The sequence below is a fragment of the Pararge aegeria genome, chromosome 15, assembly GCF_905163445.1.
Source record: "Pararge aegeria chromosome 15, ilParAegt1.1, whole genome shotgun sequence".
Lineage (NCBI taxonomy): Eukaryota > Metazoa > Arthropoda > Insecta > Lepidoptera > Nymphalidae > Pararge > Pararge aegeria.
Window position 1 is genome coordinate 5,074,257 of NC_053194.1, and position 72,089 is coordinate 5,146,345.

Here is a 72,089-nt window from a genome sequence, read left to right on the forward strand (position 1 = left end):
TTTTCAGTACGAATGTTTAAAGTTGGATGAAGTTGCAAGAAAAAAGTTAAGTAACAACAGTTTTCCCGCTAAAAGAGCATTGCTATTTTGAAAATATGTATGTTTCTGTACTGACTAAGTATTCGATCGATCAATCTTTAGTGCTTTAACTCCTGACTAATAGACTATAATAAGTGAATGCATGTAATAATGCTTTTAATTGGTAAAAATTATAAAATAAGTAATAGAGCTTTTAGTAGGTAAAATATTAAGTTTTGCTGTCGCAGATTCTACAAATAAACTGAGAGCATATCGAAGAAACCTTAAAATAAACAATTTCATATTTATATTACCAGTATTTACCTATATATATAATACAAAAATATCAAAACCCATAGAGTAAAGTAAGTGTATACTTAATATGCAAAGAGCATTGTTTTTACGACTAAATAGTCTCATAACGATAAGCCGTCGTAAGGTAATGTGTCGACATTATTTTTTCACCACAATATTATGGATATCATTTTCCTTATCTGGGAAAATAATGTAATTATAGGAGAAAGTAGCGATTCTCCGTTACCAAAATGGATGCCAACAATTGCGGGATCAATAGAGAAATTAATACATTATATAAATTATTCATAGTTCCGGACAATGCTAGCCAAATTTACTGATACTCGTTGTTATGAGTGTGCGATATTAATACAAACACAATACGCTGACAAAATACACATACGCATTACCAAAACTCATATGGTATTGTTAGAGTAACTGCCTATCTAATAATTATTTTCTAAGCTACTACGGTTCTAGAGTAAGCACGAAACCTTACATAAACAAACAAGAGGGACTTACCTAAACTGGCTAGCCCTCTGACCCATACACTGTGCGAACAAAAGCGCTGTGAGACACTTATGAGGAATATGTCAATTTATAATTTGAATGATATTTAGGGCTAGCAGTTTTGAAAGGTTAAAAAAATAAATAAAACAATAACAATACACCTAAGAAGTCTCGGCATGACTAGAACATTTTTTTTTTGAACATAAAACCAAAACAGCAAGGTCTTTATCACTGCTAACAGTTGAAGATAAAAAGTAGCTCGAAGTCCAATTTATTGAGCTAGCTTAAAAGGTAAAATGAAAGATCATTGGAACAGCGAGCAGTAGAAAATGGAGGAATGGATCGTTTAAACAGACCTATAGCCAGAAAACCCTGAAATCGTTACTGGAGGCTTTTATTAGTAGTGAATAGAGTACTTAATAGAATGGCTATCGAGGATAAAAAATAAACCGAATAAAGAAGTAATCTACAATAAACTGTCTGAAAAAACTAACTGTGTTTTTCAGTTATACAAAAAAAAATGTCTTCGTAACAGAGTTTGTTATGGTTTAATTTAAACAATGAAATAACAAGAGAATGGTATTTTAACTTTATTCCTAAGCTTAGCTATCACAATATTTAACTATGTTACATTCTAAGTTAGGTAAGTAAAACTGTTGTAGTAACAGACTAATGTTTACAAACCCTTATATGCCCATCTCCATTTGAAATACCCAACGCCTAAATCACCAATAACTTATGGGAAGACTCACCGGCGTCGCAGCTCCTTTAATTCAATCTCGCACAACTCTTCACAAAACATCCAAACTCATTTTCCGTTCACATCTAACTATGACATAGCGTTATGAAGTACACAGTGAGCAAAATAAATAACATGAACATTTTGACGTTATTATCCACAGTTGAAGTTCGTGTGCCCTCACGGGGTGGTTTCACATGGGTTCCGAACACGTGCGTCCGGTACGGGTGTCGGCACCTCACTGACAGGGATGCTGCTGGTTGCTACGATACGGCACCCGTTTTCACCCCCTGTGGATTGGCCGCCGCCCTAGACGAGCGCAACCTAGTTCTACGTATAGTTAGTGTCTGTAATACGTCTTACGCTTTTTCATTGTAAACGCTGTTGATAATTAGATATCTGCCCTTTATATTTAAATGTTAAAATGTAACATGTATCTCAATATTTTGTAAACATTCTAAGATTACTAATGTAGCGATAGGAAATACAAGTTATCATGTAATAAGGTAAATCGCTCGGAATTCACAACAATCCATCGCGCGTAAAAAAAAGTATAAAATCGTGTAAATAAATTATTGTCATATCTGTATAAATATAAAATTGATGGCGGTGTGTGTATTGTCTTAGTTTATTTATTAATATTTATATAGTTGCGAGTTCATCTTTGTTGAATTTCATATTTTCCGTGTGAATAAAAATATTGCTATTTATTAAAGCTTTAATGTCTTTAAAAAAACATAGATTTAAATACATTATTTTAACTTCCTACGCCTCAAACTGATACACGCTGTAATCCTTTATTTTATTCCTATTAGAACTCTTGGACTTCTGTATTAAAGTATGGGTTTTCTGACATTAGCATCATAGCGTAACATCTGGGTGTCCGGAAACACATGAAAGAAGCCTACGTCCAAAAAAAGGTAGACTTTTTATAGTAACCAATGATGTACCAAGCAGATCTGATGGTAAATGGAAAAACATACTACATTCATTATAAAGATATATTTCGGAGAATGTGTTCAGGAACTATTTTACAGATATTATTGAAAGACCAATCAGATGACCCACCTGATAGTAAGAGTTAAACAGAGCAACACTCCACAGGGCATGCAAGGAGCCTGTCCTGCAACATGCTACCCTGTGTCCATCAATTTCGGGCGTAGGTGTTTGACACAGGGGGGCCATTTGTGGGGATAGTTTCTGGCATGATCTGCGAAGAGTTGCTCTGTTAAACTCTATCAGGTGGGTCATCTGATTGGCCCGTCAATAATTTCTGTAAAAAATATTAGTTTCTGAACACATTCTCCGTAATATATCTTTATAATGAATGAAGTGTGGTCTACTTACTTTAACATAATTAGACATCGAACTCAAATAACATTCATCCCGGCATCAAAACGCGTCGGCGCGGTGATCAATCAAAATACCATTTGAATGAGCACCACGTCACGAACAGGGGGATTTCTCTTATAAATTACCTAAACTGTCATTAAAATAAAGAGGCGCCGACATGGCAGATGAAGTAATTATTTTATTGAAATAAGAGTTATGAGGATGCTAACGTCATTATTAAAAAGTATTGTATTGGCTTCCAGTAATACGTCATTATCCGCTTGATCCGGTTCATGATGCACCTTGGATTCTAGTAGACCAACGTAGCCAGAACAAGGATATAATTTAATAATAAGGATATAATTTGAAACATGTCGGATTTTCATAAAAACTTCTCATGGTGTTCTCTCTTCAACAGATTTCTAGATTTAGCAGTTTGGGCTATCTGTCAGTCAGTAAGTAAGTATAAAGTACATTTTATAGTATTTAATTAGTATGGAAGGATTAAATTTGCTTTTATTCGTTTAAAAATCATAACATATTTGCGTTCCCACATAATAAACTCGCGTGCTAGAAATATCTGAAATGTTATAAGGCGAACCGTAGCGTTTATGAGAATTTCGCAACTTCTGTAGGTGCTAGAGGCATGAAAGTTTTCCAATGTTGATAATAGATTTGTATATTTCACTAAAGGTAAAACTTCGTCAATTCTTATACTTTTTGGTTACAATTAGAGTATTTTGGTATCGCACAGATTGTCACTTGCTTCTACTCCTCTGATTAGTTTAATAAAGAATCTATGTGTGTCTTAAATAGCTTTTAGTGACAAATCCAGACATTTATTGGCCTGGGAGAGAGAGAGCACTCACATTACCTTACCCGCGTTGGTCTAGTTGTTAGCAAATCTTTTTGGATTTGATTCTAAGGTCGGGCAAAGTTTTTTTTGGTGCGTACCTAATGGTTTTGTCTGTTAAAAATTCCGAGGACGGATTTCGAAAATATAAATTAATCACACCATCTCCGAGTGGTTTTTGATGCTTCAATATTATTAATGTACACGGTTTCTCAGTTATTATGTTCTTAATTCTGGAGTTTTGGTAATGATGATGAAAGAGTCTGGTTGTGTTTGCCCGAATTGGCAGGGCTTGTTAGTAACGATACATTTATTATTGTATTATAAATAAGTATAATAAATAAATATACTACTACAATACACACATCGCCATTTAGCCCCAAAGTAGCGTAGCTTGTGTTATGGGTACTAAGATGACTGATGAATATTTTTTGATGAATAATATACATAAATACTTATAAAATACCTATAAACACCCAGACACTGAAAAACCATCCGGTTCATCACACAAACATTTTCCAGTTGTGGGAATCGAACCCACGGCCTTGGACTCAGAATGTAGGGTCGCTGCCCACTGCGCCAATTGGCCGTCAAGACAAGTAATACTGCTAACTTAATTAGATGGCAAACTTTATCATAGGCTTACGGTCAAATATTACTTTTATCGTCTTTCTTAAATACCGCGTGGTACTTAATCCAATTACAATCTGGCAACGCTTATGGCTAAAATTAAGCGACTTTACTTGTTCATGAAATAACGTAATCTTTTATGTAATCATAAATCAACAAGCGAAGTAATTATTGGTCTTTCTTGTTAGGAATTAACTGTTTTGTTTGTCTGTAATTTACTCGTAAGTTAGGTTTTCTCTCTTTCGTATGTTAAAGTAGGATTTAGAGATTCAGAAATTGCAGGCTTAACAGATTACTAACACACGTGATAAGTGATAATAATGAAGATTATGGCTTAACTGGCTCTCAGAGGCGCGGCAGAGGATGTTGCCAATTTTTTTTTTCTGGTGGGAGATTTGAGCCGCATCTATTTACCATCTTATCAACAAAAACGAGCTTCAAGCAATTAAGATTAAAGCGCTCAGATTCGATGCCGGGTAAAAACTGATACAGGGCTAAAGAGATAAAGGGCTTAATATTGCCTTACCCTAAATACTATACTAGCGAACTCTCAGGCATGCAGGTTTCCTCACGATGTTTTCCTTCACCGTTGAAGCAAGTGATATTTTAATTACTTAAAACGAACATAACTTAGTAAAGTTATAGGTGGGATTGTATTGTATTGGATGTAGCTGGAATTCAAACTCGCCTCCCCGAAAGTGTAGTCGAGCTCCTATCCAAGACGCTATCAGCGTTTTTATAGTAAGTAGTAATTGGCGGCAAACAAGCAGAAGGCCCACGTGTTCTTCTTTTTCTTTGCAAGACATGCAATGAACGGATCCTATAAAGTGCCGGCCCTTGTCGATCGCAGCAATCCTGCTTGGCGGCCGGAAATAAGCATGGCAGTAGTACTTACCCTGAGCTCTGTCATAAAAAGCCACTACTACTATACTGATATTGCAGCCAAGGATTAGCTTGTAATTGGTTAAAAAAAAGTTAAAGAGTGCCTCTGTGACGGTGTCAAGCCGGTGGTTTTGAGACGCTCGCAAGCTGTTTGAGGTAAGTATCTGCCGCGCGTAAAGAAGCACGATTACGCTCGCCAATATCTCGCACACCGTCTGCGATGCTGATTGCGATGTGTTTGCTGATGAAGATCATGTTTGAGTCTGGAGTTTTGTGAGAATTAAAAAAAAAATCTTCATTTTATTTTTCTATTTTTACAACTAATAAAAATTCTTTTAATTTGTTTTCGTTTTTAATACTAATAATAGCGAAATTAAGCGAAAGTTTATAGAAAATTCCTATTATATTATAAAAAATTACGTAAACGATAAAAAAAAAAATTAAATTGCCTTTGGTTATAGCACATTAACCCGGTTCCTGATGGAGAAGAGTCACCTTCTTTACTCTTCACTTGAACAATTCCTGTCTGGCGCGTCCATGTCGCGAGGGTGGGCATCTCATACTTCAGTAAGCCGAAGTGATGGAAGTTCAGCAGGGACTGTTGGGTGTGAACAATAGCTCTAACCAGGTTGCTTCTTAAATATTTTCAAATGACAATGTGAGTTGGTGATAACAGAGAGAACACCCGGCTAAGTTTGTTGTAAGCTTCTTCTAAAACCAGGGCGCGTTTGGAACCCTCGTAGCTTTAGTTTTAAGTTTTCGAATGTAGTTATCGCCATCACTATGCACTGCTATGTACACATTTTGTATATAATCAACGCATCAAAAGTGCCATCTATGTGCCTATTTGAATAAGGTAATATTTGACTTTGACTTCCTGTATGTCTATTTTCTTAATTAGTGTCATAGCTTCTAGCCATGCTTATTTATAATAAATAAATAAATAAATAAACAATTAGGTTGGCACTACAGTTTTCTCTCCTAAAACATTACCTTACAGAAAAGTATTGGGTACCTTACTTAGGATATTAATTTACGGATATTAATGTTTCTTTCGCTGCTAATGAAACACTAATAAAAACAGACATAAAATTGTACCTACTTCATTTTATTGTATCTCGTAAGAAGATTTTTAATGTATCGCTGTACATTAAGTTTACGAGCAACCTTCTCTAGATGTTATAGTCAAATTGGAGAACTTCCTATACAATTTAGTAAATGAATGCTTTTATTGCAATATAAAATATTTTATAAAGATACCAGGGACTCCGTGAACTTCGTAATACCTAGAGAATGTCACCTATTAAAAATCATCTGAAGTGGTAATGCCCCTAATACATTTTTCTATATTCCTTTCAGTTTTGTCTAGATATACTATTTTATTTAAAACACTACCACACTATATATTGTAAGGAGGAAAAAAAAACAAAAAATCAGTCGAGCCGTTTTGAGTTTATGCGAGACACATGTACTTTTTTCTTATAAAAAGAAGATGAAATAAGAGGATTATGTGACGGCACGTTTTTCGCTTTAATCGGGTAAGCCAAGAAAGCAGAAAATACAAATTTATTATCACAAATATTTTCTTAATCAAAGTAGCCGACTAAGTTTAATAATTTTGATATGTTCTTGCTATTAACTAAAAAATGCCGTACCTTAATAACATTCGGAACAATCGGAATCGGAGCAAAAAAGATCTTATTAAGTATTCATCGTAATTAAAAATAATAGTATACTAGGTAGATTTACAACATGTGTTTACCAAAATAACAAGCACTTTTCATTATCGTCATTAAAAAACTATTACCGACAAACTACAGGGCATGGGTCTCACAGAATGGGCAGGGTTTGGGCATTTTGAGAGCTCTCAGGCATGCATGTTTCCTCATGATATTTTCCTTTACCGTTAAAGGAAGTGATGTTTTCATTGCGCAAATTAAAAACCCACATAACTCAGAAAAGTAAGATATGCGTGCCGGGTATCAAACTCGGTCCCCGTAAGGAAGGCCAAAGCTCTACGCACTGAGCAATCACCACTTCTACTTTAAATGATCATTAAGCATTAAAATTTGTAATATCAAACAGGGAAACACTGAAATACAAATTCAAAATAGTCTAAAGTGAGTAAGGCTTGAATAATGTACATATTGAAAAGTTAAGTTTGTAATATCGTAACCTTAGCAACAGGTTTGCTCCCTCCCCTCCCATCTCAGTCCACAGTTCTTGAGTTATTGCCTAGATCGTTTCGTATGAGAGGCTATATGATCGTATCATATTAAATTCCGCATTTTATGTTCTTACTAGCTCGCTTGAAGCTAACTTTAATTTATGCATACGTTCTGAGATGTAGTGCCCCTACGAGCTCTTTACATGAGGTGTAAGAGTTATTTTATAACTCCATAACTCTCATCAGGAATTCATTCCTTTTGGTATTCATTTCCTGATTCCCTTTAACCCACACCATTAAAATAAATTTATGAAAAAAATATTTTCCAAATCGGTCTAGGTATCTTCGCGTGATCAATTCGCGATATCAAAAAATAAAATATATTCCGACGATTCAACCTCCTTACTCCTTTTTTGAATCCGGTTAAAAAGCACCCGATATCGTGCTATTTTTTGGACAGTATTATCAATAATTTAATGGCGCGGTTTAAGTCATTCTCTGTCCAGGTTATTATAAGCCCATCAACATGCATTGAAGTAGCTTGGTCGGTCTATGACAACTTTCCTATAAGAGATAAGGTGCCACCATGTAAATAAGCTGAGGATTATAATAATAGTAATATAAGTTCGTATATAAAGTTGTGTCCCAGATAAAAATCAAGGAAGGAATCTACAACGAAAACCTTTTTCAAAGTTGTATGAGAAGATATTGTAGATTCTAATACTCTACCGCAAATTTATTAAGCTACGAAAATTGGCAACTTCTTTAAAGAATGGCTCATTTTTATCAAGGCTAGATTCGATTATACTGCAGCCACCTGTGCCAAGCTCTTTCAAGCACCAACTTGTTGCACTGGAATCTGTATCATTTTTGACTTTAATGATATAAGAAACTCATATTCGGTAACAGCCTTATGGTTTACCAAGTTAGTCACAAATTCGCTATCAGTTTGATTCATATTATGCAACAATAGATATCAAATATATTTTCTAAATCAAACTCTATTTGCTAACATTAAAGTACAAGTTAAAGTCATAAAACCGAAACTTAGATGTAGAACTTGGTTTTCCATTTTCTGAAAATTACAACAACTGACTTTAAACTATGATAAGGATTGAGACAGTTGCTTCAGCAAATGTAAAAAATAATTTAAATAAAGAAACGTAGAATAATTATATTAATTAATATTATAAAAGCAAATAAAAAATATGGAGGCGGTAATTAGACTGAACAGCGTTCTTTTTCTTAGACGCTTCAATCTTTTTTGACTGGTCTTGTTCGTCATCTGGGTTCTCTACGATACGGTCCAACCTAATGGAGGGGTCTCTAATGGTAGCAAACCATTCAGTATAGCATGCTCTCAACGTAGACTGCGTCGTAAGTCAGTAATAACTTATTTTATTTATTCTTAATCTTTATAAATTGCACATCACTACCATTAAAAGAAATAAAAGAGGAATAGATAAATTAAATCAGAAGCGGAACACAAAGCGGGGTCATCGCTTAGTAGTGAGACCCCGAAGAAAGACTGCAGGCAGTAACTTACTAGTAATAAAATAAAAATAGACTGTATTTTTATTAAGAAAACGTACGTTAAGAAACATACGTTTCTTAGGTTGAGTGGTACTTCGATCAGAGAATTGATTTTAACGTTTAATTACTAACATTCATGAAGCTTTAAAACCATGGGTAACTGCTAGCTTTATGTTATATTTAAAAAGAAAATATCTTTATAACCAAAAATCAGGATAGGCCATCCAATCAAGTTAACTTTGTTCAATATTTCGGGTTCGTTGGTTTTTTATTCGAACACCGTTTTAAATATGCATCGGCAGATTTTAATTCACTCCAACAAATTGCGAATTCGATGTTATATTTAATACTGTACTGTACTGTATATGTAAGGTGTATTCATTGAATGCTGGCAATGCACGCAGCTTTGCCCGCTTGTAAGCCTTATGTATAATGGATCAGATTTATAGTAAAAGTTGATGTACCAAGCATGTGGCTCACCTGATGTTAAATGGAAAATCACCGCCTAAAAACGAGCAACACTTTGCAGAGCATGCCAGGAACACGTCCTCCAAGGTGACGCCGTGAGCCCCTCAACCATTTTAAAGCCGGCAACGCATCGGTGGCTCCTCTGGAGCTGCAGATGTTTATGGGCGGCGGTGATCACTTACCATCAGGTGACCCACTTGCTCGATGGCCCGCTATTAATATAAAAAAAAAACAACCTGAGGCGTAGATGTTAATTCTCGTGTGCTTGTAATAACACTGGGAACGACGCCCTTCTTACCGGAACATGGCATTGCAACAATGCTGCTTGGCCGCAGAAATAAGCTGGGCGGCAGTACTTCCCCAGACGAGCTTTGTCATGTTGTCAACAGTGGCGTGCACTTCATACATGCGCAAAAGCACTGCATACCCTAATTTTTTGTATAACTCATAAAGGGGAAGGATTTTTCAATTTTATGCCATCTTCCTTCTTTATGCATACCCTGGTCAAAAACCCTGTGCACGCCACTGGTTGTCAAGCTCTACTATTGTGCCACAACAGTTTTGTATAAACAGTAAATGGTATTAATATCTTTGATTCAAATCCTAGCAAATTGCTTCATTGCAAACTGTCTCAGTAAAACAGCTTCGCCAAGATCAATGTTTACAAAACAAAGAAACAAACAAACTACACTTCCGTTTTAATAGTAGAGGTATGTTAGATAGAAGCAGGCGTTACTTTGCGGAAATCCATAATATATTATGAAAATTAAGCTTAATTTGCTATGCTTCGCGAACAGCAAGAGAATCTGTATGGTGTGATTTATAACTGTGACTTTAACTTGTACTTTAATGTTGAGACGGCCGATTGGCGCGGTGGGCAGCGACCCTGCTTTCTGAGTCAAAGGCCGTGGGTTCGATTCCTACAACTGGAAAATGTTTGTGTGATGAACAGGAATGTTTTTCAGTGTCTGGGTGTTTATATGTATTTAACCAGTATTTATGTATATTAATTTATTGAAAAAATAATCTTCAGTCATCTTAGCACCCATAACACAAGCTACGCTTACTTTGGGGCTAAATGATGGCGCTGTGTATATTGTCGTAGTATATTTATTTATTATTTATTTATTATATTTATAATTTCTTCAATTCGAATACTCCACACCAAACAGTTCTTAGGTATCGATCTTAGATTAAATTTTAAAACCAAAAACTCCATAAAAACAGTTAATAAAAATATAATAGAGCAATTAGTGATAAGGTAATCTGCCTACAATTTCTCGCTACCAAATTAAGGCTGAATCAAGGGAAACCGAATTTAAGAAAGTCAATAAGAAAATTTCGTAATTCGGTTAGGCTAGAGTGAAGTCAGCAAAATGCAAATAGTCTGTTGAATTTGAGATATCTCGAACAAGAAATTTCAGCTAACTTTGTTATACGAATACGCAGATTCAACTTTGTCAAACTTAGTTGGCGTGTTTACGTTTAAAACATTTTGTCAAAAGCAGAGAAAATGCTTAATTTCGAATTAGGTTCATAATTTCGGGAGTGATTTGTTTTGGTAAGTGGTTAGTTAGTTGAATATCTTTCCCATACTGTTTCCATCAGTGAAACCCCTTAAATAACTGTGCATTAAAATATAAATAATTTAATCAAGAGTTGCGTATCTCTGAAGAACTGGGTATCAGTAATATTATTAACGCTATGTAAATAATATTACTGATACTCAGTTAATCAGATTAATATATTTATTTGAATTATTTGCATACAAAATGACTTCATTTAAAAAGTATGGAGTCTGTCTTCTGGCTACAGTTTCTTTGACTACCTACTTGTAAAAATATCGTAAAACGTGCACAAGGATATAAACTTCCATTGCCACATTCAAGATATTTCTCTGCCAGTCCCCACCAAAAGTTGTTAGCTTTTTCAATAAAAATTTAGAATCTTTGAAAACAGTTTTGCATAAAAAGCGACCACTATAGTCAGATAATGATAGTTTAGGTTATAAATTACGTTGCACTCAACATTTTAAAATACAATTAGGTATTTTTTATAGCTGTAATTGACGGACAAACCAGATGGCCCACCTTATTCTGAAAAACTTTCGTCATAACGCAGCTTAACTTTGCAGGGCATGCAAGGATCATGTCGCAAAATGTGTCACCCTTTGTCTACGAACATGAGGCGTAAGTGTTAATCCACATGTGCACGAATTACAATGGCAAGCACGCCCTGCAGACGGCAACACAGCCATGTTGCTTGGAAGCATAAGTAAAAATGGCGGTCTTCTTCCCGGGACGAGCTCCATCACAAAAAGCCCCTACTGAATGGTTGATCGTGATATTGATTTATAGAGGACTTTGTGTATCATCTTTTTAGGAGGGCAAAGTCTATCAAGAAACTTGAAAATCTACTTCGTGTAAGTAGTATTAAATTGCGCACGAGACTAGCTTTCAAAGTATCATTAGTAGACCTATGAATGTAATATTAAGTTCTCCTGGTTATTAGTTCCCGGTATACGCCATAACTGGGAATAGTTAATTCTCCAACATTTATGAAGTTTATGGGCTATTTGGTCTTTGAAATTCAAATTGCTTTAAAGTTATTCATTGGGTAGTTTTGTAGGTTTGAATACAGCTAGAGCTTTTAAAACTTTGTTTGGCAATCGAATAGTTCGGTTTTGGAACATTATTATGTTGAACTTAATATTTTTATTACATAAACTTTCATTCCTCTTCAGCTCAGCCAGGATGGATTCTTATGAAACGACAGAATATGTTAAAATAAAAAAAATATAGAGGTCTTGAAACTGAGTTATTTTTCGCCAAAGTTGTATAATCCGACATATTATTTCCTGATATAACCAAAGCGTACATTTTTTAATTTTTTACATATAAATACTCCCCATTATTAAAACAATTTAAATTTGTAGTTGCTTAGTGAATACCTAGGTTATCCACTATTTCACCTTGTACCTTAGCATATAGTATTAACAACTAAAATCCAATGACCAACTGACATTGGTAAGACAATCAGATCTTGCATGAAAACCTTTACTGACTGGATCTCTAGCTAAAAAAAAAAAAGCAACTGCGTCCTATTGACTGTATAAAACTGACAGACTGTTCGACAGCTGTAGTTTGACCGACTGCTCAATCGTTCAAACAGTTGATCACAGTTTGTTCACTCATTTTATCGCTCTTCAGTGCTAAATACAATGATCTTGTAGATTTTGTGTAATATACGCAAAAGTTCCATAAAATGCATACTGAGAAAAGAGCAGCAATAGTAAAATGTGTCCCATAGAGATAAAAATATATTTCAATCCAACTACAGCTACCGAGCTTGGTTATTTATGAAATGCGAAAATAATTTTGTTTGCGTAATTTCATTTTTAGACACCAAGATAGCCTTAAATATTTATTGCGTTTATTTTGTATTACTAAACTTTGTGCCATGTTGCAAGCCTTACTTAGAAAGTAAGATAATTTAATAAAGTTATTAAAAAACTTTTTGTTCTTATTTAGAGAATCTTATTCAGACTCAAAATTTAAATCGATCTTACACAAAAAAATGCATGCAACGATTCGGAAAACTTGGTAGGAAATTAACGTATTTTTTTTTCCATACAACCATTACTTAATGAGTAAGTTATTAGTAGTAGTGTCTCTTATATAGATCGAAGCCAGATAATGTACCACTGCTAGCTCAGATCCTCTATCTCAGGAAAATATGCATGAATACTTATAATATACATATAAAAACCCAGACACTGAAAAACAATCCTATTCATCACACAAACATTTTCCAGTTGTGGGAGTCGAACCCACGGTCTTGGACTCAGAAAGCAGAGTCGCTGCCCACTGCGCCAATTGACAGTTGAATTAAGACCTCGTACCCACCACGCTGCTCTAATACGGACTGATGCCCTTATCGATTACTTTTACCGTTTACTTTAAGTAGAGCCGACGGCATTAGATGCTCTCTAAAGCACTGTCAGACCTCTTAATTTGTGGCATGGTAGTTACTAGACTAAAGAGACAGAAGTCTTTGTCTTCTAGAATAAAATCGGATTTAAACTTTATAAGAATGTATTGAAAAATAATAATTCCATTTAAACAGCTTCCATTGATTTCATAGCAACATACCAACAGCTAAGATTGCAGCCAAACACTAACTTATCCTCGAACAAAAGAAATACCTTATGGCCAAATAAATCAATTGCTTAACTTTTACAAGATCCGACTGATCATGAATAATAAAGTAGATGGGTATGTCCGTCCTAATATCAAGTAACTCGCTTCGACCGTCGAGATCGATTGGTGCAAACACTTCCAAACTTTTCGAAACAAACAGAACTGTTCCATTTATAGTTTCACTTAGCATCGGGCTTCTTGGTCGGAAACCAATTTTAATAAGTAACACATAATTTGTCGTTGGAATCCGGCCAATTTTGAAAACGGCATTTAAACATGTTAGCCCAAGTTGCTTTTTGGTAGAAAATATATCACTAGGAAAAGAAAACAGACAGCGAATCCGTATTAGTGTAGCGTGGAAGACTTAAACGCTCACTTTCCCGTATAACATACGATAGGGCTGTTTTATCTTACGAGATATTATGGGGTGAATTCAAGGAAAGAAAACTCGATATAATTTAGTACGTACGCAATATGATATGCACACGTGCTAACTGAAACTAGAGATACAGATATATTACTCAACAAGAGGCATTTGATGGCCGATTGGCGCAGTTAGCAGCGACCCTGCTTTCTGAGCCCAAGGCCGTGGGTTCGATTCCCACTACTGGAAAATGTTTGTGTGATGAGCATAAATGCTTTTCAGTGTCTTGATGTATAAACACCCGGAACCTGAAAAACATTAATAATACTTTGAATAATTAAACTACTAATTACAAATAAATGTGTATTTATTTATATCTATATATACAAAAGAGAGTTTTGTTAGGTACACCATTTATAGCCCAAGAATCAAATATAAAATATAAATAGAAATCGAATATCATAAAAATTGGTCCAGCCGGACCAATTTTTATGATATTTGATTTTTCGGGTTCCTATTGGACCGGAATAGGATAATAAGTATTAAAATATAACATTCATCAAAAAAAAATGATCCGCGGTACGAAGTTCGCCGGGACAGCTAGTTATTTATAAAAATATTCTATCATCTGGGTACCCATAACACAAGCTTCGCTTACTTTGGGGCTAGATGGCGATGAGTTAATTTTCGTAGTTTATTTATTTATTTCATGAACCTGTTGGCAACTAGGTAAACCTGAGAACTATGGATATTATCGACAATTAATTTGATGAATAGTAATATTTTGGACACTTACGAGTATGTTCAGACTTCATTAATAACTTTTGCGGCTAATAATCTCACCTCATAACCCTTGCTGACCATATTTGGAAGAATCAATCAATACTAGTCTACTAGTCAATCAATACTAGTCAGACAGTAACATATGATGGAACTGAAAGAATTATTTGTTTGGCTACGGATCCCCAAATATAAATCAAAATTAAACCTACGCTAAAATCTACGCTTAAATACGTACAAATCTGTTGAAACGTCATGAAATATTTCACACAGTTGCTGTCTGCCGCATGTTGTGAAAACATACTTGATCCTCTTACTGGTAACATCTCGCAGGATTCTCTTTACGCATAAAATTTATATTTATTTATTTTATTTCACAAATATTTACACACGTTCTATTAACTTTTCTCCTTTACCTTCTCTCAGTTTTTATTATTATATGTACTGTTTACATATGTATATATTAAGGTTTACTTTATTGACTTGCTTCTGTTCAAATTTAATGTAACAAAACAGTGTGTAATAGCATCAATCTATTATATATCTTATCTATGCACTTGTCTATACGCTGTGGCATTGTGGTGAACTGTCTGTGCCTCTTCTTTTTTTCTGCTTTGGACTTCAGACTCGGGCTTCGGCAATAATAAAGCCCTTGTGATTATTAAGTTAGTTATTTATAAATTTATTCTCTTTATTATTTTATTTTTCTCGAGGCTTTGTTGTCTTTCTAGGCTTTGTCTATTATAATCAGATGGCAGTAATCATTCAGAGTCTTATGTGCTATGCCCTTTTAGTAACTTTGGACTGGTACTAAGAATTTCTTGACAGAAGTTCCTATATTTAACAAATTCGAAACTCTTGATTCTGTGTTGACACCAAATAGACAGGTGATGAAGACAATATAAAATCGAAACTTAATCCAAGATCTTTTAGCCGTTATGAAATTATTGTTAATTGTTTTTAATGTTAAAATAAATCACCGTATTTATTAGCCTGTAAATTATGACTCTAAGACTTTAACAGTGAAAAAGCAAGACCTAATCTAAACCAATCATATCTTTAAAACTATAATGGTAAAAGTATAGATATCCGGTACTTGCGTACGAGGGTGGGAGTGGGAGGGGGGGAGGGGGGGAGGTAGTGGAAGCCCCCCCCACCTTTCCCCTTTGTCGGAAAAGTATAGTTTTCGAGTAATGATTTTTTTTATAAATCATAACCTCACTTCTTTTACATAGGAATATTGACCTATATATTAAATATCCTATGTTAAATGTACCTTTTTAGTGTCAGATTTTAGGGGACGTCTCGCTCCGCTCTGCTTCGCTCGGCTCTCAATGGTCTTTTATGTTCTAACCTAACCTAACCTAGCTTCTTAAAATAGATTTTGACCTATGTATTAAATATCCTATGTTAAATATACCTTTTTTGTTGTAACTATTCATAAACTATACCAAATACATATCTAGCTGCATTTCGTTATACGCAATTTTTAGTGAAATTTATTTTTATCGTAATTAATTCAAAATGCATTTCCGAAATCCAAAAACAGTGTATATGGACCAAGTTTAACCCAGACAAAGCTCCTAAGCAAAAAACATATGTAAAATCAAGTACCGGATATCGATACCCAACCCACAATACTATAGTCAAATTGCAATTTCTACCCAGGAAGTATCATTAAATTTACAAGTAAGTTGCAAACCAAACGTCACTGGCAACTGGCAATGTTAGCATTCGCAGATCTTAAACAATATGAGTTATGGTTTGAGATGCAGTAAGATAGGCTAAGAATTTGTAACAAACTTATACCGCTAACTTTTGGACAGGTTTCTGTTGAGTTACTCAAGTTCTCCTTTATCTACAAGAACTCTTGTAAAACAATTCAGGTTTAATAATTAATTTGCTTTGATAATCTTAAATTTGTCATAAAATAGTTTCATAAACAGTTTGTCTGTTTGTCTGGCTATCTATGTGTCAGTTGAGATGATGATGAAGAACTATGGTAGAGAAGGTACTAGAATGTTCTTTCTAATATCTTAAATAGGAATAAAAATGCCTATAGCCTTAGTACATGATTTAATCGCTCACCATCGAGGCGACGCTTTCACATGTCAAACACTATACCGTAAAAATAAAATGGGCCTATGTCTCTAGGTTTAGAATCGCGATTCCTGTCTTCTAAACTAACTATATTACAACCGTGATGCTAAAAGCCATAGCTGGAAAATTGTAGGTAAATTTGAACTTTAATGTTATATAGATAAGATCCATTTTATTTTGGAACTCCAAAACTACTTCTCGATTGTGAGTGAGCAAATTTTGTACTTAGGGTACTGCAAACTGCTTCAAGCTTCAATAACATAGCGTAGCGCACTATGGATTTCATGATCAGGTTATTTGTAGGGGTGGAACGCATTGCAAATCCGTCCGAATCCGACGACAAAACACAACGCCACAACTCCCGTTTACGAGCTGTTTACATCTCAGCAGAAAATAAAACTTTAAATGAATCTTGGGAATGGAACATCGACGTAAACTGGCAACTCCATCGCAATTCGTTGTTAGTTTTCCGGACTAGTTTTTTAATCCAGTTATATAAATGTTTTTTTTTTCTGAACACAATAAGGAAAGCACTAGTAGTTCTATTAGTAGTAGTAGAGGTTTTGTGACGGAGCTCGTCCAGGAAAGTAATTATATCTGCCGCCAAGCAGCATTGATTTGTTCGTGAAACGTCACTTTGCCATACAATAAATAAACAAAAGTGACGTTTGACGGCAGTGATTGCAAGATTTACGCCTGTCGCATTGCTGTCGCGAGATACGTAATCACCCTGCCGGTCTGAAGGGCGTGGTTGATGGTGCATTCATAGGAATATGATCGTTAACATCTGCGCCTCAGGTTGATGAACTTAGGATTGCACTTTTTAGAACGTATTCTTTGCATACGCTGTGAAGTGAAGCGCTGTTTAAGATATGGTTTTCTGTTACTACTTAACTATAGAATAATAATAATAATAATAATAATTAATTTTAATAAATAAATATACTTCGACAATACACACATCGCCAACTAGCCCCAAAGTAAGCGTAGCTTGTGTTATGGGTAGAAAAATCCTTGATGAAAAGTTTGATGTTCTGGTACCCTATCTTGTCTCTTGCAGATAGTAAGTACAAAAATATTTTTTGCGTCAAATGTTTGCTTCAACGCATAAAAAAGTACCATCAGTGATTCAAAACCAACCAAAACTATTTCAGTCTAAGCCAGTGGAAGTGGAAATCCAAGATCAGGTTGCCTTTAAAAGATCACTTTTAGTGATAAGGCCTTTGCACCCTAGCACTTAAGTACTATTACTGTTTTCCTTGTTTTTTTCCTATTGTGTTGTGTTGCAATAAAGTTTTTCTTTTCTATTATTTTCTATTCTATTAACTCGTACGGTGACGTCAGGTTTATGCGATCACCTTGAAATAGCAATTTTTGAAACGGCAACAGAAGGCGGTGCACCTAACGATACATAATGTTTTACCTGGCTCTACAAAGTATACCAGCATCAGATAAAGATAATATGAGCTTCTAATATGACCCTCCTGTAAGAGGTAAGTAAAGGAGCTTCATATTAGTAGCTTCAACTATTCCAAATAACAACAGATGGATTGAAACTAAAGGCAACACTTCCAGAACTTTCTGAAACAACAATAAACAGCAGAACTATTCCATTAATAGTTACGGTTCGATCCGCATTCAATCTTAATCGGTAGGTACTATGTCGGTCTGGTGGAATTCAAAACTAATTAGATCCAGATTTATACCGATTCATTTCTATAAATTGAATATAGACCACACTTCAGTTTTTATGTACTTATACATGGACGAAGTTTATAGAGATCATTTTAGTTTTACTAGACATTGAATTGTGTATATTATTTTTATTCTTTTGCTTCGTTGGGTGTAGGATATTATTTACTCACTTTAGATAGTGGCTATGCTAATTTACTGGCGCCAGGACAATCAGCCCTGGGTTTTCCTGTAGAAAATTAGGAGAGCCGACCTTACCTTAAGTGAGAAAGGAAGGAGAAGATAAACTTCTTTAGTACTGTAACAATGTCCTTACAAATGCAAAAACATTTAAATAATATAATATAAGCACTTTGTCCGCACAATAGCTTGCGTAATTTATGATTTAAAAACATGGGTAACTCTTATTAATGTGGAGAATGTGGTAAAGAAGCACTACTTTATTTTAAGATAACACTCTTTATAAGTTTACTTTGCGAGAAATGAACATTCTACCCTCTAAAAGAAGCAAACACGAATAGTGAATACATTTAACTCCAATGCGAGAACCCTTTAGTAAATCTTCCCCGATCCCCTACCAAAGTTCTATTTCCTTCTAAATAAACTCATGTGTCAAAACGCTTGCAGCACAGGACAAGAGTCATAATAAAACTTAGGTCCGTGATAATTAATTAACCGAGATCACACTAAGAACAAGTACTAAGCCTACGAACTTTATAAAGCCCTATGACATTTTAATATTACGAATAAAAGAACAGAATTCCTATTGTCTTCGAATATGTTATTAATAAAAACCTTGCTTTCCAAAATGGACTTAAATACTTTGACAATAAAAAAAGCACAATCAAATTGTTTGATTGGTTTGAGCGTTTTTTTATACTATTAATTGAAGAATTTAGCAGATGACCCACCTGATAGCAAGTGGAAATTGCCTATAAGTAGAGCATCACTTTGCAGGGAATGCAAGGGACACGCCCTGCAAAGTGAAGTATCTATCCTTTGTAGATATGTCCTGCATCTATCTGAAGCGATGGTTTTAATAACACCAGCAACCACGCCTTTCAGACCTGAACACATTTATGCTGCATAGCGACAGCAATATAGCTTGGGGGCAGAAATAAGCGGTAGGTCTTCCCCGGACAAGCAACTTCACAAATAGATAACCTACTAAAAAAAGCTCTAATTCTACTATGACTGAGTTATAAGACACCGAAAGATACGAAGTAATAAAACTTATAATACCTCTTTTTGAATGTCGGGTATTAAAACGATAGATTTTCGAGTAAATGCCATAGTTTACTCATAGTAAGGGAATATCCTTTTTCAACAAATGTCACTAACAGCCTGCATCTGCTGCCCAAGTGCTCTTCTCCCTAAGCTCTATCATATTTTCTCGACGCGCCGCGGATTTATTTACGTCGTTTATAAATTGAATCACGTAAGTACAATTCATAAATAGAATGCCTGTAAAGATAGAGTACACCCATAATTTATGCACACATATAAACATTATTCGATATTTCAATCCAAGTGCGTCTTGCATGGATTGTAGGTACGACCAACGTGCGCTGATGCGGCCGGGAGAGTCTTATTATAACGGACAGATTGTCACCACGCAAGTTTTAGTCAGTTTGAAGATCTTCACGGATTATTCGATACAATATACTATAAACGTTACTAACTAATTTGCTTCTTTAAGTTATTTTTAAGAGACATCCGTCAATTTGTGTGTGTGCCGCCAATGGATATTTAAGAAGATTTATAGCTAGGTCACAAATAAATACGTTTTTTTTTAATTACTATATAGTACAGTAGGTACTATTAATAATTGCTCATAAAAGAAGTTCTGAAATTCTTTTATGATTTCGTTTGTTTCAAGAAATAATCAAAACATAAAAAAAAACATAGCCGTTTTGTAAAAGGGAACGTAATGGTTTATTGAATAAGACAATCTGGTAATAAGTAGATCTAACATAAATCATTGCATTGCTTTAAATAGTTACCTATGCTAGACCGCTACTGTATCATCAAAGAATAACCCCCAAATAAAAGAAAACTAGGATTTTTCCACTGCGCAACTTTGTTGCAACACACGGGTGCATCTTTTGCTGATGTTACGATATTATGAAAATTAAGCTCGATTTTCTGTACTCCGCGAACAGCAGGGGAATCTGTATGGTTTAATTTATAATTACTTCAATCCGTATTCTCCACACCAAACAGATCCTCGGCAATGTACCCTCTACGCACGTCCTCTACGGAGCATCCTAAGGAGATGTTACGAAACGTGCGTAGAGGGTACATTGCCGAGGATCTGTTTCGTGTGGAGTATACGGATTGAAGTGATTATAAATTACACCATACAGATTCCCCTGCTGTTCGCGGATTATAGCAAATTAAGCTTAACTTTCATAATATATTACGGATTTCCGCAAAGTAACGCCTGCTTCTATCCGATGTTACGATATTTCAGGTAACAAGCGTAACAGCAAAACACCAGCATTTCAACTAACAACCTAATATATAATAATAGATTTAATCTTTGTGCTCGTCCGCTAGCCATTATAAATTACTGCGCTAAAGCTAGGTCGGTGTCAGTGCCATGATTATATTCTGTTGTGTCTAGAATGTCTGGATTATCTACTTAGGGTAGGATTAATGAGGTGTTGGTATATTGAATAATATATTATACAAAATACACGATCTGCGGTAAGTATATCTAGAGTTCTGTCATAAATAATACTAAGCGTAATACATTACCTATTCCAACTAACTTACGAGTGCCTCACCAACCTAGTCTGTATATGCCATTTCACATGCTTTCTTGTACGAACTACTAAATGTGTTTTGATACTGTTTTAAGTGCTAAATAATATAACAGTAGTATTTTGTTTTCTCTGTCTCGTTTGTCTAGTGTTTAGCATGTTCAACTTCGGCTCTCAAGGTCCTTGGTTCAAATCCCGGGTCAGGCCAAAATACAAAAGGTGTTGTGTGTTAACACGAGATATAGAGATACTAGAGCACGGGGCAATTTGGGAATTTATAATTTCTGAGTTTTCTCTAGGAGGGGAGGAGGATCTGGGAGGCTTCGGCCGTGGCCAGTTACCACCCTACCGACAAAGACGTGCCGCTAAGCGGTTTAGCGGTCCGGTGCGATGTCGCGTAGAAACCAGTTAGGAGTATGACCACCATACTCCCTAACAGATTAGCCCGCTACCATCTTAGACATCATAATCACTAACCACCAGGTGAGGTTGCAGTCAAGGGCTAACTATAGAAGAATAAAAAAATAAAAAATAAACTTTGACCTCGAATGTGTCTCGGATTCAAGCTTTGTTCCGTAGAAAATGTTTTTCTTTATATATATCTATGAAATAAGTAAATAACGTTTCTGATACAAAAAGTTAATTTTTTTGTGTATTATTACACGAAATATTTAATTCCAATTTCCAGAAATTTATTGTTTTAATAATTACGTTTGAGACAATGTTTGTACTATGACATTATGTCTGTCATTGTTCCTAGCTAATAATGATTTGTCCCACAAAAATATATATACTGCACAGATTCTACAAGGTAGATATAGATTAACTTATTGATAAGGAAAAATAATGACCTTTTTATATCACCTAACTAAATAATCAGTAGGACCAATAAATTATATCAACTTATCCAATAGACCACTGGCGCCAAATTAGCCCTTTATCGTGAAACCCAAGATTTTATCTACTCAGCCAATTCGCGGTTCGTTTCCTTTTTTCGTATATGCCACACATACCTACATGAATAATTCAAAATGACCGAAGATCTCTTTTATGAGTTTACCAAACAGTATTCAGAATATTTTTGTGTCAGTAAATGTATTTGTTCACCGACATAACATTTCGCAGTTTTATATTATAGTCAACAATATTTTTGAAAGACCGCTTTCGTCCGCTTTGATAAAGAGATATCTAGGATCCTTCTTCTTTTTAGCTAAGAAGTTTTTCGGAGCTCCAAATGATTGCCAAGCATTCCTGAGAGTCTTGACAGATAGACCGACGGACAACGAAGTAATCTTATTATAAAAGTAAATAAAAATGCTCTTCTCCTTATACACTTGCATAACCCTAAAACTGTGTACGGTAAATCGGTGTTGCTTACTTATCTCACGTAGATTTTCACGTGAAGCTATATAGATAAGCTATTTTTTTTTAAATTTTTTTAAGCCCTTGACTGCAATCTTACTTGATAGTAAGTACTGCATTTTAAGATATCAGCGGGCTGAACTATCCGAGATGTAAACCCGTACCCTTAGGTTGACCCTTCCGCATCGTACCGTAACACTAAATCGCTTAGCGGCACGTCTTTTCCGGTAGTAACTACCGGTAGGTAACAGCCAAAACGTCTCACCGGACCCAAGAAAATTTATGAATTATAAATATTCGAAATGACGGGAATCGAACCCGGGTCCTCCCATTTATAAAATAATAAGATGTTACTGAATATTATGTTGCACTATTATCTTAACTAATTTAAGCGAAAGATGTAGACTATCTATGATAAAAACTGAAATACAGCATAATTTATGTCACTGGCGGTAACATTTTAACTCGCATTCTCTTTTAATCGTGCCATGTCAAAATCAAAATATAATCCTAAATCGATGACATAAATAATAGAAATGGTTTCAACATTCTAGTTAAGAAGGAGCAATCTTACAGACCTCTGGCAAATGTATCCTCGGTGAATTTTATTTTCCTAATCTGGCTATAAAGAGAATAAGCTAGACTGAGATAACAAGCTAGCGACACGTCTTGAACCATGTTTCTCAGGAATAATTTATAATTACAAATCACTCTGGAGTTTAAACCTTGCCATTCACTATACGTCGTGTATCTATTAAATAAATATTATACAAAACTAGAGATATACCGAGTATTGGATAGAAACAGGCGTTACTTTGCTGAAATCCATGATATATTATGAAAATTAAGCTTAATTTGCTATACTACCGCGAAAAGCAGGAGAATCTGTATGGTGTACTTTATAATTTCTTCAATCCTTATACTCCACACCAAACAGATCTTCCGGAATATACCCTCCTCAACATCATCTGAGCAAATTAAGCTTAATTTTCATAATATACGGGGTATGTGTTTAGCCAAATTATTGAATATCAAGTTTTGTTAGGTTTCACTGTCACCAAACCGAGTAATCGGCCAAGTTACTCGGTTTTCATTTTCACATTTCATAGAAGCGATGACAGATTTAAAACGGGCTGCGAGCTACAGTAACTCTGCTCTGGCTTCGCCATTTGACGATCTTCCTTGTCTGCCACTTGTTGACACTGTAAGTACGGTATACATATCATAATTTTGCTACATTTGCCTTCATATCGACTTTATATTTCATACTTATCAGTCTTCATGCAACAAATTCTTCTTCTTTTTTTGCTTTTTTGGCATGCTAAAAATTAAGTTAGTGTCTTTCATCTAAGTTAAGTACGTCTCGTATACAGGACGCAAGGATATTTTATGCAAGTTTAGTACTTGTCGTATAAAGGTCGGAAGTGTCTTTTATGCAAGTTTAGTATGTCTTGTATACAGGTCGTAAGTGTCTTTTATGTAATATTACTACTTCTCATATACATGTCGCAAGTGTATTTTATGCAATTTAAGTGCGGCTCCAATACGGTTCACAAGTTTCTTTCATGCATGTTTATTTTATCTCGTAAACGTTCGCCAGTGTCTTTTATTGGATAGAAGCAGGCGTTACTTTGTGGAAATCAATGATATATTATGAAAATTAAGCTTAATTTGCTATACTCCGCGAAAAGCAGGAGAATCTGTGCGGTGTAATTTAATATCTTCAAACCTTATACTCCACACCAAACAGATCTTCGGCAATGTTACGCACGTTTAGCTCCGAAACCGGAGCATCCTTAGGAGATTTTGGCTTTACAATTGTTAAACAATTATTAAATAAATAAATAAATAAATATACTACGACAATACACACATCGCCATCTAGCCCCAAAGTAAGCTTGTGTTATGGGTACTAAGATAGCTGATGAATATTTTTTTATGAATATAATACACATAAATACTTATAATATACAGATAAACACCCAGACACTGAAAAACATTCATGTTCATCACACAAACCTTTTCCAGTTGTGGGAATCGAACCCACGACCTTGGACTCAGAAAGCAGGGTCGCAGCCCACTGCGCCACTCGGCCGTCAAATATAGTATTCATTGTAAAGCCCAGGGCTGCCTCGTTTGATGTCGTCGATCCATCTCGGTGGTGGCCGACCAGCGCTGCTTTTCCAAATTCCAGCACCTTGGGAGTAGTTTTAGGTATCTGATCTTAAAATGCTGTATTACTGTCGTACAATTCATGGAAAGCTTTATGAACATCTGTTAATGTTACATAATAATTGAGAAGGACCAGCGACAATTCTAACAAGCAACATAAGACAGAGTAAAATAATAATCGCCTAATAAAAGTCCCACTGCTAGGCATAGATAACGTTTTTTATAAGAGGGTGGATAATTATTCCACCACCAGTAGGTAAGCTTAACATTTCTATGATAAACGAGCTGACATTTAATTTTTATATTATAATAAATAAATAAATATACTACTACAATACACACATCGCCATCTAGCCCCAATTTAATACAATAAGTTTGTTTGTTACGCTTTCATGCAAAAACTACTTAACCGATCATCATAAAACTTTGTACACATATTCCTGAAGGTATCAGAAGTAATATAGGATACTTTTTATCCCGAAATTAAGCTCAGTTCTTTTGGGAGAGGGGACGAAAGTGGTTGACGATTTTACACCATAACGCCGTCAAATGATAACCGATTTTATAGGCATAACCGCATTCTTGTTCATATGCCTATCTACTCAATAACGTGTACAGTATTGTATTTTATATGGAAGTAATAAATAAGTGAATTGTATTGCCTGGACTGCTATCACACGTGTGACCTATACGAAACTGCACTCATCATTGCGCAAAGGGAGGTACGTTATAAATAAAAAAAAAAACAATTGTCTAACTGGGAAAGTTATAATTAAGCAATAACCCTTAAAAATAAACATTTACTAATTTTTTTTACTTGTCTTATAATGTAAATCAAACGTACCTACCTATGTTTGAGATATATAAAAAAACTAGTCCGATTTCTTTTCTTTGTGTTTCTATTATTTTCTTAACAATTTGAAAATAAAGTTACAAAAAGATTGTTTACACGATAAGTAAGACAGGAAATGTCATTAAACTAAATAACTACATATTTAATTACGTATATTAGTTACGCGATTCTGATTTTAGCTAACCGGTTTTTATATTTTTACGATTACGTTTTTTTTTACTCATAACTGAGAAGCCAAGCAGCTGGCTCACCTGATGGTAAGTGGAAAACGCCGAGCAACCCTTAGCAGGGCCTTCAACGAACACATTCTACAAATTGCCGCCCTAAGTCTGTCTACCTTTAGCGTAAGTATTAAGCCTCATGTAGATGAATATGATTGTTTTTCAGTGTCTGGGTATTTATCTGTATATTATAAGTATTTATATGTATTCTATTAATAAAAATAATCAACAGCTATGTTAGTAACCATAACGCTACGCTTACTTTGGGGCTAGTAGTAGTAGTAGAAACAGTAAGGAGTATACAGTACACAATGTAGACATGAAAAGAAGGCCTTATTGCTGCAAGCAATCTCTTACAGGCAACCTTTGTAGATAGGACTAACAGCAAGAGAACGGGATAGTGCCAAGAGTGTTGATAGATATACATAAGTACTACGAGTCTAGAGCGGATTATTATATGCTACATCGCTCGAAAGTAGGTTTGTCTTTGCAAAATTTAATCTTCCACCAAACCAAACCAGTCGTTTTAAAATTAGAGCCTCTAATGTGAACCTAAAACCTGGGAGCCTTCGAATAAAGGCTAAAATAATAATAAATAATAGGAAACATTTCCAAACCTGTGTCTGGAAAGTTTCCTAAAATTTAAAATCAAAGTTTACAGTTTACGTTTATCTTAACATAAAAAGACACCTGCAAAAATACTAAAAAACTAATTTCATTACGAAAGAATAAGCTGTCAGCTTTATTTTCTGACGTTTAATATCCGATCCAAGCTTAAATGGAAATGCTGAGGGACTTTATTTAAACGGATCGGAAGTTTTCACAATACAGTGTTTTTTAAAGAAACACCTGGGAAAAATATTTAATTAAGTCTGTAGATACAATTTATTCGAGTACTATTTATGTTGAGCAAATGCCACTGTTGGCGCACCAACAGTGGCATTGAACTTATATTATAAATATGATATTGTGATTGTTTGTTGGTTTGTCTTTCGTTGACAACCTAACTACCAATCAAATAGATTTTTCGAATCGAGTTAGTTGAAATGACGGATAGGCTACCTTATTTTCCCAGGAAAATAATCAGTTCGCATTTGTAAAAAACCGTAATAAACGCGGACAAAGATAGCGGGCAACAGATAGTAAGACTATAAAATGAATCGAACACGCCTTGTTAAGGTGAAAGTTTATTTATCTAAGCAATGTAACCGAAACAATATTGCCAACGCCACTAAAAGAAGGGAAGCAACGTATTTTTCAATATTTGGAAGCAATCACAGAACGGATGAAAAGGATTTCTCAGTGTGAGCTACTTTTTCACTAAATAAAACTCCGACCGACCGTGTAACTTATTTGCGACCGGAAAATTGTAATACGCTTGCCAAATAAACATGTCGATAATACTAATATAAGTTGGAGTTATACGAACAGATATCCTTCTCAAATTGATTAAAGTTTTAACAAAATTATATTTCACTCGTTGTGTTGCGTTGTTTGTTGTTATGTTGTGTTTAAATAAAATTACGTGACTGTTGGTAATCAATTCTAATATTATAAATGTTAAACTATGTTTGTTTGTTTGTCCTTGCTTAGCGCCTTGACTAAGCTACCAATAAACTTGATTTTTTACGTTGAGTTAGTTGAAAGGGCGGAAATTAAAATAATATACGTAGAATTTATTTCTGCTTTCATTAGGTTATTAGGTTTATAATTCCATGGTATTTTGTTAAATATTATTATTCATGGGTGTAAAATAATAGTTGGAATCGTATAATTTACGTTAATAATTATAACTGACGCGGATAAAGAGTAATTGAGATAATTGTTTTCTTTTGCTTATTAGTTATTTTTTATTATTAATTGGATATAAATATATATAAAATTGACGAATATCATTGCAGATTGCCCGTCCGTTGGGGGAAACGGAGTAGTTATGTGGGACCACTAAAAACTCGGTGTGTCCCTTGATAGACCTATAAGTGAGGGCACAGGGTTCACTTGCGTATTCACCGCACTCTAGCCAATGTTTTGACCCCCCAATGCATGGCGAGACCCATCGTCAATGGCCTGATCTCTGCCGAGTCCTCCAGAGAGGTGTGCGGTACACGGCACGCTGCCTTCTTGGGCCCAGCCATTAGTTGGGTGACAAACTTCATTGCAGATTGCCCTAGTAATTGTATAATCATTTACTTTAATTTGAATTATTGCATACTATTAAATTAGTTGCGTGTTTAGGAGTCACTAATAATAGTTGTAACCCCAAAATGTACCACTTTCTAGCAAATTCATTCTAGAAAAACTGTTTTCTAAATTAAAATTTTCAAGCTTAGTAACATAATGTTAACACCTTGTATACCCTGCTTAACCGCCGTACAAGATTTCTATTCCCCTAAAAATACCATGGCACTGACATAAACAATGAAACGGCAAATAGCATTCTAAGCCAACCCAATTACTGAACTAGGTTATATCTAATTACTTTGTCTACGACAAACATTTCGACGCTTAAGTGAACACACGTTGGGCAGATTTATCACGTCGTCAAGAAATTCGATTATTGCATGTATCCCTTCTCCAGGCTTTGACATCTACGCGGCAAAGCATAATCAACTTAAATTTCTCGTAGTTAAGATTCAAATTGACTTGTTTGAAAGGAAATAGGTTGATCGATATTTTATCGATAACTGCACGTCACACTACGATCTTGACAGGAGATAGGCGAGCCTTGCAGTCGAACACATTTCATTCCAATACTTAATACTATAAAGTCCAGTGCACAGAAAAGGCTCACCAACTCATCTGGATGCCTGGTATTCTTCTACTGTTCGAAATACCAGACCATTTCTACCGCGCACTTGCAAACTGTGGAACAATCTCCCATCTGATGTGTTTCCTCAAAAATTCAATCTAGGGTTATTCAACGGGCAGATAAACAAATTCCTTAAAAGCCGGCAACTCATCGGTGGCTCCTCTGGTGCTGCAAATGTTTATAAAAAAATAAAAAAAAAAAATTAAATAAAATCATTTTATTTCAGGTCGGGGACCCATATACAAAATTTAACACAAAATAAATATAAGACAGATTTTAAAAATAAATAAATAAAGAAAAAAAAAAAAAACTATAATTAATTAAAATCTAGAATTAAAAATTACAATCAATTAAATTTCAATTAAAAATAAATTAAATTTCAATTAAAATTAAAATTAAAATCAAACTATTTTATATTATTTCGTGTTTGGAATCTGGTGCACTTTTCGCCAATATTTAATAATAACGCTGTCAGGGGATGCCTGAGCGACGACTCTAAGGAGCTTATTGTTGGAATTTACAACGACTTCCCAGAAACTCGCAATTCTCTTACGGAGCACAGCGTAGAAGTCGGGGACTCCGGCATCGGCAAACATGCCCGACGCACTGCAGTACCTCGCCTTTTTTAACAAAACGCGGAGCGCGTCGTTGTACTGGACTCTGAGGGTGTTAACCCTTAAATGCATAAAGTAGTAAAACTGCAACATACCATTCAAACGACCATAAAATTATCAGTATGAGTTCAATGCATGCTGTTGCAGGATTATTACTATCATGGTGATATATTTAATCGAGTGTAATAATAAAAAAAACTATTTTTTTTATTATTTTTCCCTAAATCAGCATATTCATGGCTCCAAAATATATTTTTCTCGGTCTAAAAATAAAATCATGCATAAAATCGTGCATTTAAGGGTTAAGGGCGTTTATGGGCGGCGGTGATCACTTACCCACTTGCTCGTTTGCCCGCTATTAATATAAAAAAAAAAAAAAACATTGATGATATTCCTATCAGAAACATAATATGATTACTACCTTCAGCCTATTAGCGAGGAAATGACCTTTACTGGTCGTAAAACGATTATATACTGTCAATACGATTTTTGCATTTACCAAAACATCAAAGGCATCGAAATACAGCTCTTCTTTAAACTGTATTTACTTCAAAATGCCTCTCCCTCGTATGAGAGGCATTGAGGGATAGACCCTTCGACAGATAGATGAAACCAGTTTGTAGTTGTTCTTTGCATGCCCTGCGAAGTATTGATCTAATTGTAGGCAATTCTTTTCAACTTACCATCAGATGGTTATCTGCTTGATCTGTAAATTGTTATTTTATTCTAATATAACATGTATGTTTGTTTGTATGTATGTAGGTTCAAAGAAGAATTAGGCTATTATGTAATACCCTTTATTAGCTGTCAATAACATCGACATATCCCAAGCGTACCCATAAATAAATATCCCTATCCCTATCCCTACTAATATAATAAATGTCAATGTAAGTTTATTAGTTACGCTTTCACGCAAAAACTACTTAATCGATCCTCATGAAACTTTGTACACATATTCTTGGAAGTGTTAGAAGTAATATAGGATACTTTTTATCCCGACATTAAGCTCGGTTCCTTTGGGAGAGGGGATGAGTGTTTACGATGTTATACCATAACTCCGACAAAATATAACCGATTTTTAATTATTTTTGTACTATAGAGGTTATAATATGTGTTTGATTTTGCCCAAACTGTGGTTGGAGATAGAGGACCGAACTCCTCAGCGGACAAGCAGCAAACCCCTCATTTAAGGCATAGCGATACTGAATACTTTATTTTTTTTTAGAACTACAATTAAAGGCCACATCAGAAAACAAAATCAAACGCAGACGAAGTCGCGGGCAACAGCTAGTATAAATTAAAATATACTACGACACTACACACAGCGCCAAATTAGCCCCAAAGTAAGCGTAGCTTGTGTTATAGGTACTAAGTTAGCTGATTAATATTTTATTATGAATATAATACAAATAAATACTTATAATATTCAAATAAACACCCGAACACTGAAAAACATTCATGTTCATCACACAAACATTTTCCAATTGTTGGCATCGAACCCACGGTCTTGGACTCAGAAAGCAGGGTCGCTGCCCACTGCGCCAACCAGCTGTCAAAATAAACAATACGTAAGTTTTAAAAGTTACTTAAGCCTAATCAAATAATAGATGAAAAGTTATGCAAGATAGTGCCCCAGATCTCCGTTTACCGTAAGAGGAAACTTTTTTGCAAGGCAGTCATATCATACCGAACTACGGAGTGTGTAGTTGGGAATATGAGAAAATGCATTAAAGCAAGCTTGCAGTTGGTATTATTCAGCAATATTAAACAGAAGCTTCGCCTCATTTTTGCCTATTTCCATGATGGTACTGACGGCAAATTGCTATTTCACAGTAGTACAGTAATCTTGATATGAATATTTTTCTTACAAAAATGAAAACGCTTTCTGAGGTAATAATAATTTGTTTGCACAAGTGAAATTACGTTGACAAACCATTATAATTTTATCGGCAGGAAAGTGTCACGCAGTTTAACCTTCGAATTTTGGGTTGTAGCGTAATATTTGGTAGCCTTATTTTAATAGTCTATACTTATACCTTTCCTAGGCTAAAAAAAAAGCTTCAAATCAGACTGAACGTATTTTTTCTAGTTCTAGGGAATACCTGCGTTCCATTAAATTGATAACATAGCTACGCTAATCCATGAATACAGCCCACCTGCATTGAAGGAACATAGTGGGTCAGTGTTCTAAATTTAAAGAACGCCAAAACATAATTTAATAGCCATTGGATCAAAGTTCTACAGTATGCAAAACAAAGGTAAAGCTAGTCTGATTTAAATTTTACCAAATTTATTAGCTACATTATCATTCTCGTACTTCACGCATAGTTTATGACAGACCCCTTTCATACCTTCGTCTTACAAGACCATGTCCAAAACTGCAGTAAATATCTTTGCTTCTTAAATCTTTATCGTACCTGATCAATGTTGACACATTGGGATGCATACAAAATAAATTAGTCCGTCATCTTTGGCAGTCCGCCATTTTGTATTTATAACTATGAAACATAGCTACTATAAATAAATAAATATACTGCGACAATACACACATCGCCATCTAGCCCCAAAGTAAGCGTAGCTTGTGTTATGGGTACTAACATGACTGATGAATATTTTTATGAATAATATAATAGTGGGAATCGAACCCACGGCCTTGGACTCAGAAAGCGGGATCGCTGCAAACTGCGCCAACCTTTATGGAACTCTTTCAAATAAAATAAAATCTTATAATTATTGAAGTGTTTGAAACTGGGTCATTGCAGTTAGTTTTTTTCTTTGTAAAAGTGTATTTTCTATTAGTATGGGTGATACAAAGCAGGTTTACTCTACTCAAGTACCGTACAAACTTACCGGACTTTGTCTCTATGTGAAACCTTGGTACGTAAACTTGTTCCAGTATAGCTGAAAGCCCAAATTATAGGATCTCATTAATCCAAAGCTTAAAACTTGACGTTTAGTAATTATAAATTACGCCTAAACTTGGTCCATGTTACTCTACCGTTAAATTGTTAAGCTTAGGCAAGGATATCTAGATTATGCGCTGAGAATAGGATTAAATGAATTGGGTGCTACAATTAGTCTCAAGTGCTGGTATTATAATTTGTAACACTCTCTAGGTTTCCTAAGTGATGACTAACAATGAAAGCATGCGACGAAAGTAATTATTTGTGCGTAAAACTAGGTTTCAGCGGAATAATCTCAAAACTCGTATCAAGTAAAAAAGTCAGTAGTCACCGATTGCTGTGTTAGATTCAGTTTTTCCTCCTTAAAGACTAGTTTATTACTTTCCTAGTTTTGTCTAACACACTTTGACATAACTAAATTTAAATATTACCTAGTGATACGTTTAGGGTTCCAAGGTGCTAGAATGGCCATCCAGCACTGGTAAACGCAGCTTTGGTCGCTGCCCATGGTGGACAGACAACACTAAAGGGTTCGCTGGGGGCCGCTGGTTTCCAGGACCGTGGACTTTGGAACTCCCTACAAAAGACCTATGTCCAGCAGTGGGTTTCAATCCATTGAAGTGATGATGATGATGATAATATGTCAAAAAAAGTTCTGCTAGTGTAAGACGGTAATAATTCTATTTTTGTTTTGTTCTAATAAATAAATATACTAAGACAACAAAATGGACAATATATATTATATATAATAATTATATGTGTAGTATTAGAATTTATACCATGTATGTAGTTTAATTTGCAATATTTTTATGTAGGTAGAAATTTTTATTGCCGCACCAACCCGTTCCTTACATAAACTACTGTCGCCAAAGGTTGTCTGGGAAAGATCGCATTAGCGATAAGACCGCCTTTGCACACCTAAACTAGTTTTTTTATTATTTTTCATTTGTAAATGTGTTTCTTTGTATTTTGTTTTTGTGTGTGCAATAAAGAATTTAATAATAATAATAATAATATGACAATACACACATAGCCACCTAGACCGAATTTAAGTGTAGCTTGTGTTATGGGTACTAAGATGACTAATAAATATTTTTATGAATATAATATACATAAATACTTATAATATACAGATAAACACCTCGACACACAAACGTTAATGTTCATCAAACAAACATTTTCCAGTTGTGGGAATCGAACCCACAGCCTTGCACTCAGAAAACATATCACTTATCTTATAAAAAGAAAGCGTTAATATGTACCTAATACACAAAGCTATCCACATAATATTCTTATGATCAGTGAGGCGATACAATGTAGCAAGCTAAACTAACTATGTATTATACATAATCTAAACTGTAAATTAAGTACCATATTAAAATAGTTATCTCTCACAGCAAAATTTACTTAGTGCTAATACTCGTAAAAAAGAAAAAAGAAAGAAATAAAAACAACAAATTACTGCAGCAACTAATTTTAACAGACGGACACCGTCAATATTTTATGAATCCGTATATATTTTAAGTGAATTTTATCCGCTTCACGCTTGAAGAGTATCCTGCGACACGGTCGTAATATAAGCGGATCAAGGATATTTTCACAACACATGGCAGACAGCTCCTGTAAAAATATATGATACCAGATTTATTCATGAATCATGCATCGAAGTAGGAAAGCTGGCATCCTTGCTTTAAAAATAAAACGTACAAGACTTTTTTTATTTTTTTTTATTCCACTACAAGTTAGCCCTTGACTTAGGACTGCAACCTCACGTGTTGGTAAGTGATGATGCAGTCTAAAATGGTAGCGGGCTAACCTGTTAGGGAGTATGGTAGTCATACTAATAAAAATATAATATACTAGCTGTTTCCCGCGACTTCGTCTGCGTTTGGTTTTGTTTTTTGATGTGGCATTAAATTTAGTTGTAGATCTAAAAAAATTAGAGTGTTCAGTATCGCTAAGCCTTAAAATAAGGGGATTGCTGCTGTTCGCTGAGGAGTTCTGTTCTCTATCTCCAACTACAGTTTGGGCCAAATTAAACATATTATAACCTCTATAGTACAAAAATAGTTACTTAAATCGGTTATAATTTGTCGGAGTTATGGTGTAAAATCGTCAAACACGCCTCACACCCTCTGCCAAAGGAACCGAGCTTAATTTCGGGATAAAAAGTATCCTATATTACTTCTAACACTTCGAAGAATATGTGTACATAGTTTCTTGAGGATCGGTTAAGTAGTTTTTGCGTGAAAGCGTAACAAACAAACTTATTGGGTCCCTTTCTATTTTTGGTGTATATAAATGATCTACCACACCATGTCAGTGAAACCTGTGACATTGTACTGTTTGCTGATGATACATCTCTAATTTTTAAAACTGATAGAGGTAGAGACAACTCTGACGATGTAAGCCGTGCTATGTCGCATGTGTCGCACTGGTTTACTGTCAATAATTTACTTTTAAATGCAAAAAAAACTAAGTGTGTGGAATTTATTTTACCAAATGTAAAGAAAGTTAATAAAAATATAATAATAAATGGAGAATCACTAAAAATGGAAGATTCCACAGTTTTTCTGGGCATGACCTTGGATTGTAAGCTTCAGTGGGGTACCCATATAGATACACTAGCAGGTAAACTAAGCTCGGCTGCCTACGCCGTCAGGAAAATTAGACAGATTACTGACGTAGAAACAGCAAGACTTGTTTACTTCGCGTACTTTCATAGTGTGATGTCTTACGGGATCTTATTATGGGGCAAAGCTGCTGATATTGAAACTATATTCATATTGCAGAAAAGAGCTGTACGGTCAATATATAAACTTAAATCACGTGAATCCCTCCGTGAAAAATTTAAAGAAATTGGTATACTTACGGTAGCCTCACAATACATTTATAACAATATAGTATTTGTAAGACAACATATTAGTCTTTATAAACAAAAAGTGGATATAAACAGTCGACTTACAAGAAATGGTCATAAATTAGTGACATCTGCATATCGTCTGCGAAAGGTGCAGAAGTCATTTGTGGGATTGAGTATACGCTTTTATAATATGATTCCTAAGGTAATTTTGGACCTACCAATCCATAAGTTTAAAGAATGTGTTAAAACACATTTATTACAGCGAGGTTATTATACAATTGATGAGTTTCTTAATGACAAGGTTGCTTGGAAGCATCCGGCTCCGCTTTCATCTCTCACAAGATAGAAAAATGAATGTTAAAATATAAAATGTAAATTTTTGATGTTGGAAAAGAGCAACTGCTGAGTTTCTTGCCGGCTTCTTCTCGGTAGAATCTGCCTTCCGAACCGGTGGTAGAGTCACTACACACGGACAGACTTGACGTTTCAAAAGTGCTTGTATTAGGCCTACTTGAAATAAATGAATTTTGATTTTTTAATATATTAGGGATCATTTATAATATGAGTAGGGATAGGGATCGGGATCTGTACCTATATAATAAAAAATATGTTTGTTTACATATAGTCAATGTCGAAAAGTGCTTCATATTACATCTGCAGGGCGAAATAGTTTGCAGTACACCCACAAGCTATTGTTACAGTAAATTTATAAAGTGTGTAAATAATTAAACTTTTGATAACTATAAATTCATATTTGACAGATATTTTATTGTATAGTTAATAGATAGTTTTCAAGAAACAATTTAAATTATATTTGATTAACAACCAATGTTCATGACATTGAGTTGGTGGGTATTTTGATATAAACACGACTGGTTTTTCGATACACTTCAGACACAAGTCCTACAGAATAACTTTATGCGCAATGGCCACGGGCAGCCCGTGGTTCGCAACGTAGATCTCCACCAAGACCTCGATCTTCCCACCCAGTACTTTAAAACATTATCAAAGACCTACTTTGAAAAAGCAGTCGGACACCCCAACCCCCTAGTGGTCGAGGCGTCCACTTATACCCCCGCCCCGAAGTCGAACCTAGGCGGCGACGTCCGGAGCATGTTCTTTACGACCATGACGATCAAATAACTACCGACAATGTGTCCCAACAGCACACAAACACAAAACCAACACAGCGTCTTCACCGGCGAAGACGAGGGCCCCGATTTCTGCGGTCATCCGGACGTGGATCCTTACCACGGTCACGGGGGCGTTCGGACTAAACAATGATTAGTCCAAAAGTCCACCAACACTCAGATTAACGTCGAACCGAGCCGAGGTCCGAGCCCTCGCAGGAGGCACCCTCGGGTCGACGTCTCCCACTCTCCCCCCGATGTCGTCGAGCCCTGGAATTCTTCTCATGGCGAAAACACTCGATACACTTCAGTCCTACATGGACTCGAACGATAACCATGCAAAGATACCTCCCGGTGTCTTAGTCGTTTATCACTATTTTGGAAACTATGAAAAAATAAAAGGTATATCTTGCATTATTAATATATTTTTTATCTCCTGTTGCTGAGAATTGAGAACTAAGGGTGTACAGTAAGTGCTGAGTCTTTGAACTAGCCGACGCCTGCCTTTCGACATTAAAACCGCTAACGATGCGCTAAATATTCAATACACAAAATGGTTTTATGAGACTTTAAAGTATAAAAGCGATAAAGCGATTAGCCTTTATGTGTGACTGGTCAACAAATGTCTCACTTAGTTGGCTATTAAGTGTTTTGAAAGTTGCTATTAGTATAAAATATAAATTAACGGCAGCGGAGCGGCGCCGAGGCGTCATTCTAGAAATAGGCTAGTAAGAATAGAGACTCCTTTGTTGTTTAAAATTCTAATAAATATGTTAGAAAATATATAAAACGTATGTTAATTATAAGATTTTAAGTTTTTAGCAAGTTATTAAGCTATTAGTTATTTCCTTGCAAAGAACGTACCTTCTTATAGATTGTAAATCGTAATAGGTACATAGATATTGTTTAGAAAATATGTATCGTCGTGTATTCTTAAACTAGGATTCGTGACATGGCTATAAATGTCTACTGACTTGGTATAAAAACCGCTTTACAATAATTAAAATAACACATTTTTGGCGCATTCTACTTGGCATTTGTAAACTGAGGTAAAATTGTATCAACATTGGGATCTTATTGTAATTTATTTTTGCAATCGATATTTTTCATATCCAATATATTGCTAGCTGACCAACCCGCACTGGAGCTGCGTGTTGGGTGATAGCCTAAAACCTTGTTTTGCATGAGGCCTATGTAGTAATAGGATATTTATTAATGAGGTTAAGAGTAAAATAATGGATATAAAAATTACTAGCTATTGCCCGCATTCTTCATCCGCGTTTACAACGGCTCTTTACGAATCCCGTGGGAACCGCTTGTTTTGTGCTATGTTACTCTCCGTCCAAATGCTAAAAATCAAGTAGATTGGTTGCTCAGTTAGGGCGTGAAGGAAGGACAAACAAACAAACACACTTTCGCATTTATAATATCAGTGAAGATGAAATTTAAACATAAATGCGACTCTACGGATGTCGACAAACAAACGCGCATATCCAAGTAAGCCGAGAAGGGTACGTTATGATTGATTATATGGTACTTAGTTACGGTAGCTTTCAAACCGTCATTTGATCCCTTGGGGGAAACACCACTTGAAGCCTCCAAGCTATGAAGTAATTTGTAAATTGCTAAAGCATCAGTAAATGACCACGTTTCACACAAATATGTCCAACCAAGATGAAAAGAGAAAGTGGAATAAGTTTGAAAGGATTGATCCTAAGGATATTAAAGGTATTTTAATATATTTAACATAAATTTTAGATACACTATTAGGAATTACGTGGTTGATATTCCATCAACACGCACGAACCGTTTTTTATCAACGTCTCTGATACGTACCGCTAGGATGTGGAACGCCCTCCCGGCAACTGTGTTTCCTGCCATATATAACTAGAGTACCTTCAAGGCAAGAGTGTATACTATGAATAGGCTTTTTCTAGGCAAGCCTGCTTCAACCTAGACCTCATCATTGCTTTATAACGGGCAAGATTGTCGTCAAGCGCTGGCCTATCGTTAAAAAAAAGAATTCAAATATTTTTATTACGTGCACAATATTATACCCTTATAAAGTGTTTGGTACAATTCAGTTATTTTGTCATCCCAATTGCGTTATAACTAAAATTTCGCTCTTTTCGTCCGAAATTACGACATACATAAATTTTCCTTATCTGCCTCCTAAAATTACATTAGCATTTTAATATTAAACATCATTTATGCAGTAGATAAGTACGTAAATATTCTTTTAATTTTGTTATTTGATTAGAAGCATAATATGGCCTAAAGTCTTCTGTAGCTGTCTCTGTCGCCATTCTTGCCTGGAAGAGACCGCTAGGTATCCACTGAGCTCGCTTATATTTGCTGAATTTTTTTAGTGTAAATTTAAAGTACGTTCTTCCATGAATTCAATTAATTTCTAGTATCTACGTGTCTATGCAATAATAAATAAAGTGACACAAGCAGCTCAGAGTAGTTTGCTCCAAAACTATTAATATATATAAATATCAATAATAATATTTAAAAATATGAACTTTTCTGTAAACTAAATATATATTTTTTCCACAAACTATTAAAAAGTTCTGTAAACTAAAAATTTTTGGAGCTCTTTGTTACATATATTTACCAAAAAACTTGTTAATCAAATATTATTAAAGTTTATTATGGATTTAACTGTGGTTGGTTATATTTTTTTTAAATGAATCAAAAATTAATAATTTTAGATTATTTAATCACTTGAAACAATTATAAATTTAGTAGGTTGGACAAAAGGGGGGTTTTATACAAACAGAGTAAAAGTAATAGAAATTCAAAAAGAAATAAAAGCAATCTACATAAGTTTTTTTTTAATTGCACCAGTGCAGTGACTCCGCACACACTTCTGCACTAAAATATCTCCCGCGTAGTTGGAAAATCCCTGCGTAGATTGACCACCGTATCTTAAATCGGTCCAGGACTTTTTTCCAGAATATATTGTGCCACTTATATAGTTGCTTCGGACATTAAGCATAAGCTTTCTCACTAGCAAACTAACGAAAGTAGGTTACCAAATTGTGGACAGGAACTTTTTGACAACTGACAGCATATGTCGTAGTTATAGATCGAAAGCTACAATAAACACTTTTAAAAACTCTGCAATATTTCAGCTTTTAACGAAAAGGATGTTTACGGTCCACAAATAACGGAAAAGGACGGCGCGCTTTTGGATAAACACGACAGTTTCTACATCACAACGAAAAGTCTGCTGGTGCTATTCCAAATCATGGGAGTTATGCCCATAATGAGAGTACCAAAACGTGAGCTTTTAAATTCACAAGTGTTGCACAAAATCCGTTTATTACATTGAAGAGACAAAGTTAAAGAGTTATGAGCATACCTAATTTTTTCTTGCTGTACATATCTTATGACTCGGTCTTTTGTTTCATGCCATACGTATATAAGTAATGGATGGTGGTTACTAGAATCCGTGTCTACCCATAAAGAAAACAAAGCCAAAATTACCTTAAATATTAATTATACCGTATTTTGACGACCGTATTGGTGCAACGGTGAGCGCAATGAATTTAAGCAGTAGGTTCCAAGCAGGGGCAATTTGGGAATTTATAGATTCTGAATTTTCTCTGGCCTATGCTGGTGGGAGGATTTGGCCGTGGCTAGTTACCACCCTACCAACAAAGACGTGGCTAAGCCATTTAGTGTATGACTACCATACTCCCTAAGAGTTTAGCCCGCTACCATCTTAGATTGATTCGTAACTTACCAGGTGAAATGACAGTCAAAGGCTAAGTTGTAGTGGAATAATAAAAATATATAAGCTCGATTTCTACTTAACTGAGGCGAATCGAGCAATATTCTTTGTGTGTAAAACATAAAAATTTGGAAAATCCAAAAGTGCACGACTCATAATGCTCATTTAATTATCAAATATTGAAAAAAAAAAAAAAAACAAAAACTGCAAGACTGTATATCTATATATATCCATGTAAAATTAACATGGATGGTGATATATCTATATCTATAGATATTATGTACATTTTATTCCACCAGGGGCGCCTGTGCATCACTTTCCTAGTACAGCTGTTTTTTATTAATTGCAATTAAACTACACTGAATTAATTAATCATTCGTATTGAGTGACTATTTATCGTCGATTAGAATTTAAAAAAAAAAAATTTAACTCAAATAATGGATTTTTTCACAAGTTAGAGTGTTTTCGGGTTTCACACATGACGGACAGGACAAATTTTTGACCTATTTTGGTGTTTTTTTCCAATTCCATTGCAGTAAATCAATTTTTTAAAAGTATGGAATTAATCTCCATTAAATTATCTCGACAATAGTATGCAAAATATCTTGATTCCGTGAACTAACAAGGCTATAATAATAAAAATAGCCGCCGAAATAAGGCGAAAAAAATTTTTCACACTTTTCACTCAAAATTTCACTCTCTGATGCTTCGCATCATGAGTCGTGCAATAACTGATAATCTGCATGACATGCTTTGCAAATAAATACGGTGTATTGTGTTAGGACTTTAGTCTTCCTCTTTGACAGTGAAGGAAAACATCGTGAAGAAATCCTGCATACTGAGAGTTCACTATAATGTTCTCGAAGGCGTGTAAAGTCTAATAATCAACACTTGGTCACAATGGTGGACTACGGCGTACAAAGTTCTCATTCCTAGAAGATAAAAGGTTGATAATGATAATAAAATCAAGTAAAGTCTCATATATGTATAACATGTTGTATTATCGGAATGAAAACAAATACAATTTTTACCGGATATTCCCTTGAGGATATGTATTTTTCGAGCAATTATCGCATCCGGCAGAATTTTTTTAAATAAAAAGAGAGCTCTTAAAAACCTCTCATAATCAGTGGCGTGCGTAGAGGGTATGCACAGGGTATGCAAATGATATAAAATTTAGAAAAACACCAGTACGATCTGTATAGCATGTTGTATTATCGGAAGAAAACAACAACAATTTTTACCGGATAATACGATGGAATTCCCTTGAGGTTATGTATTTTTCGTGCAATTATCGCATTCGGCGGAATTTTTTTAAATAAAAAGAGAGCTTTTAAAAACCTCTCATAATCAGTGGCGTGCATACAGGGTATGCACAGGATATAAAATTTAGAAAATCGCCAGTACGAGTTATAAAAACCTAAGAATAGGCATTGTAAGTTTTATATAAAGCCTACCCTTAAGTATTTATAACTACGTTCTGGAGTTTTTTTCATTTTATATCGTCTGCATACGATATGCACGGGGCATACCCTCTATGCACGCCACTGCTCATAATAACATACTATTTTTGTTTATTGGTGGCATCATTTTCAGTTAAATCTGTTACAGATGCTCAAACAACAAAGCGAACTACATTCAATTTCATATCGAAGGCAACCATATGGGCGTATCTGGTATGGAGCCTAGAAAGCATCATTGTAATAAAAGGTATCTTTATTTGTACTTCAATATTTAATTATGTTCTCAAACATTAACTTATAACGCACACTTTGTATCTTACTAAGACTTTAAAAACGTGAAAATTTCTCCGCTTTGTGGTGACCTTAATTGGCATTTCTAACGACGCTATTTCACCCACACTAAGTCACGGGTACTTGGCACTTCCTAACAAGCAAATAATTCTTTGGCTTTAATTAAAATACTCTGGTCCCAGCAAATTCTAGTTCGCCGAATATTTATCAGTGTAATAACTTATTCGTTTCCTCGTATTTAGTGGGCAAAGAGCGATTCACAAATTTTCAGCAGAGCTCTAATAAGCGGTTCGACGAAGTTATCTATAACATTATATTTCTGAGTATCCTCATCCCACACTTTCTCCTGCCGATTGCCTCCTGGCGTCATGGATCTGAAGTGGCAATTTTTAAAAATATGTGGACACATTACCAGGTATTTATTACCTTATAATAATTGCATTACGAAATAATACTATATAATTGAAAGTAGCTTGGTGCATATCTCATATTTCTTTTGTATAAATGTAAAAGACAAAATTGGTTACTGTTTGTTATCCTTTGGAGATAAGTATATAACATGGCGGACTATTTTTTTTAAAGAAATGACAGTAAGAACAGGGTAATTCGCTTGCAGTATAGGTAGAAGATAATGTTAACTTTATTTCTGAGTCTCACGATTATTTATTGTTGTTAGATAATGCAGGATCGGCTTAACACATAATTAATTTCTTAGTACTTAAAACTCATGGTTTCCGAACAGAAAAAAACACGCAAACCTTAAATTTAGTTTCACTACGCCATAAATGAAGTTGGTTAAGTTAAATGTAGTAAGATTAAATTCTCAAATCGTTCGAACTGACCTTTCTAACGCAGTGGTAAGTATATATTTAAATGAGAGGTCCTGGGTTCTATCCTCGGCAGAAGCAATTTTGAAATGATAATTTATACATTTATTCCGTTCTGTTAGGGCGAGACTTGATGGCCGTGGCTAGTTACAGCCTTATCAAATGGTAATTTATTTTGGAGTGGAGCCATAATGGCTATACTACTTTGTCAATTTGTGTAAAAATCATAATTGACACCGAAGTTATTAGAATAATATCTGTTAGAATAGTGTTATATGCGCTTGTATGCTGTCCTCTTTAATTTTCATTTTCCGAAATTAATATACATTTCGAGTAGACAGTTGATAAGACAGTTCAAGGCACTACCCGAAGAATAAAGTGCAAGTTCCTTATAATACATTTTATTCTACGCTTTATTTAGTGTACCTATAAATTCAGATTCATAATTCAGGTTAAAGTTCTTTTTTTAGCTCAAATACCTCAAAATAACTGGCACGCCGATAATTTTTCCGAACTTATATTCTCTGACATGGGGCCTGTGCATTTTTTCCTGGGCTCTGAGTTTTGCTGTTATTCTCTCACAAAACTACCTGCAAGATGATTTTGAACTGTGGCACTCATTTGCTTACTATCACATCATTGCTATGTTGGATGGTTTCTGTTCATTATGGTAAGTAAAACATAATGGCTTATATTTTACACCGATGTTATATACCTTCTACGAACCTATGTTAAACGTTATAAAAACTATTTGTCCGCTATCTCTTAAATGTTTAATATGATGAAATTTCAAATTCCTGAATCTAGCATGAAGTTATAATCAAAGGGGGATAAAAATAACGCTTTGTGTATTAGGTTTATTGCGCGTTCAGTTATGAAATCAGCAAATTCAAGAGACATTTTTATTTCCGTATTCAAACTTTCCAGTGAACATTTGGTACTATCCGCGACAAGCAAACAAATCTTTATGGTGTTATTTTGTTTTTTAAACATCAATTAACACGGTATGGCTGTGTTATCTACCCGTATTCCACAGCAAACGAGATGACGATGCTCTCTGCGCCGTCACGTCCCTATACGCACAATACATTATGTATTATGTTTTATATATAAATAAAAAAATAAATTAAAATAACGAATCTTTTTTAAATATTTTATTCTTATTTAAAAAACTCCACCGTATATTCTTGAATCCTGGAGATGGACATGGACTACTTTTATTCGGGAGCAACTACAGTTCTCATGCAATTTAAAAAACGGAGATGAAGTCACGGGTAACAGCCTGTTTTATACAATTTAACTATATTCTCATATTCGTTAGGTATATAAACTGCAACGCTTTTGGAACTGCTTCTAAAGGTTTGGCTGAAAATCTTCACAAAGCACTGGAAGCTGAACATCCGGCTCTTAAGTTGGCACAGTTCCGGCATTTATGGGTTGACCTGTCGCATATGATGCAGCAACTAGGTAGGTATTACGTGGCAATACTTCGATATATTTTCAAAATGGTCTATAGAAAGTCGATGAGCTGAAAGGGTTGCGCAACCGACAAAAACACATTCCTTAATCCGGGTTGGTTCTCAAAATTTTACAGAAAAACACTTTACTTGTAAGGTTATGAACAGACTTGGAATCAAACCTCGAACTCGTGACACGTAGTTAAAGATTAAATAAATAAATAAATATACTACGACAATACACACATCGCCATCTAGCCCCAAAGTATATGGGTATGGGTACTAAGATGACAGATGAATATTTTATTTAACAATATACATACATACTTATTATATTACAGATAAACACTCAGACAATGAAAAACATTCATCATTCCTACCACTGGAAAATGTTCATCATCAAAGGAAGGTAGGAATCAAACCCACGGCCCTGGTCTTAGGAATATATTAATAACTATACCAACAATGGCAAGCTTGTATTCAAAACTCCATTTTCAACAATGATCGGAAAAATAACGTGAAAAGCTGATGAAATGCAGACTCCAGTGCCCTCGACAGCGAAATAACCTATAAAATCTTTTATGTTTATGTCGTAAGTACGTGTTTTCATCTCGGATCTATTGCGGTTGTAATCTTTTCGAAAATATGCAAATTGGCGGGATATTATGGAAGTAATAACAACCGCGGAAATGTCCTTGGAATGAAATGTTATTCATTTCATTCCATGGCTGTAGTTATATTTTTTTCTTTGCATTTACATGATGGTTCAAGATGAAAATGAAAAGTCAGTCAGCAAGTATGATAATGAAGCATGAGATCTAGGGTTCGAATTCCGAGTAGGGCTAAAACTTATTGAGAGTATTTTTATTCTAAGACCGCTAATACCTACTAGACAGTATACGCTTACTATTGTTGCCCGCGACTTCGTCCGCCTTTGTTTGTGTTTTTAAAGCCTCCATTAGGAACAGTTTATTTGAGAGTGCCCGCTAAGAACCTGATAAAAAAGCTTCTTATCCGTAACTTTGCTTGTCAAGCGTGCTTGACTAACACTTGATGCATCTACTACCATTGTCAATGTGTACGTGATTAAAGCTCCGAGCGGACACGCCCTATTCATCTGGCATGTTTGCATACACTTATTACGTCTTCGTCTACGGGTTTGCTTTCCGATCGTTTAGGGGTTTAGTCATGTATCTAAAACAATATTAACCAGATCTTCACAAAATCTGAGCATAATTAAACTTATAATAAAACCTTCCCAGTGAAAGAAAAAATATAAAAATCGGTTAAGGAATGGAATAGTTAAAGTTTAGAGTAAAATCAACAAAAACTTTCATCGTCTAACCCGAACCAACCCTATTGTTTTTCGAAATAAAAAGTAAATGTTATTTTAATCTGGAGTATCAGCTATAAATGTACAAAATTGCACTCAAATAACTTTAGATTTTTTTGTGTGATATCCACACAAACTAACTGACATACAGACAAACAGGCACACAAACTAACAGACAAAAATTCCTAAAATTGCATTTTTACGTTCTATTGCTTATTGATAAAGCCAAAAAAACCAAAACGACGGAACAACGTGCTCTGAGAGGTATAGGGTATGCCTTAGAGCACGTTGTTTCGTTTCGGTTATTTTATTACTATTCTTTAAATGTCCGCCAACCGCTGATTGGATTGCTTAGGATGGTTGAATTCCCAAAGACGGTTTACAGCAGGTTGGGCCTAGAAAATATGACTAAACAAAACGAGAAGTCTTACTTCAAATGTGAAGAAGACATTGCGCTGAACTTTGTGATAACGTAAGATAGGGGCAAGATGAATAAATCCCGCTAACCTGCATTGGAGCATTGGGGGTTGGCGGGAGCAAGTATTTCATAAATCATCATCATCATCATCATCATCACATTAACCCATTACCAGCCCACTACAGTGCCTGGGTCTACTCCCACAATGAGAAGGGGTTAAGGTCGTAGTTCTCCCCGCTGGCCCAGTGCGATTGATGGACTCCACACCTTTGAGAACATTATGAAAAACTCTCAGGCATGCAGGTTACCTCACAATGTTTTCTTTCATCGTTGAAGCAAGTGTTACTTAAAAACGCACATAACTTAGAAAAGTTAGAGGTGCGGGGATTCGAACTCGGCACCCCGAAAGAGAAGTCAAGCGACATTTAACTTTCAAAATTTATTGTAAATGTCATTCCAAATTATATTAATATCTATCCAATATTTAGAGGAGTCGAGCTCCTACCCAATGCGCTATCACAAAATTTCTTAATTTTTCACCGCTTATTTTATAAATATAGTTTTGCAATTTAATATAAGACATTTTATTCTTTTTAAGAAAATTTTTGGTGATATATTCAATTCATGTTATACATACTTATATAAATTTTTCCCCTTCACCCTTCTAGGTCGAGCTTATTCAAATATGTACGGTATTTATTGCATGGTCATCTTTTTCACAACAACCATTTCTCTATACGGCGCCCTCTCCGAGATATTAGAACATGGATTGAGTTATAAGGAAATGGGGCTGTTTGTTATAGTGGGCTATTGTATGACGCTGCTTTTCATCATTTGCAATGAAGCTTATCACGCTACTAGAAAGGTAAGGAAATTTTATCCTTTTCTTCATATAAATAATAGGTTAAGTTTAGGCGACCTCGGCTTATGGTTAGAATACACATACAACGATCGCAAGTTCTTGCATTTTAGGTTTTACTATAAATATTTTTAGTACAAACTCAGATATCGAGAACTGGTGTTTCCACCCTCTTATTCTGGAAAGCATTCGTCGTGAAAGCCCATCGGATATCAGGGGGTTATAAGCTTTAAATCAATCTCCACTGGTAGAAACGAGACATATGCTCAGCAGTGGAATAGGCAAGGATGATCAAGATTGTGAAAAAAAGTTTGTCTATTAGTGCAAAGAACTAACGAGACTTAATTCCAAATATTATTATTTCATGCAGGCTTACTCTATGAGTATGACACTTTTGAAACATCAAGTCTATCTGTTTTAGTGATGTTCTATTTAATAGTTGGGCCCCACGATACAGGTCGCCTAGTGTGGGGTCCACAGGTTATCAATAATAAGAGGCAAATATCAATATAATGTGCATTCAGCTTTACAAATATGTTTTCCAATTTATGTGAAATTGTTTTATTTTTTGTGTTATATTTCTTTTTCTTCCTACTGTAGTATTGATATTCTCTGTAACAAAAAAAAAATACTCGTCCGAAAGCCAGATTTACCGAGTTAAAGCCGATGACAAACTCAGCCGTTCATTCTCAGTTCCTTTTTTCTAATAATTATAATCATGTTATATATAGTCCGTCACACTCTGACTCTGACACGTCTAACCCTGCACGATCGGGACCTCCCGGTTTGTTCAGGGATGATGGCAAGAGTCCAGACAGTATGACTATAGTACCGTGGACGATGGAGCGTGCGCTGGTGTAGGATGCGACGTTCGTTGATACTTTGGCAGCTTCTCACTTGCCGAGTACGTCCCAATAAGCGGGTGCAGCTGCTGCAATCTGCTCAAATGCTTAAGCGTCGTAAATACTCCGTTATTTGTAATGACTACGTTTTTGCGGCGCTTGCTTTTGAAACTCTGGGTCCATAGTCTTCGGACACGAAAAATTTTACAAACATCGTGTCCCAAAAAATGGTCATGACGTCTGGCGACCCCAGAGCGGGCGCTTATTTAGCCCAATGACTAAGTCTAGCAATACAAAGGGGCAATAGCGCCAGCATTTTGGGTACCATGCCCATAAGTTAACAGTTAGACGGCTTATATTTTTTGTAAATATTAATATTAGTTTGTGATTATTTGTATTTTTGTCATAATACTTTTCATAGAGAGGCCTATTACAAATAAATAAATTTAAGGTAATAAAAAATTTTAAATAATCAATTCTTAAAAGCCTTGGCTTTTTTTAGGTTGGGTTGGAATTCCAAATTCGCCTGCTCAACGTAAACCTGGGCGCTATCGATCGTAACACACAACGTGAGGTAGAGATGTTCTTGGTAGCTATTTCTAAGAACCCGCCAATCATGAACCTTGATGGTTTCACAAATATCAACAGGGAATTGTTTACTGCTGTAAGTAAACTAATCAAATATTAGATTATGAGACAAAATAGAATGTGCCGTGTGGTGACGGCAGATCAGATTACCATCTCTCCTCTTCCCGCGGGTGTCATACGATGCTAACAAGGGAATATAATGGAAGGCAGGCAGCAGCCTCCTCTGTGCTACTCATACTTAAACCAAAAACTGGACTGGTTAACTTCTCCAAACAATTATGGACATGAAAATATTTTTGCCATTTTAATAACAGTGATAACAAAACAGTTTTTATTTTGCTACTTTTTCTTTTATTCAACTAAAAGATAGCCCTTGACTGTAATCTCACTTAATGGTAAATTATGATGCAGTTTAAGCAGTTATATTTAATCCATACTTTTAATCGGTTTCGACACGACATCGTACCGGAACGCAAAATCACTTTGCGGCAAATCTTTTTCGGATGGATGGTAACTAGCCTCGGGCGAAGACAGAAATTTTTAATTCCACTTTTTCTAATTTTTCAGAATATATCCTACATGTCCACTTACTTAATAGTGTTGATGCAGTTCAAGTTAACGCTTCTACGACAAGGTGCAAATAAATTGATCAAGACCATAGTAAGAGCAGTATTTAACACTACTACTACACTAGCTGATGTAGATGAAGATGAAATGGAATAAAACAAGAGAAATCAAGAAGCATCGGTTTATATGAAAATATTATGTAATAGCGGAGTAAAGCACAAAATCTACATTTAAATCATTCACACGTGATTTTTTATAAATTGAAATTACCTATTCATAGTACGATATGAAGTCACTATCTGAGATACCTAAGGATTACACAGCCTAACAGATTAATTCGATTATAAATTATTATACATATAAATATTATTATTATATGTATTTATTATTTTATTTTTATTAGATTTGCGTAGTTTTCGCAGATTATACAAAATAGTGGTCGCCCACGCTTCGAAATTCGACCATTGTTATTTAAAATTAAAAGTTTGAACATTATTAAGGTTTAGTTTTTTAAGAATATACTTTTTTAATCACAGATTTTGCCAAGCTATAAATCAAAAATGATTAAAAAAGAATACATACACGTGTGTATTATATTGCTCTAATGTATGTTCTATGCGTATTTAACAATGTGTGCGTGTACTAGTGTACAGACGTAAGAATTGAAACTTCTTCATGACCTTATTTTTCGAAAAATTATCAACCATATGCAACTTTACAGAAATTGGTTAAATAAAATCAAATTAGATAAAGTTTAACAAAAGGCTTTTTTATCATAGACATGAATACAAAAATTAAATACCATAATCACACCCGTCACCCACTTGTTGGTATATTGAAAAAGATGGCGCGTAACTGATAAATGTGACGCGTAACCGAAAAATGTTACGGTAAATTTTTTTCAAACGCCGGTAAAGAAGTTTCACTTCATAAATATTAGCATTTACCATTTATCTCTATAAAAACTACAACAAGTGTGGGATATACATACTCCTCCGTCCCCGCAATATTCTTAAAAAGGGGTACAAAGTTTTTGCTTCACTTATTAATATAAGGACATTAGCAATTTGCCGTACTTTAAAATTTTCTTATAGGAACACTCTTGCACACTTTTAAAAGGAATCTGAGAACTTCAGCTTTAGAGTTAGTGGTTAATTTAAAAGTTTAAAACTTAGTTATGATTATCATAAGTTTAGATAATATATTATTTGAAACCTCGCTAGCTTTTTATTTTTAATATTATCCGACTTTTTACATGTCTGCCTTGTTACTGGTAGCACAGGGTAGGACAGTCAACGGTGCCCTCTTTGTCATCTTTTAACTTTTTATTATAGGAGGGGAAAATTATCTGAAAATGGAAGTGGTAATTTTAACTTCCTTATGATATTCATTTCAGAACTATCGTGTACGTTTTTTATTTTTGTCTCACAAGAAGTTTATAAAACGTTTATAGTTTAATTTGTAACTTTTTGTCTATTTAATATTAATATCTCATGTAAGTTTTTTTGATTTAGTTAAGTTTATTCTGTTATATATTAGTGTAAATGGGTCATAGTTACCAAATAAAAAAAATAAAATAAATAAAAATAAAAATCTACCTATACAAAATCACATACCTAAAATAAAGTTTTTAATAAATTGACAACCAGGACTGCTTTTTATAGTTGTAATTGACAGAATGACAGAGCAGAGGGTTCATATTGTTTTTTTTTGTATGATTTGCAATTTTAATTTGATTTAAATATTTTCGTAGTCTGTATTTGCTTATCTTCACAGTATTTTTTGTCATATGGGTATTTGGCCTAAATTAAAAGCATTTATTATTATTGATTCTATCATTTATTGATTACAAAAACGCAACACACTATTAAAAATTTATAAGAAAAAAAAATCCACCCTCCGCTTGCGGGGCTTTTGAATGCCCAAGCAACGGCGGTCAGGGCTCCAGAGTGAGGAACCTCCTCACAATACGCGCCGTTTCAAGGACTATACTGCCTGCTGTATTCGATCCTTGATCCAACAACAAAGTGAAAGCTTCTTAAGATGTTGGTCGAACCTTTTCGCGAGAAGACCATTGACTGAAACGATTATTATTATTATTATTATTATCATCAGTGGAAAACTATAAACAGAGCAACACTTCGCAGGGCATTCAAAGAACACGACCTCGAAACTGGGGTTATTGAAGAGGCGGATAATTTAATTTCTTAAAAGCCGGCAACGCATCTTTGGCTCCTGTGTTGCTGCAGATGTTCACGGACGGCGATGATTACTTAACACCACTTTCTCGTTTGCCTGTTATTAATATATAAAAAAAACATGCCGCTGTGTCCTTCAACCAGTAGGTATTAAGTGCCTCATATTCAAAGTAATGTAATTAACGCTTTTAATTGATTCTGAATTTAGTTAGTATACTCGGTAATCTTGATATTTTACTATGCCTATTCCAAGGTTTATGCCGCTTTATTTGTATCTGAGCAATAAACAGATCGTAAACCGAACTCGGCTTAAGAGATTTCTGTATTGATTTTCTCGGAAGAATATTCTGCTTAACCTAGATTTAACCTTTATTGGTCTTAAGTAAAGTTTACTGCTTTATGGTGAATATAAAATTATTCGGAGTTCATGACTTGGTTTGCACTTCAGGCAGATGGTTTCACAAATATAGTAGTAGTACTCATCATCATCATCATATAAACCCATTATCGTCCAACGGGCAAAGGTCTCCTCCTACAATGAGAAGAGGTTATGGCCGTAGTCCACCAAGTTGGCCAAGTCGCATTGGTATCTAGACTTGACGCGATTTTGGTGAACCTACTTACTTATTAATTATTTATTGTAACGTTAATATCTCCTGAGGATTCTCCGGTTTCGGAGTGGAACGTGCGTAGACGGTTGCATTGCCGAAGATCTGTTTGGAGTGGAGTATAAAGATTGAAGAAATTATAAATTACACCATACAGATTCTCCTGCTTCTCGCGGAGATTACCAAATTAAGCTTAATTTTCATAATATACCATGGAATTCCGCAAAGTAACGTCGGCTTTTATCCAAAGTATTTAGAGAAACTAAAAAAAATAATAAGCGTAAAAATACCTTTCACGTTAAAAAATATAAAGCTAAAAATGATTATTTTGGGTTCTTCATCGATATTAGACCATTTTCCGATAAAGTATAGATTAAAGTAATAAACAGAAAATCGCAACATTCTTGTAAAGATAAAAATTATAACTTGTATCTTGAGTCCACATATTATTGGGAGAGAATGTTCGTCAATTTGCCCACTACTTCAAATAGGTACCCTCAAGCCACTTTAAGTCTGTGAATAAATTCACTTGGAGCGTGCAGGCTCTCTGGGATTTCAAAAATTACCGTACACAGCGAATGCTCTTTCCGTTGAGAGATAGGTCAATTTAACTACTTGTTCATTCTGGCTAAGTAAGTACATAAATTATTTGTGAAGTTAATTTGTTTCTTGTGGTTATTTATTTACCTATATGTTATGAGTCCAGCTACAGTTGTTTTTATTGTATGAAAAATCCCACTTAGCCCAATGTCTACCTCAGCAAATCGGGTATTACATTTAAAAATATAATATTTAAAACTAAAAAAAGGCTAGATTAAAAACGTAGTTTTATGTAGTGATAAGAAAACCAAATTAATTTATTTTTATTCTACGAGTATTAAGGTAAGGTATTATATATTATATAATATGTAAATAAACATTCAAAGGTAGGTTAGATCTGCTATTAAGATACAAATTAATAATTATCACGATGTAATACAATAGTAATTAACATTTGAAAGAAAAACAGAAAATTTGTCAAATTACTTAATTTTGACGGCCGATTGGCGCAGTGAGCAGCGAACTTGCTTTCTGAGTCCAAGGTCGTGGGTTCGATTCCCACAGCTGGAAAATGCTTGTGTGATGAGCAGCATATTTTTCAGTGTCTGGGTGTTTATATGTATAATATAAGTATTTATGTATAATATTCATAAAAATATTCAGTCATCTAAGTATCCATAACACAAGCTACGCTTAATGTGTGATTTGTCGTAGTATATTTATTTATTATTATTTATTTATTTACTCCGCATCGATATTAAGATTTTTCATTAGAAGCTCCGATCCGGTTAGATAGTTAGACTTTGGCTAGATCCATCTCGTCTTACGATACTATTTGATATGTATAACAAAAAAAGGGATTTTCGATGAAGTTTTATAAAGTGACAAGAAACCCAAATAACTATTGCTGTCACATTTTCTCACAAAGTTATTTAACTTTGTGAGAAAGTGTGACAGCAATAATTTAAACGTTTTATGCTAAAATGAACTTGCAGTGCAATATATTAGACTAAATAAAATAAGTAATTAACTTAAAGGAAATTTAATACATTTTTACAATAAATTACCGGTTGATTTCTTTGAGATGTCTCTTTAAAGTTTAAAGTTTGTATTTCTTTGCGACGAGATACAAACTTTAATTATAACGTAATAACGTAAACGATAAAAAGCTTAGGTGTGTATTATTACTCTAACCAGGTTGCTTCTTAATTATTTTCAAATGACAATATGAGATGGTGATAACAAAAAGAACACCCGGCATAGTTTGATTGGGTTCTTCTTAGACCAGGGCGCGTTTGGAACGAATGTAGTTATCGCCATAACTTCTCACTGCTATGTACACATTTTGTATATAATCAACGCATCAAAAATGCCATATATGTGCCCTTTTGAATAAAGAATTATTTGACTTTTGACTTTCAAAGGTGCAATACAAATGTAATTAAATTGAAAAGAAAAAAAAATCGGCAAATTACTTCGCTTCGATATAAAGGTGTTTCTTCCTTTTTCTGAGAGAGCTGCCTTGATCTACGCATTAGAACCTTATCCGTTTTCAATATTAAGTGGGTTATCGATCCGGTTAGATAAACTAATTGTGTTAAGAGCAGCAAGCTTAACGCAACAGTAAACACGTGGTGGGCAGATCCATCTCGTCGCAAAGAAATTCAATTATCCCAGGTATCTCAGCTTCATGTCCTCACTCGACTGCACGCTCTACCATATTCTAATGTAGACAAGGCATTAAAGACTCAAGTGCCATCAAAATAAAGTTTTAAATGCATTGCATAGATCAATAAACAATTTTACGGACACTGGTCGGTCTGCTAATGCTATTTATATAAACGTATAAAATGGTTAGCCTATTAGGTATATCATGTTTTATTATTGCGAGTTGATACACTTGCAGAATCTCTGTAGGAAGGTAGGTATAAAAGGGAGAGTAAGCGTACTATTCTATAATCTACAAGAAATAGAGGTTCGTTTGGATTATGAGTATGAAATATAGGTACATTACACACACACTCACGCACACTCCCACACGCATATGCACACGCACACGCACACAATCACGCACTTGAACGCGGACGCGTACCCATACACACACAAATACACACATACAATCACACACGCATACACAAAAATACGTGCGCATATTCACTCGCACACGCCCATGCACATGCACACGCGACACACACACACACACACACACACACACAAACACATAAATACGAACTCGCCTATAACTGGACCATAAATGTCTGTAATATGTAAGATATAGGTACTATATTGGCAGCTAGCATATACTAGCGCGTACCCAACTCGAGTTTAAACAAAAGTCACCGTTTCAGTTTATATTGTTCACAGTTTGCACTTAAAAGTTGCTCGGGCAAAGAGCAAGTTAGAGTGCTTGAAAATTGTAGGTAAGTACTTTAGGATTAATATATTTGAACCTCGAAACTGTATTACGGTTAATACACGTGAATTGCTTTCGGGTATTAACACGTACCTACGTTTGAGCTAACCTAATGCATAGCAACTAGAGATGCGCCGAATAGTAGTTTTACCGAATAACCGAATACCGAATGTTATTCGATTTAACTTTTACCGAATCGGAAATTCGGCTGAATGATTCGGTTTACCCATTACATTGTTTTGTAAATAGGTTCTAACGCGAACGAGCCGTACTTCACTACCCTCTACCTCTGTGTGTGTGTAAGAGACGAGCGCGGAGTGGCCTGCTTCCAAGCAACCTCGTTATTTAAAAAAATAAGAACAGAAGTCAGAAAGTCAGAACAATTTATTAAATGTGATTTAATACATAGTTTTTGTTGCTGCAATAGTACAGCTAAATTTTTTATTATCTAATAAACCCGCCATCTAACATGAAACAATGAAACTTCTAAGCAATTATAAGGCAAACTCCATAAGGACCGCTTCTTTGAGTTTCTGGCGTATAATAACAGATGGCGCATATGATACTAGAGTATGATTTTACTACTCGTCGTAAGATGTCGGTGTCCTGGAAATGCTTGAGCCGTGCTTATATTACGGTGTTAAAAATGCTACTGTTTATTGCTAAAAGGCGAATATTTCAATCGATAGTAATAATAAAAATGATTTTATTTTGCCAAATGAAAAAAACTATTAACAGTATCTTGACATATTACATTAACATTAAATATTAATAGATATTGTCTATATTTAAACAACTACAAAATTATTTACATAATACAATAAAATTTAAAAATAATTATACTGGTTTTGACTAAAAGCAGTACTATATAAATACCATCCATTGTTTTTAATGCTAATGTTTCTGAATTAAAATCCGTAGGTATTAAAGAGATCTTGTCCAGGTATCTAGTTCTGACGTATAAACTTTGGTTAACTTTGGTGTCAAAAATTATACATAATAAGAAGGATTTCGACGGAAAAATCGATTGAAATAGGTCAGCCTGCTGTAAGCGTGGCGACGCACAGTGGGAATAAAATCTGTTTTAAATTTAAATGTTTACACGTTTTTAAATATAGCACACACACACAAACATGGACTGATATGCACGTCAATTACAAGTGCACATAGCATTGACAAAGCGTCATGTGAACTTAAGTTGACCAAAAATTCAACAATTCAATTTTGTCACTAATGTGTACAATTTTGTCAAAAACATTAAAATAATAATTTTAATCATGAGGTAACTTTTGAGTGTATGCTCTATGAAATATTAGAAATTAAGTATATAATTTAAAAATTGATATTATTAAATTTACTTTAAATATTTTATTACAAATGTAAAAATAATTATAATTTATTATGTTTTGTGGTGAATGAATTGAAATTAAAATATTACGAAATATTTAATAAATGTACGAAAATATAATTTGATTTCCTGATAACTTTTCAATGTTTAACATCTGCCACGTGTTCTTCATCAGCTCAATTGCACGCCTCATAAGCGGAGCGTGAGGTGATGCTCTACTCTCAACATGTCAAAAAAGCTGTGTTCAAAACTTAAATGATGTTTTTGTTTATTAGTATAACACTTACAGGATAATAATATGAGTGCACTAACATCAAATTAATAATCTGCCTAGCACATATGATATATATTTTATAAGAAATTATTCTTGTTCAATAATAAAACTAATCATTCTTGGATTTCCGTGTGTCTGTGTTTACAGATCCGTGTATGTGGCAGAGTAATCGGACAAAAAAAATTTCTTACCGGAATATTTTTTTTTATTATATAAAGTAATGCACTGCGCTGAGTCCTAGGTACTGTCCTAAGTATTAGCGTTCTAAGTACTGTCGTTTAATAACAATTTATCAAAACTATTTTTTCTATATGCAAGAGTATGTGGAAAATCAAGATTGTCGCATGCGCTATGTAATTTTCGTCAAATAAATTCGCGTGAGACATAAAGATATTAATTTTATTTGTTATTCCATTTTTAAAAAACTTGAGTTTTTCTTGTCGGACTTTTTTTTTTTAATGTGAATGACCACTATGAGGCGTGCTCTTTTAGATTTTACATTTTTTTTAAAACTATAGCCATTTTTTTTGTTTGCAAGGTTCTAATCCTCTGGGGGCCGTCTAGTTATGATGTAAGCAATGTATTAACTAAACCTCAGACCAATATTGTTTGATCAATTGTTTTCATCGCGTGATATCAAATCACTTTCCAGATAGCAGTAGTACCTAGGTAGGTACATTAATGACCAAACCTGATATAAAATTATCAGAGCTAGTGTAATACTTACTAAACCTTACCTTACCTTGAAACTAATCTGGGCCTTTAATTTCAGTCTATAAGTTATCTATATCCATTGAAATCTTTATGCAAGGCTGAATTTACTTGGCAGCATCAATAACGGCCCATTACCCACTCACTACAGGTCTCACGTCTTCTCTTTGAATCAAACGGGTTCATATAGGTCGTAGTCCACCACTCTAGACTTAGCACGCCTTTCAGGTTTCTACGCTTTGTTTTTCTCTTCTTTCTTGTGGTTATCTTTAAAAGATAACCATAAAGATGTTTCTTTATGGTTATCTTTTAAAACGTAACCATAAAGAAACATCTTAACATTTCCATGTTACTACCTATCAAGGTAGTGATAAGTCTTAACTTATATACAACATAAATTATGCACATAGTTCGGCGAAAGGCTGGAGGTTGGGGTCCTAAGGTGCTGGAATCGCAGCCCTGGTAAGACTGTCACTGGTAAGCGCAGCGTTGGTCGACCCCAAACGTGGTTGACAGACGACATTAAGCACGTCGCAGGTAGCCGCTGGATCCAAGAGGCACCAAACTGTTGAATTCGGAACTCCCGAATCTTTAGTATTTTATGTCCCGCAGTGGACGTCTATCGGTTGATAAACTTAGCTTAAAAACGAACTTCAGAACCTCTTCTTAGCTAGACGTCGATTTAATAATATGTCCATATGGTCATATGGATATATAATAGTAGGTACAAAAAATATATATGTCCATGATACGGGCCTGAAGTTCTTAACGTTGTAAGAAAGGGAACTACATCTAGCACATGGGCTAATGTCATCCAATTTAGTCGGCGGGTTGTGAAGCGATTTGCATGACTTTGATCTAACGCCGCCATAGCGGTACGCGCCGCCCCCTCGCCTGCACCAATGCGCGCGCGCTTGTGAAATGACATGCAAAATTACCCCTGCAACTGTCCGGCAAATTACAGGTTACACCGCACATAAGTGTTGTAGGTGTATATTTATAATCTGTGTGTACCAAGCCTTTCACAAGCTGCAACAAGATAGGTTGGCGACATATAAAAAAATAACGAAGGAACTCTCGTTGGTACGGTATCCAATGCGTACTAATATCTATCTAAGTTTATGCCATGCGGTGAAAGCAGATCAGAATTTCTATGTTTGATCTATTTAATTTTCTATACTTTTAATAATCAGAGAATAAAAGCTTGTACGAGCGTCCATCTAGTTAATTCAATGGTCATGAAAATTTTAGGTGAGGTAGGTATATCTATGTTGAAAGGTATTTAGGTTGACAGGTGAAAAGATGAAGAGTAAAATATGTAAGTATAAGGATTTACCTAAAATTTCCATCCCCATGGGGACGAAATTTTGTTAGTCTGATTAACAAAATCTCTTTTGCTTTTGACAGCCCACAGAGGAAATATCGTGCGCGTGTCGATGCGGTGGGTACGAAGGTATATGTATAAAAAATATCATTATTTCACTTAAGTAAACAAACAACTAAAAGTGCCTATAGAATACAGATTATTAAATTCATTAGTGCATTTCTCTATAGCCTGGATAACCAACCACGGGGTAAATTGCTCAGTAATTTTTTCAAATGACACGAATTACAAATAATATGTATCGGCAGTTGGAATGTCATTTCGTAAATTACCCGGGCGTATTACAAGTTTGTAATAATTGGTTCGGTCACGCAGCATCAGGAATGTCGCCGGGTCTTGTCCACTGATCATTAGGATTGTAATATGATTGGCTTGAAAAAGATTCGTATTATTAACTACTAAAAGTTACCATCAGCGACTTGGCCCGCTTGGATTGTTTTCCTGTGATAAAAGTTTGCTATCCTCGTTAGTGTTACTTACATTGGTGGTATTGGATAAATATTGAATACAAGCAGGCGAAAATACTTTGAAAAAAATAAATAAATAATAATATTTAAAATACTTTACTTTGCGGAAATCCATGATATATTATGAAAATTAGTTTGCTATACTCCGCGAAAAGCAGGAGAATCTGTATGGTGTAATTTATAATTTCTTCAATCCTTATACTCCACACCAAACAGATCTTCGGCAAACGAAACCCTCTACGTACGTTGCGCTCCAAAAGCGGAGCATCCTCAGGAGATGTTGACTTAACAATAATTCATTCTCCTGCTTTTCCAGCTGCGTTCCAAGCATAGTAGTAGGAATTTAAATATTATCGAATAACTGTAATATAACATAACTTAACCATATTACATTCATCCTTGTATATTTTATCCTGGGAGAGAGAGGGCCTGGTGGCTTGAGACACAGGTTTTACCTAGTTCAAGCATCAGCCCCCACATTATAACTGTGTAAAAAAATAGCCCGTAAGCAACATTATATTGTACTTATATAAGTAATGTGGAGAAATAAATAAATCATTCATTCATTCATTCATAGTGTTATCTTTCCAACAGTTCCCTGTTCAATAGGCAACTGCCTTTTCCCTATTCCTTTACAAGTTAGCCCTTACTTGCTGACCGAGTTGACTGCAATTTTGCCTGCTCGTAAGTGATGATGGTAACGGGCTAACATGTTAGGGGTATGGCATTTACATGAAATGCGTTTCATCCTAATCGGTGTCTACGCGACATCGTACCGCAATTGCTTAGCGGCACGGCCTTGTCGGTATAGCGGTAACTAGCAACAGACCAAACAAGAGAAAATTCAAAGAGTATAAATTCCCCAGAACACAGCTTTGCAACAGTGCTGCTTAGAGGCAAAAATAAACATGGTGGTAATAATAGCACGGAAGCTCCGTCAAAAGAGCTCTCTCTACTACTCATACTATGATGTATGATAAAAAGGCCTTGAAATTAAGCTGTTAATGAAATATTTAGTCATCGGCCAGTAGGTATATGATTGATTTACTTACTAATGCGCATTGTGTCATTGTTTTTTGTTAGGGCCGCAACAAAAACTAAACCAAAGGCGCCGCCTCACGGAAACTGTGTAATTTGTTCAATCAAAAAATTGAATCCGTTACGGTTTTTTTTCCAGTGCTTATTAATTTTAGGACTGACGTCATCATGAGTTTATGAGTTGAGCATAACTTTATTATTAGAATAAGGTAATTGCGTAGGCACCTCTTTATTAGTAAGGTTAGCACTAAAAGTTTACCAATATTTAAAAAGCTTGTTATTGAACATGTACAAAATACCGTTCAGTTAAGTTAATGTGACCTCTTTCTTATAAAACTATTTGTATTATCGCTCGCTAACTTTTTCTTTAATCACCCGCAAAAAAATTTTAGTTTTAAATAATATGGTACATTTGTAAAGCACTTTGAGATTTTGTATCTACTAATTTTAAAATATGATTGTATTCTCAATGTAACAGAACTATTGTGTTCTTTTTGAGAAATAAATGTCTTTAAGCCGAAGGTTTTAGAAGTGACTGCATTGTTTTAGAAAGAAAGAAAGAAAAAAAACATTTATTCATGTTAAGTGTTACAAACAGTACACTTTATAATAATATAGTAACAATGTCTGTGTGTAACACCAGCCAGAAAGGGTGTACAGCTCAGCATTATACCTAAGTACATGCATGCCGCTGATTTTCAGCTCAGACCCGAGTGACGATACGGCAAACTAAACATGCATGTTTTACATGCACTCATATCTTAATCTTAAAACCTTAGCCAGCATCTTCGACAGGTCGCCTATTCAGCGGGCCAAGTATTTACTCTATACTAATATTATAAAGAGAAAGGTTTTTTTTATTGCCAAATTATTCACTGAAAAACTACTTTACTGACTTTTCAAATTCTTCTCCGTATAGTAAAATAGTTATATTAAAATAGGCTATTAGTATTTGAAGCGGTGATAGCCCAGTGGGTAGGACTTCGACTTTACTTTCGGGGAGGCCAGTTCGTATCCCAGCATGCACCTCTAACTTTTGTAAGTAATGTGCGTTTTAAGCAATTAAAGTATCACTTGCTTCAATGGTGAACGAAATCACCTGAGAGTTCTCCATAATGTTCTCAAAGGTTTGTAAAGTCCACCAATCCGCACTGGGCCAGCGTGGTGGACTACGGCCTTAACCCCTTCTCATTGTGTGAGGTGATACGCGCCCTGTAGTGGCCCGGTAATCCGTTGATAGGATGATGATGAAAGATTAATATTTTATTTCAGTAGTAATAAGATTTCAGTATAAAACGGCATTTAAAAAATTATAGCAAATGAGCCAGAAACGCATTCAGATGAAATAAAGTTAAATAAAACTTTGTTTTAATAAACATCAAAAAACTGCTTACTTAGGTCAATAACCTCCGTTTATCCCACCGCAGTATTATTTGTTTATATGAAGGCTGAACAAAAAATGAACAAATCATTAATCAATACAAACGTGACCTCTTAGCATGTCGATTCACTTTCACTAAATAGACACCGACGCAACAAATAAAGCCAGCAGACAGTTCGACGCCAACAATCGAAAGTGAATCCAAGTTTCCCAGAAATCATTTTGTTAGGCTTTCTTCTCTCCAAGGTGTAAATTAAATTACTATTAGTTTGAAGGAGTTACTCTTAAATGTTTTTAAATGGGCTTTTGTTGCATACCGTGTACAAAAAGATTGAATAAACGTGTTTAAATAGCTAACAATAGTTGCAGTGGTTCACCTATTAACACCCTAACCTCTTAACATAATTGAAGCTTGAAGGGAAAATAAGAGGATTAGAAGTAATAGTAGGTATATTTGAAGTTATACTTAGTTCTACGTAGTAGATGAGAGTAAATTTTTACGATGCGCGCGCACACCGTCACGAAAAACCGACACCCTGAATTTAGCTACTGTCAACATTTTAGTTTTTTCAAATTTGAATGTGAGTTGTACGATAATGTGATGACTAGATAATGCGTTATAAAACTTTCAATGTATTAGGTAATTACTCAATCTATTGTTAGTGTGGTTTTTGCAACAAACGTTAGAATATGGCGAAAGACTACAAACAACAAGACTTGGTACTACAAAGAAGTATAACTTTTAACGCGCATACATAATTACACACTCGTTTTTTTATTTTTCGGTATCTATAATACGTATTTAAAGTAACATAATCAGTGTATTATTCAAAATGTTTGCCGTAGCATCAATGGATGGGTCGAGTATAAAGGCTTTGCTAATATTTGAGCTGTAGGGGTAAAAGGAATCGGGAAGAACGTCATCCTAAGAACGCTTCGAATGGTCCGAACTCTAACTGTATACCTATGTTATAATACTTAGGTATAAATGTGCATGCGATTTCATTCCAACCATAACACTTTTAAATTTACAAAATGTCCTATTATATGAATTAAATGTTTCAAACATTAGCTCAATTTTAAGTGAATTAGGCTTCAATTATAATGCAACAGTATAATAGCGACTTATCTGTGAAACCGAAACGCCGGTTTTTGAGTGAACTGGTTATAGTTTTTACTGAAAGCAACTACTTTCAGCCCTAATATCGCATGCAAAAAATAAAAAACAAGTGACTCCTGTCCCTTTAAAAGGTATGCGTCGCGTAGTGTGGGTACTATGCATGTGTCGGTCTTTTATCTTCAATAGAACCCTATTATATCATAAGTAAATACTCAGAACGTTTTAAATTAGTTTTTATAGAAATATCTGTTTCTTTTGTAATTCGGTTGCAAGTTGTGTTAATTAATGGATTTTGAAAATAAAATAGATTAAAATCATTTAACCTGACTAGTGTTGTAGCTATTTTCGTGTTCCAAACATAATTTCTTTATCACTCGAAAATCCTGTTCTGATTTTTTTTCGTTTGCTGAACTGGCACTGGAGTAGAGATGCGATCTCTCTTGGTGTTGGAGCGCGTTGCAATACAAATGACTTTGTTATAAGTGCCTAATTTTGTCGGTAACTTGCCACGGCCAAAGCCGCCCATTAGACTATACAAGAGAAAATTCAGAAATTATATTCCCAAATTGCCCTTACAGGGAATCGAACCCGGTTCCTCCTACTTAAATTCACAGCGCTCACGCCATGGAGTCGTCACACTATCTAACTTCATGTTAGTTTGAAAAATACGTACTTTTTCCAATAATGGCCGCTTCAAGGGGTCTACAGTAAAAATGCAGTAAAAGAAATAGAGGTAATTTAAAAAACGGAAACAGCACTTTCATAGTTAGTACCGATTACAATCTGACCTATATGTCGACCAAGCTCGGTGCTTTGCGTGCGCTTAAACACTATTTGATAAATAATTGCCTTTGACAGCGTATGATTTTTCAGCGTGTTACTAACGTTAGTTTATTATAATGTCGCTATAATGAACTTCAAAAAGCTGTAATAGCCTAGTAGTTTGGTCCTCGGCTTCCCTTGGTGTAACTTTCGGGGGGCCGAGTTCGAATCCCAGTACCTACGCTTACTACTACGACTGTAGTTTACCAATCCCCACTTTGCCAGCGTTGTCCATTCTGTGCGTAATTCTGAAACCTGTGCCCAGTTGAGGGCCGGTAATATGTCGTAAATCCCATTATATAAACCATAGCCTATTCAAGTAGTTTTATCATCAGGTATATAAAACATTGAAGGTTCTTTTTTAATCCTACAAGGCAAAACATTTTACTACCTATCATTTTCTACGATTGATATTAAAAGAAACACACACAATGTTGTCGATTGTTATTTAATAGCTTGCAAATTATAATAATTCCTGGTACATCAATCGAACTGGTTTAAATAAAAACAGGTTAGGTAGAGCATAAATACGCAAGTAAGTATGTTAATTTCTTCATATTTAAAGATGTTTTTATAAGATTTTACATTTATTTATATGTATAGGTATAGGTATCGGAAAAGCATTGTTTAAGACACCTCCTCGCTTATCTAAAGACCTGTGTCCTCGAGCAATTTAAGAGGTAAACAAACTTAATCTCGGACTTACATTGGCAAAATATATTTAGGGTTCCGTACCAAATTTGTGACAATTTTACCGCAACTTTTTGATAAATTTATATTATTAATTTATTAATTTGTGTGATAATTGCTAAAATAAATATTTCTTCTCCTTATCTGAGAAGTTTACCACAGGTGCCACAGGTGGGATCGAACTTGGTCCCCCGAAAGTGAAGTAGAAGTCCTACCCACTATACCTACCGCTTTTTAACAAAATTAATGAATAATAAATTGTCCAATTATGAAATACCTATTAGATAGCATGAATCGTGAATATTATCTAAAAATTATTTAATTTGGCTGTCGAATTTAATGTACATTCGATCAACTTACCAAAATAGCATTCTCAAACACTCAAGATTCCGGATACAATCATAGTTTAAAAAGGTTTTTATTGATACCTACAATATAGTATTTTAATAGACATAATTTTCTATGATGATGCAATAGCACGGATGGATCACTATGGGTAGATTATTAGTTATTACTCATATTGAAGATAAAGATTCGTATTTACAGTGCAACACCGTGTTTTGATTTCTACCAGTCCACGTATAATTTATTTATTTATTTTATTTATTAGCTTTTCAAGGGAAACAAACAGTATAATTATACATAAAAGTAATGCCGTATTTTTGTATCACATAGACCAATAAAGTTTCCACAACTTGGTTATACATATAACACGATAACATTAACCACAATTGCTTAGGAGTAAGTACCTAGCAAGCAATTATTATACAAAAAAAAGAAAAAATAATAATACTTAATATAATTGTGAATACTTCGGAATAGTCTTCTCCTACTTCGTTAGCACGACTTAGGCTTACTGAGCCTTAGATGTCTCGTACTTCCGGAACCCGGAGACCGTCTTAATCTGAGACTGGTTGAGGCGATTACGCGATTAACTTCGTATCTAACGACCGTCTAGGTACAGTGAATCTATTAAAGCAGTATGGAAACTACGAACAAACGTTCGAAACGACACACTTACACAGATACTAGCAGCGACGAGGCCCCAAAGCTGCAAAGCTCCACCTAACTAAAATCCAGAAAAAATATTTGCCTTTGAGCCTTTGCTGCAAACTGCTTTAGTATACTTACTGTGGTCTAGATATGAGACTAGCAATGGCGTGGCAGCTCATACCCAGCGCCAGAATCTTAAAAGGCTGTCTAAGTATGTAGTAGAGGTATAGATGCTCACACCACCAAAACCGGAGGACTGTTCAGTAGGTCGATTCTGTATCTCAGATAACTTAGATACAGAATCGGCAGGTAGGTATGAGAGTAGCTGAGGCCATTGTAAGACTAAGCGAAGTTGTCAGTCTAGGCGATAACCATCCCATTCACCAAAACCACTAAGAGTATTAGTAGTTTTGGATGGTTACATAATATATGTGGAAGATAGAAACTGGGTTGGTCGCTGTCTTAATGCCACAACGTGATCCTCAAGTTGGTGAACTCAAGTTGGTTAAAGCACGCCACTTGCTTTGTCACAGGGTAAACAGTGCTCAGAGAGCGGACTTACCACTTCAGTAGAGATCCATTGGCAAAATCAGGGTCGTGTACCGTTCAAGTGGTCAGGTGGAAAACCAAAGCTTCCGTGCGTTAAACCGTAACTAAGAGTGAATTTTAGGATTAGCGCCTCTCCATAGTCCAGGGTCAATTAGAGAAAGGCGTTAAAAATGCTCAGGAATAGGGTCAGTAAAACTTAACAACAGAAACTAAGACAAGAAATTCATGACGAATGAATGAATGTTTTTCAGTTTTTTGGGTGTTTATATGTATATTCTAAGTATTTATGCTATTCATAAAAATATTCATCAGTCATTTTAGTACCCGTAACACAAGCTACGCTTACTTTGGGGCTAGATGGCGATGTGTGTATTGTCGTAGTATATTTATTTATTAATTTATTTATAATAACAAAATATAAACAAAAAAAAATATGAGGGAAATAAAATTTATAGTTTGTTTGTGTTTAAACAACATACAATATCGAGCGTCAGCGATGCGTTGCAGCGGCGGTAACAATTAAATCGCGTTGTTAAACTTTATAGTCTTGTGATTGATTTTTTGATATATACTTTTTGTGGTGTACAATATAAGTATATCCATTCATTCATTCATCCATCCTTAGTACGATCAGCTGCTTCCAAGTTTGTAATAAAAATCACTATGTATAATCTATGTTGTCGATGTGGTAAAAATATTACTGTCATAATGAACCTTTAAGAAATACCTACTAACTAATTTGAAGAATTTGTGATAAAGCTCTTCTTTCCTCTCTTATATGATACAAAAGCCTTATCATTAATGCTAAGCAGTGAAACATTAATGATCAGGCCGATGATTTTGGTTCTCAGTATTAAGTTCCATAAATAGACTTCAAACTACTTACTCACAATATGACATCACAACTTTGGAAGTAAATAAATATTCATTGTAAAAAAACTCTCATTAGGCGATGACGTTGAACAATAAATAATTACCAGCTACTCATAAACCAACAGAAAATGAGACGCGGCTTCTAGATGCCGATATGTGAATTCCATATGCAAATACTATAAAGACACATTGTTTGAACATACGGTGTTTTTCAACGGCGGCGATATAATTTCAGCCTTGCGTGTAGCCTTGTATGGACTCTGCCCCGTTTTTATCACTGATTAAGCGACCGCAGTCACTTGATACTTGTCAATACTATTATTACAGCTGGCTAATGTATTTACTTGTACAAAGATGGATGGTATAAGAAGCAACAATCGGCAGAGTTAGCAAGCGCAATCTCAGTTAGTTTGCGCTCTCTAGACCTGGGATTTTACGTGTGAGATCGCTTTGCATCTTCGTTTCTCGCATAGCAGAAGTCAAAGCAAAAGTTTGGAATGCCGTTCCATATTCAGTTGGAGTAATGATTTACTAGATAAAAGTATAATATATCAGCTAACTTCTTGGCATTTGTGTCCATCCATCATTATATAAAGAAATTAAATAAATTAATCGCCTAAATAAAAATAGAATTAATGGTGAAATAAATATATGTTACATTTATATGCCAGCGGTTCCTTTACTAGGTTACCGGTAGCTTATAAAATAAACTTTAATACATACCTTATATACTCCTATAATATTATTTAAAATCAGAAGAGAGAAAGAATTCTTAATAACTAATTGCAAGTCATTTAAGGTGAAGCCTATTAAAAACTTTAGGCCCTTAAATTAATTCTTGTCGCAGTTTCGATCACGTTTTAGGTATTTTTGTAGCATTAAAAATCAAATATACGTCTACTTCATAATAAAAAGCAATGTATCTTCATGGGTCTTATACATGTCTGTAAAGTACATTACTGCCTTTGTGTCAAGGTTCTAAGACCGTTTGTCTGCTAAACAATAAAATCTCCTTCCGGCATTCGTCATCCATTCTAAATGAAGTCCTACAATTACTAATAGTATATTTGATTGGTTTGTATTTAGTAAACATTATCATTCCTGTGGGTCAGGTAAAAAATAACTACGCAAAATGTGTGTAGGTACATAAGAATTAAATTTAAACTTCTTTGGATTATGTTATCGACTTCATTAATGTCCTGTGATTTTTCCAGAAAAGACAATTATCGAAAATTGCGACATATCAAGTTCAGTGCAGTTTATAATTCAAGTTTTGGAAATATCGTGATTTAGCTTTTTTGAATCTATAATTGTTTAGAAAGAAAATCTTATTTATATCTTAAGAACCCATCTCGTATTCGAGCTGATAGCTGTTTAACAATTTCTGCGGTTTTTTATCAATGGTACCTTCAATATAGTATCAAATCACTTTAATAAATTTAAACAATATATTCAGGAGTACTCCGGAACACACACCTACACAAAAATAATGCACTGATTTTTTTAAGCTGGCTTAAATAAAAAGTCATCATTTGAATTTTGTTTCATGGTTTAATTATATTACCTATGTGTTGCCCACAGGCAACAGGCAACCAATTAAAAAAAAAAGAAAAAGTGAAAATAGATTCTCTATCTTCCCTCTTCAGATTTGATATCCCATTTTCATATTAAGAATATTATAAACAGTCTGGAGAGCTATTGGCAACCGTTCATATAGTGCGATCCTTTGATTTTAAAACAAACTTAGATGATTTATTAAAGTAAAAATAAAAGTTCACTCAGTAATCCGAAACATTTTTGAAGTGATTTAAAAACGGTTACCAAATTAAATTCGAATATACAAAACGGCAGTTGAAATAATTTACACCGTCTAAGCACGCAAACATTTAACTTTATTTCAATGAGAACACCCGTCAGAGACCCGTTAATTAAGGAAAAGATTATTAATCAATTTGCGTAATATAATATTAAAAATCGAGTTTTGATATTAACTGTTTCCTTTTTAATCGATTGATTTAAAGTTTAATAGCATTTGAACAGCTGTATAATTGAATATTCAAAATTATCATCTGAATGATGAATCTTTGGGGTCGCAGCGTTCGATGCCAATGTGGGGCCAGTTTTCTAATTTATATCATCTAAATTGGCTGGAGGGGATGGCTGATTTTGGTCGCTACCAAGAGTAAAACTGATTGCTGCTTGTAAAATTTTACCAGCATAGACTTGCATTAAGCGATTTAGCTACGATGCTATTCAATGTTTTTCTTCATAATAACCATACATCGGTAGTAAAATGCCATACATATTTTATTCATCTTAAACCTACATATACCTTAGACTGCATCAACACTTGTCACCGAATAAATAAAGATGATTATTCAAGGAGATGTAACAAATGTCAGTGAAAAAAGAAATATTATTTACCTACTACTATGACATGATGATTTTATCGAATTTAGCGAATATAAAAATGAATAAATAAGCCATTTAATCCCAAGTAACATATTAAACAACGAATTACAAAAAAATAAAGTAATAAATAAAATAATAAAATGGAAATAAAATGCGGGTAAAGGCCTCCTCCTCCAGATGATGATGATCAAGATGGAAGATCGAGAATATAGTTGAGAGAAAAAGTAGAGAGAAAGAGAAGCAGAGGAAGACCAAGAATTAATTTTGTGGGCCAAATAAAACGACATGTTGGAGTTAGAACTTATAAAGAGGTGAAATATAATGAAGGTTGGAAAGGTCTATGACAAGAGCTTCATTAAAGAGATTAAGAGATTTATTAAATATAGTTATTTTGTCTAAATTCTTCTTTAATTGGTAAAAAAAACAATAACTTAAAAGCTATAAATCTGAAAAATTAAAGTATCAATAGCAGTCAGGCCCGCTATAACCCATGTATTAGCGTACGCCTGCCACTAACATCTATGAGTTCTAGCTACAAACAATATAGGCCGGCGCACTAAAATAAAACGCCTCAACCGACGTGGGCGCCTACCGGTAGTACTGAGGCGAAAGTCTCGGCCAACGCTTCACCATTACGTAACACCCATAAATATAAAACATCTATCCATAACCAGACATACAATTCGACCGGTTTCGGCAGTTTTTTTTTTCGATGTCACTATTATAATATCAAAGCTATTAAGATAGTCGCGTGACTTTAAAATAATTCCCTCATGTTACTGTTAGTATCATTGCGATAACGAACGGCATACGACGTATTGTGATTTCTGATTTGACGTTTAGTTTTCCGAGTGATTTGAAAATTAATGTTCGTTCTGAATGAGATGTGAAGACCGGTGCGTTTGCTTATTGAATTCTTAGACTGGTGTCTGTGGTTGATACGAAGAAGTTCTAAGAACCATAAAGGTGTCGAGGAAAATCTGATTGTTGTGTACACGTGGTGCACTGATAACAGAGTACGTGAGGTGAAGGCGGCTTAGTGAAAGGCGTTGCCGGTATGTTTACTGAATTACTGAATAATATGCACGAATGTTATTAAATATACACACTTTTCGTTACACACTTTTTCACAAGGAATGCATGAGAATTTGCACTTATTAATTTATAACTAAAAGTCCTTTTGTTTACAATATAAATTAAAAGACATATAATATTTGTTTACAAAATAGTAATGTTTAAATGCCATTTTATTAAAATCAAAATACAAATTATAGTAACAGATTATTGCATATCTGCCTCGTCGCTAATAGTTAGGATGTTTATCTAAGTTTCGATTTCTGGGACGGGGCGAGAATTGGTATACTATCTATTAAACTAGCTTGGAGTAAGGAATTGTTGATGTCTCAGTGAGCACCGTCAGTCTAGGTTATTATCACTAACATGTCATCATTACCATTAAAGCCCACCAGCCTGTAATTGAGCAACCCACTATGGTATCTACGGTCTCAAGGGCGTGAATGCCGCTGTAGTTATAGGCACATGAGGCTTACAGCCTATGACTCCGGTAGATGGACACACAGTAGTACGTTGCAGGACGTGTTCCTTGCATGCCTGCGGAGTGTTGCTCTGTTTATGACGGATGGTTTTTAAATTACCATCTGGTAGGCAATCTTGCTTCGTCCGTCTATTACCTATTACCTTTTTAAAATTTCATTTATCACAGCAGTGGGGCGACCAGTTTCTTTAGACAGAAGGCACGAAAATAAAATCACATTTATGTAAAAAAATCAAAATTCATTTATTTCAAGTAGGCATAATATTATAGTAGGCACAATTTTGCAACAAACGTCAAGTTTGTTTGTTTGTAATTACTCTACCAACGGTTCGGAAGGCAGATTCTACCGAGAAGAAGCCGGCAAGAAACTCAGCAGTCGCTCTTTTCCAACATCAATAATTTACATTTTACTTGTCATGAAGAAATTTATCAAATATACATTTGTAACCTTGCTGTAGCAAATGTTTTTTAGCATATTCTTTAAACTTATGCATTGGTAGGTCCAAAATTACTTTAGTAATCATATTTTAAACCCATTTACTCCATTCCACACATGACTTCTGTACCTTTCGCAGACAATATGCAGATGAAACTAATTTATGACCATTTCTTGTAAGTCCACTGTTTATATCTACTTTTTGTTTATATAGACTAAGATTGTTGTCTTACAAATACTATATTATCTAAATATATTGTAAAGCTACAGTAAGTGTACCTATTTCTTTAAACTTCTCACGGAGGGATTTGCGTGATTTTAGTTTATATATCGATCGTACAGCTCTTTTCTGCAAAATAAATTTACGTTATCCTATCGGTTTTATTGTTTCGAATGTGTACGTAACACATAAATTAAATTAAGGTTCAATATTTTCGATAAAGATTCGATCATCAGGGTCGAGAGTTAAATATCACTAAGATAAACGCATAATAGTTAATTGGAAGGAAGAAGATAATTTACATTGAACAACGCCTTAAATTTGTGCCTTCACTTAATTAAAAAAGGCTTTGCTAGTTAGTAGTAGTTATATTGATGAATAATATAAAATAAACGAAGCGTTTAGTTTAAGGTGTGATAAACGGAAATGCAAATTATTTACCGCGATAGAAGCAAGCAAGATCAACGTATAAAATTTATGATTTCGTAAAATTATCAAATAAACATTATGGAGGACTTTAAAGATCCTAACAAAACAATTTGCAATTCTATAGTAATAAATTTAAGAAAACGAAACAAAACAATGTGTTTGTAACAGCTTTAAACTTAATCTATGTTTGTATAATTATTTTATTCTATAGGTACCTACGACCTTATCAAGCCAGTCGGACCCCTTATGCCATTGCCATCATTCCTGGAATTATGATACTCCTCAGTTTAATACGCAGATATCAATAAGTGAAAAAGTACCTTCATTTTATTTACTTTCATTTTTATGACTTAACCTTGAAAATGATCTTATATCTGATTTATATCATTTATTTAGTAATTTAACTTTTACAAATTTAATCGAACCAATCCACCAATCCGTACTGGGCCAGCGTGTTGACCTTAACCACTTCTTATTGTGGGAGTAGACCCGTGCCCTGTGGGCCGGTAATCGGTTGATATGATGATGATGTATCCAACCAAATGATCTACTCTTTTAAAAAAAAAGTCAACTGGAATATGGGCTTGTCTAGTTGTCATAGTCTGAAATTAAATATTTCTACTTTATTACAAAGTGTATATTCACGTTCACAAAGTCAGCTAGGATATAAAGCAAATGAGGCTGGACTCGGACTGTAAGCAAGAAAGCGTCTTCTAATTGATCGATCGCAATACAAAAATTTGAACGTCACCTCGGACACAGGTAAGACTCCTTGGCCTTCGCGGTAGAAAAGCTGCTCTAAAACTTGATTCGAACAAGTTGTTTGACCTTTTGTAATATTTTTGGATTGTTTAATTTATGTAGTACTTATAGTATTAAATAATAACCTGGAATGCTTCATCTATATACTTACATAATAAATTATAGTCAAAAATTGAGGCTGTATGTTTAAACCACTAAAAAACAAAAAAATAAATTGTGCCTTAAATAA

At 34.7% G+C, this 72,089-nt stretch overlaps 1 protein-coding gene across 1 annotated transcript; it reads left to right on the forward strand.

Annotated features, from left to right (window-relative positions):
• Positions 1 to 37,908: 37,908 nt before the first annotated feature.
• LOC120629860 (gustatory and odorant receptor 22-like) lies at positions 37,909 to 48,793 on the forward strand. The gene is made up of 9 exons (XM_039898932.1): positions 37,909 to 37,981; positions 39,391 to 39,540; positions 41,604 to 41,702; positions 41,989 to 42,161; positions 43,044 to 43,243; positions 43,895 to 44,040; positions 46,450 to 46,646; positions 47,985 to 48,146; positions 48,638 to 48,793. Exons 1-9 carry the CDS (start codon positions 37,915 to 37,917, stop codon positions 48,791 to 48,793), a joined length of 1,350 nt encoding a protein of 449 aa, XP_039754866.1. The 5' UTR covers positions 37,909 to 37,914.
• The last annotated feature ends 23,296 nt before the right edge of the window (positions 48,794 to 72,089 follow it).

Excerpts from the sequence above, each read along its gene's own strand:
- LOC120629860 (XM_039898932.1), top strand. The coding sequence starts at position 37,915 with ATGTCCAACCAAGATGAAAAGAGAAAGTGGAATAAGTTTGAAAGGATT. Across the intron at positions 46,647-47,984 it reads CTTATCACGCTACTAGAAAG|GTTGGGTTGGAATTCCAAAT; the intron begins GTAAGGAAATTT and ends GGCTTTTTTTAG. Across the intron at positions 48,147-48,637 it reads ACAGGGAATTGTTTACTGCT|AATATATCCTACATGTCCAC; the intron begins GTAAGTAAACTA and ends CTAATTTTTCAG.